Source organism: Dendrobium catenatum, unplaced genomic scaffold (assembly GCF_001605985.2).
Source record: "Dendrobium catenatum unplaced genomic scaffold, ASM160598v2 fragScaff_scaffold_1024, whole genome shotgun sequence".
NCBI classification, from domain to species: Eukaryota; Viridiplantae; Streptophyta; class Magnoliopsida; order Asparagales; family Orchidaceae; genus Dendrobium; species Dendrobium catenatum.
Genome location: NW_021319486.1, coordinates 3371544 through 3443632, shown reverse-complemented (window position 1 = coordinate 3443632; position 72089 = coordinate 3371544). Strand labels below are relative to the sequence as shown.

Here is a 72089-nt window from a genome sequence, read left to right as displayed (position 1 = left end):
GATCAATAGATATTTACATAGCTAATAAAGTTCATCCTCTAGTAATCAACCATCTTGTACCACTCAAATGGCTTATACATTTAATTATGCTAATATAGGAATTTATTAAGGTCACCAACACAATCAAAAGTTGGGGCATTCTATCTTTATTTTTCTACTGGGTCATCAAATTCCTCACAATTTCTTTGATGGTTTACATAACTAAACATATTCCAATTTACTTGAGTTGTTCTTGATTTAAGTGATTTTTATGCAAGTTTACTCTTGTTTGGATCACTAATTTAATAATTTATTATGCTTAAATCCAAAAATTTCCTACACTACTATAATTATTTAAATTTATGTTGGTGAGCATATTTTTTTGTAGATTTCACATATGTGATATGCAAAAAAAAAAGCAATTCAGGTCCATATAAGCATCTCATGGAAAAATCAATATAATTGGAGGTTACTAATTCAAGCACCCATGCACCCAAGTTAGAAATCCAAAAATTTCATTCAAAGAACAATTAACATAGCACTTAGGTGCTTAGGCTCAACACCAAGGCACCTAGATTAGGTGGTTGGGGTATATTTTTTAGCTTAGAAATATAATTTATAATGCCTAGGCACCAAGATCTGGTGCCCAAGTGTCTAACCAATGTTAACATAATGAGCAACATGGCTCATACTTTGAATTTTGAAGATAACAAATATATGATTGGAAGCTACTAAAATTTAATTTTAAATATATCACGTAAAATTTCAGAACTTGCTTGATTAGCGAACTCAAGATCATCAAAATCAGCATGGGTTGGGCTTAGTTGGGTAGTGATATAATTTTACAAAAAAATATATTTATTGCTCAACAAAATAAAAATTAAATGCAACCTAAATATTTTTATTTATCAAAACCATTCAAAATATTATGTAAAATTTTATTTAAATTTTATTTGTATACTAGTTACAATAACTATTTATCAATAAGTTTAATCACTAGAATTAAATGAACATCTATTTTTTTGCATTTTTATTAAGGTTCATGTAATACAAGTCATTTTCGCTAGTTGTTCTCTATCCATATTCATTAACACATCAATCTTTGCACATGATAATTATTATTACTTTTTTAAATAAAGAACTATACTCTCTAATCTTTATTATTATTTTTCTCTCTCCTATATCATTTTATATTTTTCATCATTTGAAAATTTTTATTGGTTGAGTTTTGTATTAAATAAGTTCATATGAATATTTCAATTTGTTTCATGAAATTTTTGATATAATTCTTTTCTCTTTCATTCAAATAAAAAAAAAGTTTAAAATATTCCTTAATTTGCATAATACATTAATTCTTTAGATCCTTGCATGCTAGGCAAAATTCAATTTCGATGGTTGAAGTGGAGGAATGCTTCGGGTTTATTGTGTGATAGAAAAGCCCCCCTCAAACTTAAGGGAAAATTTTATAAGATGGTGGTGAGACCTGCAATGCTTTATGGTGACAAATGTTGGCCATTAATATAGAAACATAATACTAAGTTAAGTGTTGCATAGATGAGGATGCTTAGGTGGATGAGTGAAAAGGTTGGAGTAGCTCCAGTGGAAGATAAGATTAGAGAGGTCCCCTTAGATGGTTTGGTCACATTAAAAGGAGGCCTTCCGATGACCCAATTAGGAAAGTTAAGGTATTAGATTTGACTTATGTTAAGAAAGGTAGAGGTAGACCTAAAAAGACTTAGCTAGAAAATATTAGAAATGATCTTTCTTTATTAGATTTAAATGAAAATTTGACTTTTAACCGGACTCAATGGCGAAAAAGGATTCATGTAGCCGACCCCACCTAGTGGGACAAAGGCTTGTGGTTCTTGTTGTAGTTGTTGTATCCTTGCATGCTAGGCCATATATTTAAAATTTTCACATAATTTTGCTTTTAATTCACTTTATTTCATCATATCTTATTAATATATTTTATTTGAATGAAATTTTAATTTAAACATATTTATTATAAATATATATTTATAAATACATGTATACTCATTTGGAAATTCTAGGATGCCCCCTTATTGGATTTGAATCAATCTTCCTGATTTAAATTATTTAAAAATATTTTCATTATATCTAGTGTATCAATTTGATTGATTGTGTGGTGAAATATTTCCTATAATTCCCTCAATGTTTGCAAAGTATTTAATCTTTTCAATTTTTAAATAACAAATTAAATTCCCTACAAGTCTCTTTTGGCCAAATTTATCTTTTACTTAAACCCTAAGATACTATCTCTTTAAAATTTCTTTCCTTTCTCTAGAAAAATCCTAAAGAATTCTCTTTGCAAAATTCTTTAAGGCACTCTCTTGGGAGATTGTGTTTAGACTTTTATTCATCATCTTTTTATCTTTCCAAGAGGTTGAAATTGATTGAGGTTAGATTTTTCTTTTACATCCTTGAGTAAGCAATTTTAATCATACTTTTTTTTCTTGTTTTGATTGAACGTGAAAGTGATTATATTTTTATTTATAACATTTTTTGTAAATCACTCTTTCCTTTAATAGTTCATTGAAGTAAAAATATCATGTTGCTTATTTATAATGATGAGGGTATTCTCTATTTGATAATTCACCTTGTGTACATTTAGTATTTATTACACTTTAATCATTATTATGATACATAAATTTTAAATTTAAATTTCAAAATATATTTTCCAAAATTCATAAATAAATTTTTTTGAGTAAATTTTAAAGTTTTTATCTTGCTACAAAATTTTGTGTATGAGAGAAAAATTTATTTTGAAAAATAGATTGAGAAATAAATTTGTAAATTTTCTTTTATCCTTTGCCTTTAAAATTTTTGGGTAGTACTTTCCCGTAGTATTTGAGTACAATTTTAATGTTTATAAGGGATGGGGTCATACTCGCCGTGTTTTGTGTGATTACAAAGGTTTGGGGTTTGTAGAACCATGTAAAAATATTGGACCTATTGTCTCTCTGTTTATTCCTTGCACTTATGCTTGGTTGTGATTTTTAATTATTATTTTAACATGTTTTTGTTTTTGCTACACCTAATTTTCCCTAGATTGGAGCTAAATTTTGTCTATTAAGGAGTAGAATTTTTGGGAATTAAAAAAAAAAACATTTTTTAAGGTTCAAGGATCTTTTTCCAATATTCTTTCATAAAATTTTATTAGGCTTAGAAAGGCCATCTTGTAGTTCCTATGATGGCTAGGGCTAGGAAGAATATTGGGATTCAACAACATGGATTGAGGCCCATACAATAAAATTTTACTTTCTTTTCCTTCCTTTGTGTTTCTACTATCTAATATATGTTTCTTGTGAGTTTCAATCCAATTAATACATATTTTTTTCCTTAACTTCATGATTGATAATTGATTTACCACAAATTAAAGTTTTAGGAGATCTATTCGAAAATCAAGAGATATAGAATAGACTCATTATAGGTAAAATACCACCAGTAATTATAAAATTGGGATATCTACATCAAACTTAAGTAATTCATTATATCAACTATGTTTTTTGGCCAAAACCATCTTTGCATTAAATGTACCATGAATAGATAAGAATACTATACAAAGAGATTAGAGATCCTAGGGTATTGGGAGAAAGGTAGATTTCATTGTAGATCTTACTATGATGGACTTTAATATAACTTATTGATTGTATTAGAACTAGGAGAAGTTCAATCATTAGGCCTAACTAATTTATAATGTGAGCATTCTTTTTTCTTCACTATGACAATTTATTTTATTTTTCTACTTGCCATCCATTATCAATTGTTCAAATTAAGTTGAAAATCAACCTTATTTATATACATGATTGTCACGATCTTTGTAGGGGTTATACTTGATACTCACTATTTTATTACCTATATGCCCATATAATCTCATGTGTATAGTGGAGCATAACAAGATTTTTTTTTTATTGGGGATTGTGTTAGCGAATATTAATGCCAAGTTAAAAATTTTCTTTTATCAAATTATTTTTATTTTTTCTTCTTATCTCTTTTAGGTACCCCATTAGTGTATGCTCCATTCTAGTGATGAGCCATAATTCCTAATCTTTTCAAAGATTGAAAGGGCATTCTTGCGAGAACTCGGGAAGAGGAGCTAAGTCACAGTGTTTATCCATACATTATATAAAAGATGAGAATGATACTTTAGGATTGGCCATAGATGCTTAGGCATTGAGAAATTTTATGTTGCAAAATGTACATGGCATTCCCTAGGTAATTGTCAAACTTATAATCTAGGCTAACAATTTTGAGATCAAAATAGTCACAGAACAAATAATGTAGATTTTTTCAGTTTGGAGGTTCAATTGTGGAGTGCAAAACTATGATATCACTAACTTTTTGGGGATATGTGAGATGTTAAAGTTGAATGTGGTCTCTAACAACACTTTTAGATTGAGGCTTCACCCTTTTATTGAGGGGTCTATAATATTCATCATCCAAATTTTAGGTAATTATTGTTAATAATTATTAATTATGATTTGATCTATAATTATGAGTCTTAGAATGATTATTGGGAATGTAAGTAACAAAGGTTTGGGGTTGAAAAGAGGAAAATCACAGGTTTGAAAATTTCCTCTATGAACACTAACGTGCCAGTGTGGGTGGCACGCAAACATTGAGATCTCTAGTTTTTAAAATAAAGGTAAGTTTTGACAAAGCATTATAGCGGTGGATCTTAGGTGATGATATTTTAGGGAAATTTAGAAGATTCTTTGGGAGCATATGGTCTTGAAAAATTGGGCACCACAATCTAAGTTGAGTTAGTGGATTTTAAAATATTAAAATATCTAAAACCAATTTTTCGTTTCATTCTACCCCTACCTTGTTAGAGAAGAAAGTAGAAGAAGTAGAGGATAGGAAAAGAGAGATGAGAGGAGAGAGAAAGATAGAATTTAGAGGCCAAAGCTAGTGAATTATTCGTCAGGCCTATTCAGGGTATTGTAGAGCTCGTGGAAAACTACTAAAATCCCTCTAATTTCAATTCCAAGAAGCTTCTAAGAATATATGAATAATAATATATTTTCTTGAAATTTATGAGGTTTCCACTATATTATTTTTAATATGCTATTGTACTAATTAATACAAACATTTTAACTATATAAAATTGAGTTTTTATCTTTTGGTTTTTCCTGCATAATTTTTTAAAAGAGCTTTTAAACTAAAGTTTTTAGGTAAGTGCAGTAGTTATATAATAGTGAAATGTTTACGTGAATGTTCCTCAAAAGTTAGAGATTGAAAAAGGGAAAGTTCAATGAGTATTCTATTTTACAAATAGTGTAGTTGTCACTAGCATTTCATGCACTTTCTGATTGTATCAAATATTGTTTCATTGCTTTTGCATTATGTATTACATGGCATTAGAATATTCTATTCTAGAAAGTGAAAATGTTCACTTTAGTATGTTATAAGGGCCCTAAATGTACTCATCTTACCCCATCTATCTGATAGAAATGTCATAAGGTTTTTAGCCCCATTTGCTGAAAGTTAGTGTGGGAGATTAAGTAATATTGTAAGTATTCTTCTGGAATATTCTACCTGATGTAGTTGTGGGTGGGATTTTGGCCCCACTTGCTATATGCAAGTGAGGAAGGTAAAGGGTTCCATAAATGGAAGTCGAGATATAAGCAGACATTGGGACAAATACATTATAATCATTGCATTTCCTATGTTAATATTTTTTATTATTTAAATTTATAAAATGTTCTAAAATATGAATTAGCAAACTTTGAATCTATGTTTGAATTCTTTTGGGAAAATGAAAGTGAAAGTGATATGTAAGTGAACATTTCAGAATACGTATTCTTTACAGCATCTAGAGGCTTCTGTGAAAGTGGTTAAGAGGTTATGAAAGTTTGTGCTAGTTTTGAGATTAGGTATACATACAAGAATGCTGGTAAATTACTATTTTTCTTATACAATAAGTATTTTATAAGTCTATACTTTTATTTTAATTAACTTTTTCTAACATCACTTTTAAATAAATAAAATATTGATTTATGTAAAAGGAGAAGGAGAGAGTCTATTGAGCTATTTGAGCTCACTGTGTTACATTTGAATATTTCAAGAAAAGGGAAAGGCTTGGTTGAGTAGAAGATTATAGAAATAAGTTCTTGAGCTATAGTGATGAGATATTGATTCTCTTGAAATCAATTTTAATTATTATGATGTATATAATTATAAGTTGTCTGGAATATATATTTATATTTCGGTCAAATAAAATTATATTTTCTTGCTTTTTCATATGAAAAGTTAGTAGATTTGGTTGTTTATTTTTGGTGGATGAGTAATTTAATTATAGGTTTAAGTAAGTCCAATCCGTTCATTAGAACCTAGGGCATCACAGGTGGTATCCGAGTAACAGTTTGGAAGGACTTTAGAATTGTAATCATAGCTATAAGAAATGAATAATATTAGTATAGAAAAGGCATCAAATTCTCAGTCACTGGCTACTTTCCTAGGATTCACCCTATATGAAGGCCATTAAAAGTTATTGGTACTAATCTTCTCGATAAAATCATAGACTTCATCAAAGCGTTCAGACAATAACGACCCTCCAACGGCTGCATCTATATAATCAACCTTAGGGATCTAACAAAGTCTATAAAAAGTTTGGATGATCAACCAATTGGGTAAGGCATAGTGGGGACACTTCCTAAGCAACTCTTTCAATCATTCTTAGGCTTCATAGATCTACTCTCCATCTAATTGGGTGAAGGAAGTAAGGTCATTCGTATGCCTTGTGGTTTTTGAGAGAGTGAAATACTTAGCTAGGAACTTATGAGCTAGATTATTCCACATGATGATTAAGTCTAGGGGCAAAAAGTTTAACTACATCTTCACCTTATCCATTAAACAAAATGGAAACAATCAAAGTCTAAGAAAATCACTAAAGACTTTATTATACTCAAATATAGCACATATCTCTAGAAAACTGGCTATTTATAGGTTGGGATCCTCAACAGAAGTTCCTTGAAACTATAAATATTGGAAAATTTTAATATATATATATATATATATTGGAAAATTTGGATGATCAGGGGTTTGAGTTTAAAATTGTTGTCATGAATATAAGACCTATGGATGTTATGATGAACACCCTCTTCCATGGGATTAGTGTACTACTGTCTAAGGGGTCTAGATGGGTCATTCTTGTTGACCACCAACCTGCTAACCCATGCTATAACCAAACACAACCTGTCTATTTCATTAGTTCAATCCTAACTCAGCCAAAACCAAAATGCCTTACTCCCACTCTTATTAACTCAACCACATATAGGAACCTAGATACTTGAATCCCTCTCCCATTCACTCAGCCACATGCAGGAACTCAAATGCCTGACTCTCTCTATCTCATTCACTCGATCGCGTATAGAAGACCCAGCTGACCCACTCATCCCTCTCCTATGACTCTGACCTTACATGTACATCCAACCTCCCACACCAACATTCGACTCAGTTTATCATACTCAATCACTCGACTTGATCGATCCTTTACCTGTCACATCGTCATCACTCTTTCTACACTAAAATGTAAAAATTTCCCTATGCTTCCAAAATTTTAAATGATAGAGAACATTCACATAATTAACTTTAAAAAAATTAAATTTTAAATAAAAAAAAATGAACAAAATAATTTATTAATCCTAATATAGGGTCAAAGTACTCATCCTTAACAAAGTCTCGTGATCATGATGACATTAAGCCAAACTATGTATATGCAATGTGGTAAATAAATTTGAAAGTTGTAATTATAGGATGCTCGAACTAATTGAAAAGACATGAGAAAATTATCATATTATCAATAGAAATTAAATGCATTCAAAAGTCATATTTCATTACCATGGGCTCAATTCATGCAAATTACAAAAATATAATTAAGGCTAGTTCATATCATGTGTTCTGCAACAAGCAGGGTCTATTCTCATGTCATAATTCACTCTCAATATGTAGATGAAATAATTAACACAAGCTTACTAGGAGATATATGAATTTGTAATAAGCATACATTTTATAGATATATTTAGTTCCTAGGCATGAGATGATATTTGCAAATTAATATAAAATTAAAAAAAAAAATTAAGCTAATGATTATAACCTTTAGAAGCAAATATTTGTCAGCATAGTGTCATATAAATGAATTATTCGATATCAAAATAACATAGAAACATCAAATAAGTGTTGAAGTGTCATTGAGTTATTTTTCATGGAAAATGAATGATATCTATAATATCTCTAAAATAATTGAAGTCATAGTAAATAACAAATTTGGCCTAAGGCGGATGGATGATCTATGAAAGTTTTTTTAGTGGCTATATGGGTAGTGCACAAAAAGAAAACTTTGCCATGCAATAAAGGTTGTAGTGGTTTTCGTAAATAAAGAGAGTGATGGCTAGGTAAGCATTAAGAATCAATGATATTATAGGAGTGCAAACATACCATATGTATCAATGTAGTACACATGATTAGAGGTTAATCATTGGATAAGTAGAATAAAAGTTATGATAGATAAGATTAAGGATATGATGCAAAGCAAGCTACGAGGACAACATGAGAATGAAATTGATGTGAAGGTGGAGGACCATGAGGAGATTGTGATGGGCCGAGTCTCATGAAGGAGCAAGCATACAAGGGTAGTGAAAATTTTGTTGCAAGAATAATGTTGCGAGTTAAAGCGAGTATGAGAGGTGACCAATATTACAAGTCACAAACAATTAAGGCATTAAAATATAAGATTTGAAGGCAAAGCTAGGAAGAACATAACCCATCAATCACTAAGGTGTTTTCCTTCCAAAGGATTGATCTCTATCCTTGATCTTGAAAATTTGGATTGATAATTTATTTAAAACATAATTGTGAGCTCTATTTTCAAATAAAATTAAATCACTCATTATTGACATGACTTATAAGTAATCTACGATGTTAACATGCCTAGCTTTGCATTTCATACGAGAAAGAAATAACATGATGTCATGTGCATTAACGAATATGCAAAATGCATGGTATAAAGTGTCTTAAAAGAGAAAATACAAAATGCATGGTACTAAATAATGCGTGAAATGCATTATGAAGAATAGTGAATGAAATGCAAGTATGAATGCATTATGTCAGCGTATTGATTAGAAGGTAAACTTATTATGAATAGGAAAATAAAAATAGAATAAACAAATACAAAATACAAAAAAAAAAAAAAACATTATGCATTTGTGTATAAGCATTAATTAATATGTTAAATTCATTATGCAAATATACTAAAAAGTATTCTGCATGTCCTCCAGTCTTTTTGTTAAACTCTTAAATATGATATTTGAGTGTTTCACGGATTCACTAAAATTGTTTAAACACTCCTATGATTGTTGTGTTTATAGAAGATTTTAACTGGAGAGAATAATTTTTAAAATGCACTCAAAATTCTAAGTCATTCATTTAAAACATAAATCAAATCCTACTAGGAGTTTAAATGCTTAAAATGAATTTCATATCCAAAAACTTAAAACTAAAATCCATCCACACTATGAAACTGTTTGGTGAGGATGCTCAATTCAAGAATAACTTTGGCTCACATATCAGATGTCTTATCAAATATATTACAACAAGTCATTCTCAATTGATTTCTTGCCAGTAGGGATGTGGCATGTGCCCTTTAACTGAGAGGTTTTTTTATAACACTACATTACAATCATGGCCAAAGCTCATAAATTCCCTAATGGTTTTCCCTTGAGCAATAAATTATAGGGTGCTCTCTATAAGATATAAATCCCTATATTAGCTAAGGTTTACTTAAGTTCACCCCCTTAGATAAACATCCACCCCAAGTTTACAAGGAATCCTTGAACAAAGTAACCCATGGATGCCAATAAAATTCATTCTATAAGTTGGATCACCTATCTCTTCTGACTACGTATACTATGGACCATGACAACCTAGGATGATAAAATTATGGGATCTTGATCAAGTCAGTCATCATTCCCCCATCACTTGCATTCAGTATATGGTGATAAATTTTAAATCATAAACTCTAAAATCCAAAATCAAATTTAAACCCTAAAACTATTGTTATCATATGTTAGGTAACTATAGTGATCTATTAATGATTAACCTTATTCAAAAGTTCTCTTTTTATCAAGAGGGGAAATTTACCATAGAGGCTTGCATTTAAGGGAAACTAGACCTCATATTCTAAAATCCTCATAAATTGAGGAAGAAATCTCTCGGTATGTCTTATCTAAAACCCAATTTTCTTTATAAAAATTTATCCCTGGCCCTAAATCCTTTAAAATTCTCCTTGTCAATAAAAAAAGTAGCATATAGACATCATGGAGAAAGTTTTTAGGGCCAACAAATTTTTGGCGACTACACTACGGTCTGGTTTCTCTTTTCATCTTTGGCTAGTTATGCATAAATTATAATAGCAACAATTTTTTTTAAATTATTACAAAATAAAAATCTTAATAAAGTCATTGAACTCTTCTAAATAGGGTTCCATAATAATATAAGTATATATAAATTATTATGAATGTTATTTCATTCTGTTGAATCCCTACACTTTGAAAATATAGGGTGATATATTAAATCATAATTAGTAATCCCCATTTTTGTTATGCAAAGAGAGAATGAATATCCAAAATACTCTTTTTACGTTGCTTTTGAGTCAAGGAGGTAACATTTAGCTCATCAATAATGTTATTAATACAAGAAATTATGATGAGACCATCCAGTTTGTGAGTTTATAATTCTCTGCAGCTAATATCAAGTTTGTTAGGGGTGTCAATATTTGGGACGACAAGAAAACTTGACCCGACCTATTTTCAAAATGGGTCGAGTTTGGGTTCGTGGATTCAACCCGTTTGAAAAATGGATCGGGTTCGGGTTGACCTGACGGATTGTCGGTTCAACCCAAAAACTCATTTAAAATGTCTGCCCAGCTTCCCGGGTGCCTGCCCTAGCCTGCCCGCCCCCTGCCCAGCTGCCCGACCCTGCGGCGCCTTGCCCACCCCTTGCCCGTGCACCCGACGAAGCTGGCCCAGTCTGCCAGCATGCTATCGCATGCCCCCACGGTTGCACGTGCACCTGCAAGCGTGCCCATTACTGTTGCTCGCACACATCCATGCTAATACCCGCCCGTTCGGCCTGCATTTGCGTCCGAGTTTGAGCCCGCATCCGCACTTGCATCCGAGTCCACCTTCCTGTGTCAGGTAGGGTCAACCCAACAACCCATCGGGTCGGGTCTGGGTTCAAATTTTCAACTCATTTTCCTACCCAGGTCAGGTTAGGGTTGACCTGGTTGAACCCGTGTCAATTTTGGGTTTGACTTGAACTCGACCCGTGAGCCGAAATGGACAGCCCTAAAATTTTCCATCATTCATGTTCATGATATGACTAACAAAGGTCATATTAGAAAGACTAATTTACTTAAAGTTTTTACATAATGTGCTTATTCCATGTAATGATTGCAAGTTGCAAGAGATATTACTGATATAGTAGTTCCCTAAAATAGAATCTTAGCCTTTGAGAGGTTTTCACATCTTGAAGCTTTAGCTATTGAAGAGATTTGATATCAAGCAAAAGGTCTCACTGATATTATAAAGCATCAACACACTAGCAACTAAGCCCTTCGTAATAGGGAGGCGAGATCAAGAATATTATCCAGAAGATAAGAGGAAAATGAATATTGAGTTATGAGCTTAATAACCATTACATGTGCATCCATCTACACTACCATCGTTAAAGCTAGAAGTAAGCATTCTTAACCAAAATAAGTTTACAAATCTAAATTGTAGCTCTACTAGAAAATTAAAATAGTCATTCTAGGTTTAACAAAGCTAAGTTGTATCCCCTCTAAAAAGAAAGACTAAAATTATATCCTCTAAAGTATATGGAGTTCTAAAAGTTGCCAAGGAAAATGGGCTAATGAAAGTACCAAAGGCCACTTGTAATTGAGCCTAAGAGGGTATATACCAAGAAACGTACAATCTATAGTTATAACCCAAAGATAATTAAATTAAATCTATATGATAAACATCAAAGCGTGACACTTAGACAACATGTTTATGGATCTATTGTTTAAAGGTCTTGATAGAAAGGCAAGCAAATTAGGAGGCTGAAGCCTCAGAAAGAAATATTATTAGAGAAAGGGAAAAGGATAGGCATGACATCTAGTTCCATTTTCTAAAGACCAACCTCTTATTAGAATCATCAATAATGGATATCTAAGAACAAGATTCCTACTATTGACACTTTTGATGGTCGACATCTTCAAGAATAATCTAAGGAATCCCACTATTAACCAATTTCATCCCCACAGAAAAAGGTCAATTTCATACCCTATGTATTACATCAGAGGTCCATTAGAAGTGTGGCTAAAAAATATGAGTACAAGAAGAAGAGGATAACAAAGCCATAAAAGATAAAATAATCTATGTAATAGGGCATATAAATGAGTAGCCTAGTCTTCATGTCTATCATGGATAACATGTAGCAACATATAGTAATACCTCAAGGGGACAACAATTTCATGAAGTAGGAGCCACTATTGAAACTTCAGCTCCTTCTAAAGAGCAAGTGACCAATGTTCCTATAGAAGAGTAAGGATCCCCCTCAGAAGATTAATTAGGAGTGGAATTGGATGAAAACCCCTTATTGGTTTATACTACCACATAGTAGAATCATAAAAGTAAACTCAATGCCAGCTAAAAGTAAAATAAAAAAATATCTCATTTAAATGCTTAAATGACTAAGATGATGATATAAATGGGCATAATGATGCATTTAGTATAGAAAAATATCATTACAAACTCTTTTGTTACCCCACCAATTAATGAACTATCCACAAGCGGTATTCCTATTAATCCTCCGATAACTTCTACACCTCAGGCTTTTAGGATGCAAAGTACTCATGAAGGGAGAAATGAAAGAAATATAGTAGTACTCTAAATAGTTCCGCAAGTTATTCCAAGTACATCAAATGCTGTGATGGTTGCTCTACTCAAAACTCTCATTAATGATAAAGTTAATGCTATCATTACTTCATAATATGTAGAGAAGCTTGTGGGAAAGGTCATACATATCAATCTGAATATGACTAGTTGATATATCTGAAAGGTTACTCCATACCAAACTTTAATAATTTTAATGGAAATGGTAATGCTTAACAACACTTTGCGCAATTGAAAGCAACTTCTAAGAATATTGGAGGTGTTGAAGTTCTACTCTTCAACCAATTCATTAGTAGTTTGACTTTAACATATTTTGAATGGTACACTGAACTCCCCAATGATTCTAAAAAGATATTTATATAATTGAAAATTATGTTCATAAAAAGGTTTACTGGTGCTACTGAAAAGACTACTATTATTTCCTTGAATTAGAAAAATGAAGAAGGGATGAGCCAGTGATGAAGTATATAACTCACTGGCATAATATTAGTATGAAAGGTGAGCAATAGTTGTAAGAGGAGCATGCCATTTAATTGGTAATGGGAAACATCAATGAAAAGATGCTACCATTTTTATGCATGTCCTCCATCACCATATTCCATTACCTATTAGATAGAGTGGTTAAATTTGAAAACTTATGTTTAAATAAGTATGAAAATCATTCAAATAAATTTAAAAGAAATAAATCTCTACATACAAAAAGGGTTGAAGTATATTCTACATCATCTTTAAAATTTGACAAAGAAAAATAACTCATTTATAAATATAATAAAGCAAAGTTGTCGATAAACCTCAATCCTTAGCCAAAATTGGTGTTGTGAGGAAACGACAAGTCTTTAACTTTTTGTAATGAAGGAGAGTACTGTTCAAAGCAAGGAGCTCATGATAAAATTAAGGAGAAAATGAATAAAAAATATGCTTTTAAAAGAAAAAGTGTAGCTAAATTATTCCGGAAAGCAATTAATGTTAGTCTTAGATTACAAGAGTGTGAAATACCTTAAGAGAATAATCAGATCAATAACCCAAATTATTGTTGTATAATAAAGTAATTAGCTACTTTTTTGAAGATTGCTATGTCTTAAAAGATTGGCTTCAAAAGAAATATTAAAATGGATAATTCACATTATTAAAGAGTATTTTAGTTTACCCAAAAAGAGAATCTATAAAGATAATTATATATATCTTCTCCCATGCCATTAATAAAAAAAAGCAATAAAATGAAAGATAATCAAACAACTATGAGGCTTTGGTATCAAATGGAAATCCCTAATATAATCAGTGCTTGAATTGAAGGAAAAGTCAAATTTAATTACATCCACTTCCAAGTCATTAGCTTGGGAACATTCAAACCTTACCAGTGCATCCTGATAAGGAACATTTCTCTATGACCTCATAAAAACTCTAATAACCTAAATAATCCTAATAGGCTAAAAAAAAAGAGGACTGTACTCCAAAATATCATTAGGATTTGGAGGATTATTTTCAACCATTGAGGCACCCTATAATACTCACAGATTTTATGTTTGAGCTTTAAAGTGGCCAATCATAAGTGGAAAATGGTGAATAAGATGATGAAAAATCACTCCATGAATAAATATGTTGAGCCATCTCAATGGCATCAAGTGTGCATCAAAGAAGTTTTAAAGTTCATAATTGGAGTTCAATATTAATGCATCCAACAAAAAAGAATAAAAGAGGCAAATCTTAAAATATTATATCAATAAAAGATGGGCATTCTGATGAAATAATATTAGGGTCATATCTAATTGTGTAGTAGATAGATAATAACTCAGAAGAAGATTTATGCTTTCCAAGTGATGATGAGTCAAATCAAAAAATAGCTTCACAAATGGAGTGTATAAGGTTAAATAGTGACTCTTAACATTCAATAGAATAAACTAAGGCATTGAAGGATGAAAACACTTCATCATATGAAACTGAGTCTAATGAATTGATTCAAGCATAATTAAGAAGCAATAAAGTGAGACCACCTCCATAAAATGGGTTATCAAGTAAAGATAAGGGAAACTGTATAGTCATTAGTGAAGAAATCATCCCTAAGGATCCTAAGAAGAAATGTAATAGAAATGAAGGGATAGATTATAATATCTTTTCTTATTTAAGAAGGATTATATTACAACTCAGTATATATAAAACTCTTTTAATGTTAGAAGGCATCAGGGATGCTTTAATTTAGGGTCTAAAAAATGTTGAGAGATATGAAACATATTTTGTAAAAAGGTGTTTGATTAAGGTTTTGTATGCTAGTAATGAACCACTTGTTATATTTTCTTAAGAATATCTCATGTTGGGAACTACATAACATAATCGCCCTTTATAAGTCATGATAGAAAGTAAAGTTACATAATATATTGAAGCCTAATTAATCATAGTTCTTCAATAAATATCATAAGCTTGCACATATTAAGAATATTTTCCCTATATATTAATCATATTAGGCTAGATAAACGCATGATGCATGGCTTTAATGAAAAGGGATAAAAAAAATTATGGGATCTTTCATTCTTCCCCTTAAATTCTAAAAATAGAAGCCAAATTTCATGTTGTTGTTGTAGACTATTCATTCAAGGAACTTTTGGGTAGCCTAGGGTTCTATGAATCAGGCCTTGTTCCATCAACTATGCACCAACAGATAAAATATGTAAAGGATGGTGAAGAGCTCGGAGTTTCAGGTGATATACAACCCATTGTAATTAATGAAGTAAAAAATCTATAAGGATGTGAAATACTTTATCCCAAAAAAAGTGAAAATAATAAAATCTCCTAAAGCTAAAACATAAACCTTAATGATTACAAATAATCTAAAGAAGAAGTCGAGAAAAGGAAAACTGGAAGAAAAAAATATGACATCAAATCTTCCTAAGAAGATAATACCTTGCCTATGCCACGTAAAGTTGTAACGTATTTGAGAAGGGACACAAAAGATGATGATTATATCTCTACTAAACTCAAAGAGGCTTACAAGCCTTTGGTTAAAGAGAGGATGAAAGCTGAACACTCTAATGTCTATTATGATTATCAATTTGATAGCACAAAAATAGGGTATGGTATATCCTTTCAAGGAGAATGAACAATATACCAATTTTATAAAATAATTTTAAAGCTACGCCTCTTCCTCCATAGCATTTTAGAGAAATTACACCTCATGAGGTTCATAATTTTGAAAAGCTTAAAATATTTTATGCATCAAGTCTACGTGCAAGTAGTGGAATGGGAAGCTTATTTTTTAAATCTAGATAGCATCAAGAAGAGAATTTTGATTGGCTTATCAAATTCCCTAAATATGGAGAGATAATTATGTTGGTATTAAGTTATCAAATTCATTGAATAGGGAGCTTCTTTCATTTTAATTCCCTTGTTTTAATAAAAATTTTAAAAGCAAACTCAAGAACTCCAAGAGATGTTACATGATTTAGTGAGTTGAAGCTTTCCAACCAAGAATTTGATCTCGCAAATGAAAAGGGCTCTTGGAATAAAAATAAAAGTTTCTCCTATCAAGATTTAGCATGAAAGGAAAAAAAGAGGAATGAAAAGATTGCTGAAGTTTTCTCTTTTTAGCATACCTCACAAGAAGAAAAAGAGAGGTATTTAAAAGGAAAGGGTAAGTAAAGCCAAATTTTAAATAAAACTAATAATCTAATATTAATTTATCAACTAAAAATATTATATTTGATTAATAATTTATTTATATTAAATAAATATAAGTTTTAAATGGCCATAAAATGGCTAGTCACATGTAAAAGTAAAAAATCTTTATATAAATCCAAAATAAGGCAAAAACGACAACCCATCATATAATATTAAGATCTGATAATATTTAGAAATTCATCATAAATTAAATATAGCTCCAAAATGAGTCATAAATTCTTATCTACAGTATCCAATGAACTATTGAAAAAAATGAAGCCACATTTCTAGCAAAATAACATGATGTATAAAAAAAAAATTATGCATATTTTCATGTATTTAATACACTAATATGATGTAATTTAGATAAAATAAATTATACATCAGTAAATATATATAAAATAAGGTCAATTCAAAATAAATACTTAATAAATTTTTATCATATAAGCTTATTATATTTAATTTCTTTAATTAATTATCTTTCCATATTTGATAATATTTATATAATCTATGAAGCATATAAAGTTTATTTAATAAAGAAATCATAGATTTTTAAATCAAGCTTATTATCCTTAATTAATAATATATATCATTTTAATAAATATTTAAATTTTACCCAAATCAAACCAAGCAAGTACTATATTAATGGACCATTAACATACTCCTATCATAATATAAAATGTTCAAGCTATCCATCTTGGTCTATCTGGAGTTCTTTTAGCTCAAAATTTGATTGAACTTGAGTTGTGCAATGTAAATACCATATAAGAAATTACGAAGCACATACATCAAATAATTACACCTAAAATACATAGCACACAAATTAGAACATTCTAGCATATGTTTGTTATCTACAAAATCTCTAGAACATATCATGAGATAGATATTATAAACAAATTCATATAGTGATGCCTAAATATTATCTTGAAAGAATTCAAAAGATGATGCAAAAATAAGGAATTCACACCTGGATTGTTAAGCAACGAATTCATTCTTTTAGAGAATATGGTATTAGATATCTCCAAGGATTGAAGGCCATGCTACAAGAGGCCTTGTATTTATCATAACTGAATATACTCAAAAAGATATATGTTATGCAATTACTAACAAATATATCGCGATTGAAATTGAAGATAAAAGTGAACATGTTGATAGTCTTTATGAAATTAATTTCTTAATAGAACAAGCTGTGGAAGCTAAACTTGTATCAGAAGAACTTGAAAATGGTACACATGATGCTACCATGGATGAACTGAAAGAAATAAACTTGGTAATTGATGAGGACCCTAGCCCAACCTTTAGTAGTGCTCCTCTTTTCGAGAGTATGGTGAAGGAGATGAAAGCATTACTTAGTGAATTCAAGGACCGCATTGATTGGACATAAAATTAAATACTCTGCTTATCCCCTGGCATAGCCTTTCATATATTAGTTATCTAGCTAGATGCAATATATATTAAATATGTTCCAAGATGGATGAGATTAGAAATTTAAGAATATGTGAAAATAAAAACCAAGATGCTTATCAAAGCAAAATTTCATTTGAAAATAAAAAATGCTGATTGGATCACTGTTGTTGTTCTAATGAAGAATAAAAAGGTCAAATTTACATGTATATTGATTTTAAGGATCTCAATAAGGCGTGTCCAAAAGATGAATTTCTGCTTCTAATATTAGAACTGCTAGTTGATAATACTTTCAACTATGACATGTTCTTATTTATGGATGGATTATTAAGATGTAATCAAATCAAAATTGCACATGAACATGAAAGGCATACCTCATTCAGGACTCCTATTGGTATATTTTGTTGCACAATTATGCCATTTTGTTTAAAGAATGTTAAGGCTAGCTAATAGAGGGCTATGGTGCATATCTTCGATTAGCTGATACATAAGAAGTTTGAATATTATATGGAAGATCTTGTTATTAAAAGCATGGATCAAAAAGATTATCTAAAAGTTTTGAGAGTTATATGAAAAAGTATTAAAAACTTTTTCTCAAAATGAACCCACTCAAGTGTACTTTTAAAGTTTTTTTAAGAATGGGTATGTTGTACGTCATAGAGGAATTGAGATTAATTCTGACAAACTTTGAGTTATTATGGAAATATTACCTCTAAAGAGTCTCCATTAGCTTCATTCCTTATAAGGATAACTTACTTTTGTATGATGATTTATCTTAAATTTGTCAGGAAGATGTCAATCATTTACAAGGCTAAAAAAGAAAGATGCTCATTTTAAATGAGAAGATGAATTATAAGAAGCTTTTGATAGTATCAAGAGATACTTATTAAGCCAGCCTATTCTTATAACACTAATTTTGGGGAAGCCTCTTATCCAATACACAAATGCATAAGAAGAGTCCCTCAGAGCATTCTTGTCATGACATAATAAAGAAGGTAATACAAATGCTTTCTATTGTATCAGTTGTAGGATAATCATAGTAGAACTATGGTAGTTTCCAATTGAGAAGCATTATTTAGCTTTAATTTTTATTATCCAAAAACTTCACCATTTTCTCATTAAGTCACTTTAATATCAAACGTTTATCTACTGAAGTTCTTGAGACCAAGACCAATGTTAACAAACCATCTTGCTAGATGGGCAGTTATTTTACTATAGTTTGATATCACATATGTGCCTTAAAAAGTGGTGAAAGAATAAAATTTAGTAGATTTTCTCACTGTATATCCTATCCTTACAATTTCACCACTTAATATTGATCTACTCGATGGACAAATGCTATTTTTCTTAAAAAAAAGAGATTAAAAATTTTGGAAATATAATTTTGTATAGCATTATCAATCAAACGTACCCAACCTCCAAATTTTCCAAAAGCCCGAGCAGGTATTAATCTCATCTTTGTAGTAACTAATGGAGGGATAATGAGATATTCATTTGATTTAATGGAGCCCAAAACTAATAATGAAGTGGAATATGAAGCCTTATTAATGGGTCTCAAAATCACTATTTCAATGGAAGTTCAAAATTCTCAGAATTTATTGTCATTCTCAACTCGTTATTAATAAAGTATTAGGTGTTTATAAAATCAACAACATGGACTGCTTACTATCATAGATGAGTTATTGAGCTCATGAAGTAAATTAAAAATTTACACTAATTTAAATCTCTTAAGCTCAAAATAATAAATAAGACACCTTAGCCAAATTGGCCAAAAAAATGACAAGCATGAATAATGAGCCTTTGTTGATCGGTGTCCACACTCGTCGAGTACTTAAGCCAATAATTTTGCACTCTCAATAGGTAGAAGGGATGTTAATCTTAAGCCAATTGGATGTAACTACAGTTGATCCTCATTCTCTACAACTAATTAATATAGAAGGTCAAAAGAACAAGCCTTAATATTATAAAGAACATCTAACACAGCCTTAGAATCCTGTTAGAACCCTGAGAAATTGAATAGCATGATGATTGGATGAAACTTTTCATCAATTACATCAAAGTGGGAATACTATTAACAGGCAAATTATTAGTCGCACAAAAAAGGATGTTATGATATACATTTATCAATAGCATTTTATACTAAGATCCTTTGATCAAATGTGGCTACGATGTTTAGAGATAGATAAACTGATGAAGTTGTATCTGAAGTTCATAAAGAACTTTGTTATGCACATCAATCAGATCTTAAAATTGCCATCAAAATTTAAAAAAGTGGTTATTATTAGCCATTATTTTCAAGAGATTACATCAATCATGCTAATAAATATAACGAATATCAAATTCATGATAATATTATAGATTGACAATCAAATTCTTTACATCTCTCAATAGTATGCTAGCCATTTAAATGTTAAGGCACTAATATCACTAGGCTTCGGGGTGTCAAAATAGGAATAAAGGTCGAGTTTGGGTCAAACTCAAACATGAACCATCTAGTTATCAGGTTAAACAGACCCAACCCACTAACCCTGAATGCCCCCAAGGAATGGGATCAAGTCGAGTGTGGTATGTATGAGTGAGGGTATGCGGCACACCACATGAGTACACGCTTGGGCAATTGGCCTTCTTGAGTGCAAATGCGGTGGTACAAGATGCCAATAATGGGTCTAGGACTCTGGGTGCAAACTACATACTATGGACATAAGCGATGGGAGTGGGCGTAAATGCATGGTGTACGGAATCATACTTCAGTATGGGACCCAAGTCTGAACATGAGTGTGCTAGTGAGGCAGAGCATGGCCACACCATATGGACCATGTAGTTAAGGGTTTGATTATGGATATGAGCATGGGGTCATAGGATAAGGAGTGCACATTGTGTGGATCAGATTGATTTCAGGTTTTTAGGTCAACTAGAACCTGACCCAATTTTAAAAATGGGTTAGAAAATGCAATCCAAAACTAACCTGTCTAGCAAATGGGTTGAAGTTAACCCAAATATTTTTGGGTTAGCTTTTTGGGTTGGATCAAACATTGATACCACTAATTGGGATAATTGATATGCTATTATCAGTCATACACCATTTTATATTAGCAGCAACATATTATTTTTCTAAGTGGGCTGAAGTGGCTTTATTTAAAGAAGTCATCGCTAATCATACGATCAACTTCTTTAGCCATAACATCATTTATAAATTCCATGTACCACACAACATACTTTTTTATAATGGTCTAGCTTTTAAAAGTGCCAAAATCAATAGAATCATTAATCGACATAAAATTCATTGGCAGCATTCATCGATCTATAATCCAAAGGAAAATGGATTGGGAAAAGCTTTTAATAAGATGCTTGTAAAGTTACTCAAGAAGATTCTCACTATAAATAAAAGAGAATGACATACCAAGATGGCAGAGGCATTATGGTATATCAAAAAGCTTACAAAATGCCAACCATAGCCACTCATTTATTGGAGACCTAAAACAGTATTACCACTTAAAATTGAGTTTTCATCACTCTAAATAGTTATTTAGCATGACATCATAAAAGAAGAAAATGGTCACTTAGGAATTGAAGATCTCAAACAATTGGATGAAGTTAGACTCCAAGCTCAATATAATTTAAAATTTTATCGAGCAAGAATGAAAAAAATCCCTTGACCGTATGACATGTCTTAGATAATTTTAAAAAGGGTAATTAATTTGATAATGAAAAGGAAATTAATCACACACCACATAATTGGTGGTTAATTTGAACCTAATTGAAAGGGCCCTATTTTCATTGAAAGGTTTACTAAGGAGGAGCCTCTCAATAGGGGTGTCAATATTTGACCCGACCCGATACTTTACCAAAATTGACCTAAAAATTTTTAGGTTGGGGTCAACCCATTTTCCATAAGGGTCAGGTTCAAGTTTGATGTTTTGTTCCATTTTTAAAATTGGGACTGGTTTGGGTTGACACAAAAAACCCAAAAATGACCTAAATTGACTTATGCTAACCTGCCCTCACATTTGCTTCTTCCCCGCCCTCACGTCCGTTGTTGACTCGCCCTCGCGTTCACTTCCAAATAGACCCTCACATCTGCTACTAACCCATGCTTGTAACACACTAGCACAGTGGGCGTAGCATCCAATGCTTAAGTCTAGACCTACCCTTATGCCTGTGTTGTAGACTACAGCGCAAGCTGTAGTGAGTTCAAACCTCCTTGTAGGCATGCCCGCACTGTCCATTTAATGCTAGTGTCTGTCCCTTGTCATTCCACCCATATCATCTTGTGTCCTTGATTTCAAGCCCAATCTATGTATTCCAAGTTTTTAGGTAATGTCAGGCTGACCCAAAATCGAATCGAGCTGAGTTTGGGTTAAGGATGTTGACCCAAAACTACAATCGGGTCTGGTTAAGATTGGGTAAAATAGTGACAGGTCAATTTTGGGTTAAACATGAACCCGACCTGAAAACCTATTTTCTCATACCTTACTATCAACTTATCAATATGAAAGATCAAAGACCTATGCCACCAATTAATGGTCATTATTTAAAGAAATATTATACATAAAGATTTACTTAAGAAAATATTGTACTTAATATTATAGGAAAATTACTTTATACATATAAGTCATCATGTATATTCAGCCATTTTGAAATTATCTTGTGATATAAGTAGGAATTTCAAGTATACTATAAGAATTCCCTATAATATAGGGTGCATTTTTTATTATTATAAGGACAAAATTTGCATGAATGTCCCCTACAAGATATGAGGTATTTTAAATATTTATTTGGATTAACGTCATGTTTCATGTCAAGATCCTTAAATAAATATTTAAAAATTCAAAAATTCAATTTTCACCCTAACCAAAAGAAATAGTGGTAATTTTTTAATATGCATATTATTAGTCATTACAATATGAGAGATTCATCTCTTAATTCTCTAGGGTTTGAAAAGTTAATGGAATAAACTTTCAAATATTGCTACTTCAATAAATGAGGCAAAAAAGTGTAAACTTTCATAGCCTAAGTCTATTACTTGATCAGATGTATAAAGTTGAACACAACGAACCTAAATATGACCAAGTTAATGGTTAATCTGCTTACTCAATAAGTCATAATAATGGCTGCATTAAGGGAACCCTCACCTCAATAGTCGAATGATGAGAACTATAAAATTCTAGTTCACCCAACTTGATAAGTTTAAATAACTTAAATCAAAGAAGTCTTCACATCTCATTGTCAAAGTATTTCCTAAATGTAGTACCATTAGCCAAATCAACATGTGCAATTCCTGCAGCAAATATGCGAGGGTACAGAAAGGATCAAAAGAGTCTTTCTTCAATGAATTTAGAAAGCACATAGCACATGATTGAAGAATTTTCCCCAAAGTTCATAGAAGCCTAAAATGGAACTCAGAGAATTTTTTCATCAACAAGTCTGCAATACATAAGGCTATGGTATTGATTTGTACCCTTCACCAAGCCCACTAAAGTAGGAAGGAATAGTTAAAAAGTATATTTAAATCCTAACATAAGCCTCAAAGGCTAGGTCATTGATGTGTACCTTTTATGAAGCCCAATAAAATAGAAAGTATTAGGCGAATGGTAGTTTTAAAACATGAAAATTCATCAAAAGATAATTCAGGACAGTTCTTTCGTCAAGTCTTTCGCACAAAGCACACATCTTTCTACATAATATATATACATGCATTGAACCATTCTTTCTGATGTTCCACTCATGCTCAAATAATTCATGTAAATGTTGCACATATACTCCTTTTACTCCTTGATATGTTAATATTGCTAACATTATTTATGATATTATTTCTAGTTTCATTGTAGATATCTTTTTAGGAATTAAATCTTATATATCCACTGCATTGCTTTTATTAAAATTTCATCACATTTTTGTTCATGTATTAATTATATTTTAAGTAATTAGTTATATATGTTGAATATTGAATTCTTTGGTAGTACATGCTCAATCTACATTTCTTACATGATTTGAGAAAAGGGAAAGATCCTGCAGAGTAAATAAAGAAAGTTGATAAGGTCATATTTAGATTTTAGGTATCTCTTTTTCCCTAAATTCATTATTTTTGACATTCCAATTGAATATGTGAACAAGATATCATGGAAAGCAATTATATTTGATTGCTATTATATGGCTATTTTGATGAATGAAGTATTATTTATGTTATGTTTATTGTATCCAGAAGATTTTAATATGCTATGGATGTTATATACTAATAATATCCTTTAAAAATAAAATCAATTTTTCCAATTAGATGTTGGGGGCATTACAATAAGATTATTTTGTTGTGATAATTTATTTCTAGGAAGGATGGGTTGGGTAGGGGCTAAAGGTGTAGCTTGTAATCTAAGATTAATTTAATTAAATTGCCCCATCATAATAAGCTAAATAGTTTGCATTTTGACATTGCTTTCTTCTAAGAAATTTCACACTTGTTCCAACCTTACATCATGCTCATTTTCTTTAGCAATCAGGTCTACTACCATGATGGATAAATCCTCAAATTATTCTAAAGTTGCTATATTTTTTTTTGTATGTTATTTTATGTGTTTATAGTGTACAAGTAATGAAATTTGTGCATGAAATTAACTTAAAGAAACTTTTAGTGAGGAGGGGTGTTCATAATGATTTCAAATGACATGTTAACACATGGAAGTTATAACTTTTATTGGTTGTTGAACAAAAAATTAGCAATATTGACCTCATTTTTGTATGAGGTTATCAACCCAATTCCTAATATTCAATCCATGGTTGACAATTGCCTAATTATCAATCATCTACTCTTCAATCAATACCTTAATCAATCATTGATCATGACCTATACTCCACATTCAATTATTCAATCAATCATTTAATCAACTTCAAGCAATCAATCAATAATCATCTTTAAGCATTTATTCAATCACACAATATTCATTCAATTACACTTCAATCATTCATGATCAATAACCAATCAACCTACAATCACTCATATTATAATCAGTTAATTCATAATTATTTGATTTGTAATCAATTAGACTATATCCTGTTGATTCATAATCACCCTTGATATCCAATTACATTTCAATTAAACTTCAATCATCTAGATAATGAACAACCATATACTACATTCAATTGACCCAAAACACTGCCTTACATAGTGCTGATTCTTTAACCTTGGTTATTTCTTAAGTCACTTCACTAGGTCCTCCATGTATCAAATCATGAATCATTGGGCCCATGGGCTAGTGATTGACCAATTTGACCCAATTGGGCTAGCTTAATTTATTATAAATCTCAATCACCTACAATAAAACTAGCTCATCTCTAGTCTTCACCAAACTATTCTGAACACCACTCCTAGTGAAATGGACATGATTGGTCACCTTGGCTCAATCAATAGTTTACTTGGTCAACTTTTCCCATGTTTAGTCAAATCAAACCCAATTGGGTTAAATCATTGCCCACAATCAATTCAAACTCCTCAAATCACTTCAAATGCTCAAAACTCCCCTAATGCATGAACTAAATAGTCTCAAACCCATCTTAAATCAAGTAATGGTTAGTTTAACTTGGTCAACTAACCATGGATGATCAAACTTTGACCCTTCACCCAAACCTCAAGATTTTTTCTCCAAAGTTATGAAATCTATTCCAATATCATTTCAAATACTCCCTAGGGTATACCCTAGTTGGTATTAACTTGTTCACTAGTCAAACAGTCAATATTGAACATAAAAAAGGCCTCCCATGGCCAAAATTTCAATTTAATTTCAATACCCTTACTTGAAACCTCTCAATTATAACTTAACTAGCACTAATAAATTCCCTAGAGTCCACCTAAGTAGCTTGGACAAGTTAATTAGTCCAACAGTCAACCAAAGCTCAAATAAGCCTAATGTGTTCAAATCACCTAGCTTACTCATCTCCCTCCTTGGAAACCCATATAATTCATTCAAAACTCTTCCAGAAACTTCCTAAGCATCAACCCGACCCACCCCAGCCACTAGCTTAGCCCAAACTGCCCAAACGGTCCCCTCCCATATCGAGATAAACAATTATTTATCCAACTCATACAATCACTCCCCCGGTTCATTTAATAGTTTGGGATAGTTGTAGGGTATCCAAGCAATGCCTCTGATCAATCACAACTGTCCAACCTCTCTCCAGCACTTGAATTGGCGAAAACTTCTTTAAAAAACACTCATTTAGACTTCATTCCTAACAGTACTATCTTTAGAAGCTCCAGGCATTTTTGTTTTCCCTTCCCAAGAGTTCTCCTACACTTCCCTAGTGATTTTCAGGCATTTGAAGCTCATCACCAATAAAAATCAGAGGTAGTTATCAACCCATCCATCTAAGTGATTTGAATTCCTCCTTTAGTTGATTTCAAAGCTTGACTTCTTCTCCAAAATTATTTCAAAGCTTTCAACGAAGAATATAAACCTAGATATAGCCTCTGAGATCAATCACAGCTCGGCACTTCTTGTACCCTAGTATTTCATCTGGAATTTTAAATAAGTTCTTACATAGCATGTTTAAAATCATAAAATCCATTCCTCATTTCATCTTTGGTCTTATCCAAAGTATTAAATAATTTAATACTATAGATGGTTTGAAAGTTTTTAAAAAAATTGGGTTTTGATTAGCTGGAGGAAGAAGACAAGTTTGCGACCATCTGATTTGTCTATTCGAATTAAACGGTCATGACTTTATCATCCTAAACATTGAATTTAATCACCTTGAATTACATGATAGATTGAATCATTTTACTAAATTAGAGTCATCCATTCCAAACATCAATGATTAGATAGCCCTTAGTGAATGTCAATGTGGTTATGTGGCTAATCATGTGATGACACATATTGAGCCACTATGGTATTGCGCGTAAAGGGAGATTGCTACCACTTATGCTGTCCAAATCGGTGATTGTCGCATGGAAAGCTGTCGACGGTGCTTGATTTAATTAATAAAGATTTAAAATAATCACATAAAATAGCTCAAACTTTAAAAAAAAGTTATAAATGATTAAATACTTAATTAATTTTAATAAATACATTATCTATTTTCTCAAAATAAAAATCTCTTTGATTTAAAAATAAAATTATATTGAACATAAATTAATTTTAGTTATGCATATTTTCATATTTCATTAATTATTATCAAAATAAGTTTTTGATTGAATTAAAATTTAAAAGGGGATGAATTTGATGGAATTATGCATACTATGTAAATTTTTTTTCAAGCATTTGAATTTAATTAAACTTGAACTTGAATTTCAAAATAGCAATCCCACAATTTGAGTCAGATGTTTGAAAATACAATTTAATCTATGTATTGGTCCAATTTTGCTACTCTAGAGCTCTACAAATTTATAATGGTATACCCTTTCAGCGAAAAATAAAAGGGGAATAGGATGTTGTGTAATTTGGATGTAATTAGCCATTATTTGTTCAATAATTTTGGTTAATTACTTCCAAAATAAATCAAAATTTGTGTCCAAGCTTGGACCAGATCAATCGGGGATATGTTCTACATTACCCAACTTGCCTTGTTCAATTTGATTACATCTATCCTTCACATTTGAATAATCAAGTTTATAGGTTATTAAGTGATTCTGAATTTGATGATTTATAATAATTATTCAATTGAGCATTAAGACACAAAATTTATGCACTTTGGTTTGTTTATACATATGTGTAAGGGTTAGCGACAATGATTATTCAATCTATATAAATATTAGTGACATTTAAGGATAATAACTAAGGACAAATCTTGCAAATTAAAAAAAAAAAATAGGAATTCAAACATATATCCAAAAGGAATGAAACTTCAAACCCTTGAACTTAGTGACAATATGTACCATAGGATTTAATTTGACTTTGATTTCAAATTAATTGATCTTAAAACCAAATTAATTAAAATCAACTGTTCATTAAGGTTTAAATCTTCAATAATTCATAATAAAAAAAATAAAATAATAAAAATTTTAAATAACCTTCAACAATTAAATCAAATAAAAAAATAAAAAATAAATTTTAAATCATTTAAACCAAATTAATTTGATAATTTATTTGATTCTAATTTATTTTATTCAATAAATTTGATATTTATTTTTTATTAAATGAATAAAGATCTTTATGTTTCATGCTTGAGTTTACTTGGAGGGCATCTTAATATTTGATTTCAAGGCTTTTAATACATTTTAAATAACCAAAAAGACCCCTATATGTTGTGCACAACTCCTTTCCAGAAGGCTTTAACACATTGGATTCGTGATCTTTGAATCTTAATAAATCATTGACCCTATACATGATGCTTGACTTCACTTGGAGAGTATGTGTATTGGATTAAGAGGTCCCTTCTCTATCCTTTAATAAGCCATTAACAAATCTTCAAAGGCTTTTTATAGTCATTTATGTTATTTGGGGGATGATTGCATTTCACCTACAAGACTTAGGATCTGTAGGTTAGTGACCCTTGCACTTTGGGGTTATTAGGTTACAAATTCTTTATAATTAAATAAACAACTCCAACCATAAAAATTCAAGTTCATTCGAGTTAAAATTTAACTAAAATCTCCTTTTGGTCTTAATGAACAAACTTTCTAAATACATGTAACTTAAATGTTAAAATCCTATAGGATATACTAAAGTTAAATAACTTCCATCACACACTTAGATGATTTGCTAGGATAATCAACTCTAGCTGAGGTTAGTTCAGTGATGGGATTTGCTTGTGGGTGATTTTCTTAGAGAGAACCCTATTTTTATCTCTTTATTTTTAACACTCTATATGTAATGCATTTTATGTTTATATTGGTGCACTTAGACTCTTTAAGGACTGCATTAGAAGCATTAGGATATTACACAACTTGTTGACACATTTTATATTCATAAATTCTTATTTTTTTCTTAAACAGTTTTTATATTCCTACAAGAGTCAAAGTAAAATGTATCTTGGAGCTTTTGTATATAATTATATATAAGCATCTGTAAATCAAGGATTGCATATATAAATCGATTTGTATAGTGTCATGAGTTATAAAAGAACCAAATACATTTGCTTATACATACAAGTGAGGCTCTAAAAGATGATGTCTTCTCCTTTGGAGGATAATCTCTTTTGAAATTTCATAGAAGAACTAGAGCTCAAATACCTTAAGTAGATGTATTTGATTCTATACATATCATAGGTTTAAAACTAAGGTTTGTTGTAGTGGAGACTGGCCACATTACTTTCCTGTATAGTCTAAGTCTGTTGTATACATTCAAATCAATAAATGAATAAAACTTATTTGTATTTATGTAGTCTTCTCTTTTATTTACAATATTCCATACATCACATTCATATAGGTCATAGCTTACTTTAGGGGTAGCAAGTTTTTTAAGATTTTCCTCGATGTGCATATTTCAGATTTCTTAGGAACATGTATACTAGTTCTAGGATGATATAACTTTGAGTACTACATACCTATTCATACATACATGCATGCTTCTTTTACTTTGACCGTTGGCAAGGTAGCAGAATTCCCATTGTGCATGGGGGATGCTACACTTTTCTTGTTGGTGTAGGGTCATTATGCTGCCAAAATTTCTAAGAAATGCTCCCTCCATATGCAGTAGTAGTTCACATAAACATTTTTCTAGAGAACGTCAATTTGAGGGGCTACTATAGTGCTATAGTGTGTAATAAACTTTATGTAGAATGTGGCCTAACCATGTAATAAACTTTTTGAAGCACCTAGCATGATGTTATCATCAAAATAAACTAGTATGAAATTTCTAATAAAAGGTTTTAATATAACATTCATCATCCTCATGAATGTGCCTGGTGTATCAGGCAATCCAATCGTATTGTTCATTTGTGAGTTTAAAAGTTATCCCTAGGTCTAATCCTAATCTTGAGGTAGAATTTTTTTGGATAATCTTTGTAATATAAGTGGTTCTGATCTAGTATATCATAAAATATAAGTTTAAGTAAACCTTCATTTGTTGGTGATTTTGTTGATATCCCTTCTGTCTATGTACATTCTTCATGACTCATCTTTAGTAGGTGTCAACAAGGCTAAGATATCATGTGGAATGAGGCTTTCTCAAAGGAACCCTTAAGTAGCTCATCGACATGCTTCTTCATTTCAGCATGTTCAAATGGTTCATCCTGTAGTGTGTAAGATTTGATAATATGAATTAGGGAATAAATTTATAGCATCTCGTATCACCCTCATTAGAGGAAGGTCATCATACAATTCATATGGGAAAATACTAAAATAAATCATTTTTTCCAATTTGATAATGCAGTGTTAGTTTATTCTTTACGATAATTAAAACCAATTATTCTGATTTGTCTAAATAAATATTAAATATCAAATCAGTGGTATAATCACATTTAATTTGTCAACAAGTAAGTAATAACTTGAAGTAGAATTCTTAAATGTACAAAATCAAGTAAATTTTACTTGTTTTGCAAATGATATGTTAAGTAAATTATTTTTAAATGAAAATTCTAGAAGCAAAATTTTATAATTTGTTTGGCGGAACTGTCTAACCAAATTAAATTTGATATGCTAAGCAATATTGGTAAAGATATGTTACATGTAATTGGCTAGGTTTTATATCTTGAAATAATTTTTGAACTTAGAATTTTAATAAAATTACCAGCATACACAATAAACTTTATACCCATGCATTAATACATAATTCATTAAAATGGAACTATTATAGCTAGAAAGTGAATATTTATACATTGCAAAATTAAAAGCTTCCTTATGCAATTAATCCTTCAATTGAATTATCTCATTCTCCTTCAGTGGCCTAGCTCTAATACCAAATTGATGGAATCTTGGATGTAAGTGTTTTGACGATGCTTATTTTATTAAGAATCTCTTAGTTTTTATGAACCCTAGGAATGAAAAAATAGTAGTGTACAAGAGCTGCTGAGGGTGTAGGGGTCAACCAAATAAGGATAACCTAATAAACATGACATGAACAAACTTAGTTAGTATTTAAGAATTTGGGGTTTCATGATATGGTGTTATTCTAACATTGGCATTACTTTGAAAGTAAAAAAGGAATGTTTTATCTAAGTTATGAAATTTATGAAAATTTTCAAAGAGATTTAGTTAGAATTAAGAAGATAAAGGAAAATAAAAACTACATCATGGTTGACATAATTTGTTTGATTAAGTATTTTGTATTTTTGTCTTTGATTTTTCGTGTAGAGAATGACATTAATGCTTCATGAATGACAAGACTATATATTAGGTGATAAGTAATAAATATTTAGACAAAATTTTAATAAGTTATATACGAAAATCTCTCACTAAGGAACCATGATCCCTTAGCCACCAAGTAAGAATAGAAGAGAGTAGTTGATGAATACTTTAAAAAAAAATATCAAAAGCCCATTGATCATTTAATTTAGCATCTCTTACACATTTATATATCCTTTCTATAAGTTGCAAAAAAAAGTTGAATTCACAAGTGGTTGGAGTGGTGGTCTCATGAATAAAATGGAGTAGTGTTGGTTACACAGAGGAATGAGGGTGTTTAGATCCTATTTTGAAGAAAGTGTGTAGTGTGACACTTCTAATGGTTCGCAATGATTGGAATCCTTTCTTGGATATTCCTTTATGCTAGATTTTTTGTTCTATAAAGAAAATCGTTTTCTCTAAGTAAGATTGTTCTTCTTGGGTAAGAGTGAGATTTATTTGTGAAATAATGGAATTATTTTCTTTATGTTAGCTCATCCTCAAAGGGAAGGATGAGTTATTTTCTCAATTTTAACTTATCCTCGTAGGTAGAGAAATAGAGTTGTCATTATAAGGAGAAAATTATTTTCTCTATATTATCTCATCCTCTTAGGGAAGGTATAGGCATTAGTTTTCGAAAGCCAAACTTAGTCCCCAGTTAGGATGCACAAAGTTTCGCCTTAACTCTTCTTAAGCATTTTTTGTATTGACTTATGCAACTACAAAAAAAGTACACTTGAAATGACCAAAAAAAAGGTAAGTGTCATAAGTTTTTTTTATGTTTATTAAATGTCTATCTGTTTTTAAGTCATTTTATATTTAATTAAGTCCAAAAGAGTAAGTATTTGAATTAGAAAAGTGGAAAGTGTCCTGTGTAAAAGGTTCCTTGTGACAACAACATTGTTGTGGTGACCTTGCCATCTCTATTTATGGTAAAATGGTTGATGGAGGACTACAACATTGAAGGAGTAAGCACTAGGATGCTAAACCCTCTATCTTATGAAGAAGTTCTAGATTATTTGAGAACGGTGTAGTACTGCACATGGGTGTTTAGAAATCTCTTTGGAAGTGAAGCATTACTGAGAAGTATGGACATGCTGTGTTGTGTAAATATCCAATTCCATTTATTTTTCTCAAAATATAGCTTTTTTGAATTTGTGTACAACACGAAGGGAAAAGCAGAGAGAAAGGAAGGAAAGTGAGAAGCTAGAATTTAGAGGCCGCAGAGCTAGTTTCGTTTGTTGAGCTAGTTGGGAGAATTATCTAGCTCAAGGAAGGCTTCTGATATTCTATTTCAGATTTCAATTTTAATGTTTATTTGGATAGATTACTAGACACTCAAAATGATTCTACAAATGATCCCCATTAATAGTTTTTTAAACGACAACTATTGAGTATGTTTGTAAATTTTACATGCATCCTTTATTAAAATATTATACAAGTGACAATTCATGCATCTTCATTTTTATATTTAATATTTCTTATACATGTCGAACATGCTGCTATTTACATGTGAAGGGGGATCAAACTATTATAATATAGTGGAGGTATAAGTGAAAATGGAGATATAAGAAGGTGTTGGGATGTGTTCATGTCATATTTCACATGATATATACTGGTTTTCATGTTCTCAAGTAGTAATTATATTAAAATTTTCAATACTCATGTTCAAGTTTAAGAAATGTCTATGTTATCACTTGTGATGAAGTTCTAATGTGCAAGTTCTAATAAAGTTCATATAATTACTTTTTCAAGATTAAAATATTGGTAATTAAAAACTATTAATGCCAATTATATTATTATAAATATGTAAATGATAAAGCCTCACACCAATGAAATGTTACTTTGAATTAAGCTGAAATACTTTATGTTATTACATTTAATTTTACTTTATATAATTTTTTTTAAATATAGATCTTAATTTTTGTAATAAGAAATATGTTTTCTACTAAGTACTTGTTTTGCTCAATCTATATGTTTTTTCAGAGTGGATTCAAGGTGATAAGGTTAAAATTTTCATGGGATACATTCAATATAGATATTTTCTTTTGATAATTTTGTTAATTATGTTTGTATGTTTATGTATTAGTATTATTGGATTATAGTATATGATTTTTGGAAGAAATGAAACGTGAATGTCTATATTTTATCTTTTGAATTCTTGATGTTAGCAGCTATTGTACATGAAATTTGATGATGAGATAATTAGGATTATGCACAATTTTTCCAATTATATTTTATGGCATGACATCTTTACTCTCCTTAGACTTATAGGTTACCCTAAGGGCTGTGTTTCAATTAAGTCCAAGAAAGAGACTTGGGTCTCTTCTTTATTAGTAGAAGACAAATGGGCTTACAATTGGTCAATATTAGATTCATTAGCTAGCTTCAAGGCCTACTCCTTATATTGTAACACTATTGGGACTTAGAGTTAACTTAGTATAGTCCAACAGGCCTTAACTAAATTCAACTTAATCTATAGATAACCTATAACTATCTTATATTACTTAGGGGCCTAATTAGCTCACGTATATAAGCTTAAGTTTGGCATAACTTAATAGTTGATACAATCTCCATTGTGTCAATCCAAAATTTTGAATTTCTTAATTTACTTCAGATATACTCTTACTCATAGAATAAGACCCTTTTAGAACCTAAACCCCAAAAAAAAAAGGTTTATGTCACCATGTGGATTACTTGGGTTAGGCTAAGCTTTAGGGTTTAACCCTAAAACTGGCCTTGATCTAGTAAGTCTATCTAGATCATATTTCACTTGAGCTTATGCATTACATTTTCTAAGGGAACAACCCTAAGATTGAAAAGCCCTAGGCTTGCCCTAATCACCACAGGACCCAAGGGACACATGTGGGCCATTAAGATCAAGCCAAATACAACTTAAGGATTATTAAGTAACCCTAATAAAATTTAAGGAATCCATGTTATTTTTCTATAAACTTAGCTTTCTTAAGTAATCTAATAGGATCCTTAGGGACCTCTGATGGATCTACTTAAGTTAGCCATGGGTTAATAATTAAATTCACCTTCTTAGCTCAAACTAATTTTGTAAAACTAGCCCCTTGCATCATATTGTGCCGTACCTTATCTCACCCAAGCTACCCTTGGTTGAGACAATGGCGAGGGATTGCCCAAATTAGAGCCCTCATAAGTGGTTACTAATGGCCCAAAGCCCTCATCTTTCTAACTCAAGGATGGGAACCTTTGAGCTACCCTTTTCCATATTTCAGAGGTCTTCCCTATTTAGTAATGACCATGGATTATGCAAATGTTCTTTGGCATTGGTGGGATGTGTTATCAAAAATGGGACAATAATATAGAGTGTGTAACTTTAAAATAAAATCAATTAATTAATATGTAAATTAAACTGGAATGCATTTAACCTTCCATTTGTTATTGCTAACTCATATATATGTAAATGGCAGTGTTTCAAACCAAATTTTAACATGCATAATAATATAATTTAAAAAAAAAAATTATAGTTAGGAATTATACAAATATCCTTATGGTTACTTGAAACCCCCTGATTCATTATAACGGTTTAATGGATCCCTACAAATCATTAATATCCCTTTATGGGCCTTTTTAATAATTTTATCTACTATCTAGCTCATTAGTTATATTACTTGGTCACTTTTGATCAATAAGAGCACCCACACTGATGATCACATCATAAAGGTGATAATAACTAAGATAAAAGCTCAATTATAAGTGCTATAGATAAAGCCCAAGAAAAAAAATCAAAGAAAATATCCAATTATAAAAGCCCAATAAAGTGCCAAATAAATAACCCATAATTTAAAATATTTTAAAAGTAATTTATATTTTATTTTCATATAAAAAGTTATATGATCATTTATGACAAGATTTTTTTATGGTCTAAGTATTAAAAAAGAGGGTGTTTGAGCTTTTTCTCATCAATGTCAACCTATATATCCTTTCTTTCCACTATTTCCCTCCTAAAGTGATTGCCCAAGTGTTCTTCATTTACTTGGTGCTTGGTGGCTTTAAGTAGGTGGCTATCTTTAATGAGTTAGGTAATTATCTTCATAGGTTACTCATCACTCTTCTTAAACACTTTGTTTAAACTCATAAAACATCTTCCTCTACTTTATGAGCATCCTTCATGACTAATAAACTAGCAACCAACATTTAAAACCGTCCTAAACTCTTTGCATATCCCTCAACCAAACAATGGAATCAACTTTTAACAATAAGTTCACATCCTAAGGCAATCTCCTACCATCATTTTCAATCATTTATCCCTCATTTAACCAACTCTCTAAAGTTATATTCAAAATTAGCCTAAATTGGGCTAATCTTCACCTTCCTACTACTAGACTCCTTTAGGCCCCTCACTACTCCACCATAAATTATATATACATTTTTTTGAATATTTAACTAAAGATCCATAGACTTTTCTAGCCATTAATTTTACCAAAAGGCTACATTTATTTTTACATAAACTTATTATTTTTTTAAATTAGAATTCATTTTTTATTTTACCTCTATATTTTAAATTTTATTCTCTCACATTTATAGCACCTTCCCTCTCAACTCTCTCTGCATATTTAAAAAAAATCACCACTTGTAAATAGTTGATTCATTAGACATTAGAATTCATAAAATAAAACTAAGTGATGGAGACATTGACAGACGTTATCGATGAGTATATCAGCGTAGAAATCATATATTGATGACTACAATTCTCAGTCTTTATTTTTTGATGCTTTTATGTATTATTTGCTATTTATGATTGCACCCTTTCTTTTGAGTTTGCGTATGACAGTCATCAAAAGTGACTTGAGTTATAGCCCAAGGGGAATTTGAGTCATTGTTGTTTTTATTCCTCTAGGCCTATATATTATAGCCTCTTCTATTGTAAAAGGATGATGATTATGAATGAAAATTTTCAGATTTTCTTGCTTGATCTATTTGTGAATTCTTGAGAAAAAAACCCTAGGAGAAGGCCTTGCAACACCTGTCAGCAGCCGGTGGATTCCGGGACTCGCGATTAGTACTCATAGTATTTTCTTATCGTCTCTTCCTTTCCCCTACATCCGACCACCACTTCTTCCCCAAACACCCGCCGACCACTTCAAGTCCCCAAGCTGCCGGTCAACCTCAACAAGATCCCTTCCACTTAACCCACACCCCTTCCTCCTTAGCCAAACGACACCCAAACCCCAAACCCTAACCGCCGGCCTACCACTCCCATGGATCCAAAATTGATTGTCTTGCCACTTTCCAAAAGTAGAACACGAAGATTAGGAGGAAGCTCCAACTCAAAATCTGATTTCAAATTCAGATTTTGAATTTTTCCTATATTGACATAATCCATATTAAGAAAGTGCTCAATTCGTGGATCTAAGTTACCTAGCCTAAGCCCATGGCCATCGGCTTGAAGCCTCTACCCACCACTCCCTCTCTCCACTTGCCTACCCGTCGGCCCCATCCCTACTCCACCTAATTTGAAATTTAAAATTTAAAATTGTCCTTAATTACTTTCCTAAAATATCACCCAGCTAATTAGGAAAGAATCCATCTTTGAATTCAATCAATTTTGAATTTCAAATTTCTTCCTATTAGTTAAACCCCATTAGGAAACTGTGATAATTTAAATCAAATATGATAATTAAAAAATTCTGATTTGATTTCAATCCATTAATTCCATTGGGACCACATACATTGAATCTAGATAATTTCTCCCCTCTTCCTATGGTCGGCCTCCTTCCCCTTACTTTTCTCTCTCCAATTCAATTTAAAACCTCAATTAATGCTCCCCTAATCCTCTCCTAAAACTGTCGGCCCCCATAGCCATAATTTGGGATATTTTGAATTCAAATTAATTTTACCTCCCTCTTTATTTAAAAAATCTTAAATTAAAGATAAGAATTTTCTAAATTGTTCCTCCACCACTCAACCAACCCAGATTACCTCCACCTCACCTAGCCCAAGCTGCCCCTCCCACTTGTCTATTTCAACTGGAGACAAAACACTTCTTATGTCTTTGGAAGCTAAAAAAAGAAGATGAGAACCTCCCTCCTCCTCAATAGTGCATGGCCGATCCTAAGATCGACCACGGCTTTGCCTACAATGCGTAAGGAGAAATCGACATCCTCCAATCTCCTTTTTATGAGCTGGATTGGGAGTACGACGACTCGGTGGAAAGTTACGTCAATAGCATCATTTATTGCCTCACTAAGATGATCGAGATCCAACAACCAAGAGCACCTTGGATCCTCCTCGGATGATCCACTCCTCCTCCATCACTGGCTACCTTTCCAACAATAAAGTTCCTAGGTTCCTTCTTCCTAGTGGTGATCTCTTCCCTAGTGTGGAGTATCTTCTTCTGCTAACCCCACGAGTGATTGAGTGAGGAGATCCTCAAGGTGAAATCTCATATTATTAAATTACAGATTTTGTTAATGCACTCATAACTTTACTCTTGTCTTTGAGATTTGATTAAATTGTCTTGTTAATCTACCTGTACTTCTTTGCCTAAGCAAGTTTAAGATTATGAACTCCTAAAATCTTTGTTTGTTGTTATGATAACTTATAATTGGAAAGCTTTTAATAATTGATCTTATTAATTTCTCGTGAACTCCTGGTAGTTTCACATCACTAAGATTTAAGAATTATTCAAGGAAAATAGAACCTAGATGCAATAACTTAAAAATCAAATGCAAGCAATCTTGAGTTATTTATAAAATAATATAAATCATGTCACAAATCCTATGTAAAATCATAATGCACCCTCAGAATGTTATTCTTCTTTTATAGACCAAGGAGAAAACCTATTTAGCATAAGATAACCCAACCCTAAGAATGAATAGAGAGTATATTTATATTTTTAATAGGGGTGTCAATTTCGGGTCACGGGTTTGGTTAGAGTTCAACCCAAAATTGACCCTGTACGATTCGAGTAAATCTGAACTTGACCCGTTTTTGAAAATGGGTCGGTTTTTCGAACCCGGACACGACCCACTTCGGGTTCGAGTCAACCCGAGACGACCCGACGCCAACAAAAAATTCTAGTTTTTGGGCTAAAAAATGGGTTAATCTCCGCTTTTTGGGTCAAAATGGATCAATCATGGGTTGCTAGGTCAAAAATGGGTTTTCGGGTCAAAACGAGTCATTTTCCTGTCATTTTTGGGTCAAAGGGTCAACCCGAACCAGACCCGATTTTTGAAACAGGTCAAATTGTTGAACCCGAATCTGACTCATTTCGGGTTCGGGTTGACCCTAACCCGAAATATTTGGGTAGGATTCGGGTCGGGTTTTCAGGTAGTGTCAAATATTGACACCCCTAATTTTTAAGCATATTAACAAAACCATTAAACTCCTACTAGTCAATCCTATGGAGAAGATACCTATTATAGTATCTCATAAGATAAACTATGGCACGCAATGCATACCTACACCAAAGAAAGGTGCTAAGCTTCAATTGATTATCAGAAAAAAAAAACCTACCAATAATTGCATAACTAATTATGATTCTAATTTAAGCACTTTTATTCTACCTACATTTATGACCCACCAACATAAACTATAAGGTATAGAAATTTGTAAAAGATACTTTTAATATGAGTATATATATATATTATACTCAATTTGACTTATGCCAATTAACCCAAACTAGTCCAATTGAACCCTATAGGTTCTACTAGAACTTTTTGACCAAATTAACCCAATTTGATCAAATTGATTGAACCAATCACTCTAAATAAGTTCATCATACTCCAATTGAGCTAAATTGACCCTCAATATGGCCAAATTAACCAAATTGGACCACTCCACCCCAATACGCAATCCATTTGAATCATTTAGGCTAATTTGACCGAATTGACTTAATTAGTTATTAACCTTCCTTATGAAGTTCCTAAGTGGTTAGCACATAAGTTGACCTTTTAAGCCTAATTTGGGTTAATCCTTTTACTAAGTTTAGTTAAACCTAGTCCATTTAGTACCCGTTCAAACTAAAAAGACTTAAAATCCTCAATTAACCTAACTAATAGACCTTAAGACTTTTAGAGGATGTTAATGGATTAACTGCATCCCTATGGTCTCAATTGGTCCCAAGATTTTGTCTAATATACCACCTTTGAAATTGATTTGACTTATAAGCCAAAGTAATTCAACTTTTGTGCTAGCTTTATTTGAGGGAAACCATGCACAATTCCCTCTATATATAGAAATTTAAAGGAACTTTCTTCACTACGGTGAGTTAGATGGTAAACTAGAATATTTATGGTTAGGCTCAACTTGTAAATAACCATGTTTATCACATAGGTTAAAGACCAAGAGGGTAAACTCTGGTTTAAGATTCTAGCCTCCATGGATAATCAAAGTGCATTATTGGATCCCATTTTATCTAGTAGATGATGTTAGCGATACTAAGCACCATGAGCAGATGAGATGGTATAAGGGAAGAATGTGACAAAATATAGACCATAAGAGAGAGAGAGAGAGAGAGAGAGAGAGAGAGAGAGAGAGAGAGAGAGAGGGAGGAAGAGTGAGAGAGATAGATTCTATGAATATAGACTAAATATTTATTATCTAGGCTAGAGATACAATTAAGATGGTAGAAAAGCTTAGAGCTTTTGGTAACAAAGAAGTATATAACATCCAATCTAAGGATTTTCCATGAATGAAGTTGAATTGAATCTCTCCTCCTTCTTCTATGTGTATGTGGTTGTATTTCTCTCCTTGGATTGAAAATGAAAACTTTTTTCTTAGGTATAGTAATTGTAAAATGGAGCTAGTTGTCATCCCTGTGAGTTTGGAGCCTTCTTTAAAATGATAGACGTGGTGTGGGTATATATATAATCTATATATAGTAGCACTTCTAGTATGAATCGAGAAAAATGTTTTCTTTGTTATGCACCTTGTGAGCTTGGTAAAACTTTTTTGCTTAACTCCGAAGGCTTCTCCCTTCTTCTTTCTTCATTTTTGGTACTTTGCTTCCTCCTTTCCCTCAATCCTCTTTTCTGTTGTCCATCTTCATCCTTTGTAAAGTTTGAAAGGTTGAGTAATGTACACCTTTTATATGATGGCTATATTGTTAGTGTTTATCATTAGTCGAGCGTCAGTGCCAAATGAAATGTTGATTGAAAGGGGCCTTTGGAAGCTTGTCATTGTGGGCAACAAGTGGTTATGGGACCCCTTATTGAGTTGTGAGGATGTCGGATGTCTCCAGAGAGTAGTTGGAGGGATGGACTAATGTGGCATGTATGACCATTTTATGGTCACCCTATTTGAGGTGAGAAAGATATTTAATGTCTTGACGAGGCCTTTAGTTTGACTCGATAGGAAGAGATATTTTGTTACAATAGTGTGTGTCACTCGTTGTTTGATATAACCTTGTATAGAAAGCTTGGTTATGCTTAGATGAATAAAGATATATCTATATGAGAAAGGAACCTCTGACATCACATTTGTCTACGGACAACTATTTGGAAGAGACAATCGATGCTAGTCCAACATTCTCCAGTGTTAAGATCCTTTTGAGCTTCTAGCAAGTTCCTAGAACGAACTACTCTGAGGGAGGAGGGGGTCTTCCTTTTGCTTAACCTGAATGTAACCTGCAAGATACCTGTGAACGAGTACCTGCACGGGTATTCATGATTGTACACATATGACTTTAATCCCTAACATTTTTCATTATGAGGAGCACAAACCCTTTCTAAGATTTTTTGATATGATATGGAAGTTGCTAAAAACCATACCTTAAATTGATTTTTGGCCTCTTTGGTTAGTCTAACTTGGTGGGAAGTAAAGAGAGCTAATGAATGTTATGGAGAATCCTCAAGAACACAAAGAATACAGAGTAATGGGATGCTTTCCTTGGGATTACTTATTTTTGCTTAACTTTCCCCAATTAAGCTTAACAGTAGATTATTGCTACATGTTGTAGCTTACTTCACTCCTTACAATCCTACTCTCCGTGGCATTTAGTTTGCAATACCTCTTGTAAAAAAATTGAAGCCTTATGTATTTACCCTTTTAATGTTTACTCATTCTTTGAGTCTTTCTTATCTTAAGTCCTTTTCAAATTCTCCGATCTATAATATTTTTATTTATAGATATTATGATCAAGTATTCCATAGATGTAAGTATTTCCTTACCTTACGTCGCTTTGCACGCCAGAGCATAAACTATTTGCTTCGGTGATTTTTTTTCACTATATTATGAGTATTCTTGGTGATCTTTTACCTTAGAGGATCCCTAGAGGACCGAGAGTAGAGCATACATTGGCACTCTTTTTGTTCCATTTATATCTTTAGTTGAGCAAGTGCTAATGACCTCTCCTAGAGATATTGGCTAGTACCATACACTCTTTAGAGTATCATACTCTCATTCCTCCTAAGATTAAAAAAGTGGCTCAAAAATGAAATATTTAAGTCAAAATGCAAATTTTGATATTTTTTAGGGATCCACATCCTTATCATCTCCACATTACCATGTCAAGAACATGCACCTACATTAATCTGCATCTCTCACATGGCCTATAAAAATTTAAGGTGATTTAACACTCATAAAGGAGAAAGTTAAAGTCTTAAATAGGGTGAAAAATCAATACTCTTTAAATCCAAATTCATTAAATGAGGACAACCAACCTTTTTTTAAAACAATATTAACTTAGATCCAATTCGATCCAAATGCGAACAATCAACCTTTTTTTAGAAGAAGATAAGAGCCACATTGAAGCAATTGTGAATCTCAATCACCACTCATAATTTTTCTCTTTAGAGGATAATATCATATCTCTTTAGAGATGATAATCAGAGCCTAATCAAGGAAAAAATTGATTTCCTCTTGCCCATAAAGAGGTATCTAGTGTTGGAAGTGAAGAGTAACAATATTTTTGGGTGTAATTTCAAAATTTTAAATAAAATTTTCAAGGGTTTTTGTTTGTTTTATTCTTTTTAGCAATCAATAATATTTATAATAAAAATTGTAAAAATAATTTTAAAATTATATAAAAATATAAGAAATAATTTTATAGGAAGGGAAATTCATGTGACCTGCTCCCACACCTTGCAAGTTGCATACAATTCGCTTGTGCCCACCATCGACAAGCAAGCTATCTACTCGAGCCTTGAGATGATTGTCTTTCTCTAACATTTTTGGGGCCCTCTAGAAATTTTTTTTTTATACTTTGAATTTATTTTTGACACTTTCAACATAAAATGAGATCACTATGAGCAATTGCAAAGACTTAAGAGCAATTTTTTTGCTCCAATCAATGCATGCAACATAAGAAATGTTAAAATTATTATTGAGGAGAATTTATTTAGTTTACAATCCAAAAAAGAACATCAAGAGAGTGATCATGCCTCATAATTTTTTTGTGAAGTTGAAATTTTATTTGTTAATTCTAAAAAAAAGGGGAAATGTTGCGTTATTAGAAAATCTATCTGATTATGCATGAATCTTGATGCAATGTTTCAATTAAAAATTTTTAAAATAAAAATTGGGATCATCATAACTCTATTTTAAGGAAACTTATGATTAAAATGATTGTTTTGATGAAATAACTTGACGACACCAACAGTGTGTTGACAATCATCCAAATGGACCTAAAATGAGCACCAAGTTTACAACCCTTCAAGCAATCAAACAATTTTTTAATTCTTGTATGCTAATAGTCAAATGAGTATTTTGATGAAAGGATTCAAACACACTGAATATCACTTAATTTCAAGATCATTAAGGCTTTATTTTATACGTCTTTCTTATTGTTTCTTAAAGCAGCTTTCTAGTTTAAAAATTAAATATTTTGTACTGAAAAAGTGCTTTAAGAAGCAGCAAGAAAGCTGTCCCAAACGAAGCTTAAGTCATTCACATGACTAAAAAATCTTATATAATCAACATGATCATCACATGTATTTTGATAGTTTTTTGGAAATTTGATTAAAATAACTAAAATGTTAATCTATAAAAACTTTAAATAAACACCAATTCTATAAATGTAAAGGTAGTTAGAATTTGAGAGTTATGAAGATTTGAAAAATCCTAGCACTCTACTTGATAATTGATGCCACAATTCATTGCCAATGATAGTAATTGCTCAACTATCGTCACTAGATTGAATTGCTTGACCACCATTGCTATAGCTCGATCACTTGACTATTGTCGTATGATCACTATCACTAGCCTATTATTGCACGAGTACCTTCTCTTAACTATTATCACATGACTATTGTCGTCCGATTACATTTGTCTGACCAACATTGCATGACTTTTATCTTTAAACTATCATGACCGTTTACTAACATAGATTGCCATCACCTTCTATCAATATTTATTATGCCTCCTAAATTTAGTAAACTATTATTTGAAAATGAAAAAGTAGGTTGGAATATTATGCCCAATTTTGATTAGAATGAGCTTAAAAAAAGTGACACATGATATTTCTATTAAATTTAAGGGGAATATATATATATTACTTTGGAGGAGTTAACACAATAATATTTTTGTTGTGATTTAGAGATTATAATGAAATATAAATAAATATAAAAATTTAAATATGAAATTTATAAATATATAAGAACTTTAGGGTATAAATGTAAATTCAAATTTAATTGGCATGAAATTATATGATTTTAATTTACAATAAAATTCAAAAAGAACGAAATAATTTAATATATGATAAAATAATAAATATTAAAATATTTATATGTCATTAAAAAATAATTATAAACAGATTAATAGATATACAAATTTAAGTCCATTTTAATAAAAATTGAATAGAATTTTTTTTTAATCTAAAAAGAATTTATTGCAAGGTCCGAATGCTCAGCAGGATCAAGTAAAAATAATAATAATAATAATAATAAAAAATCCTTACCAAAATATTTTCCTTCCAGAAGTTCAGCAGCCATGGAAGAGCCTTCCCAATCTCAATCGCTGTTCTCTTCCCGAAGGCTTGATAGAGAAAACATGCAGCAGCCCCTCTCTCGAAAAACATCCAAACGTCCAAAAGCCTAAACGGAGCTTTTAACGAAAAGTCCAAAACTCTTTGATTGAGCCAAACCCTTCGTCTCATTTATTCTCACCCTTTCAATTCCACTTCTGATCGCTTTGCCCCTCGAGTTTGGAGCGCATTCCGGTCTCTTGGCAAAATTTATGGACGGTCTCCCGCCCGATGACGCCGGAACTATCGATCAGACGCTATCATCCGATGACGACAGGGTTTATATGGTGCCCTACAGGTGCGCCTTCGAATCCGGCGATTCTCTTTCCATTTTCTGGGTCGGGTAGCTGCTGCGGCGGGAGATTGAAACCCTAAGGATTCTTCTCCGAGACTTTGCCGATCTTTCTTCGTCTCACGTTGTTTCCGCCTCGTGATTTGCTGATCAGGTGGTGGACGGAGGCGCAGGAGCTGGAATCCGAGCAGGGTACAGGCAATGTGGCTCGAGGGATCCCGTACATCGCGTCGCCCTCGCCATCCACTTATGGTGGACCGATGCGGATCATCAACAACATCTTCAACTCGGATCTGGTGTTTAGCCTCAGGCGAGATGATTGTCTTATGAATGACGATGCGGAGGAAGGGGTGTCAGAACGGAGCTATGCTTTGATTCCCAGTGATATGTGGTCGCAGGCGCTCAGGTGGTGAGTACAGCAAGAGTTTGTCATGATGTGTTTGATCCTTTGTTTTTCTTTATACCGTGGTATACGTTTCTGGAACTGTTGGTTACTTAACATTGATTGACTGCGTAATCTATGCTGCATTTTATCTGGCTGTCGGTGAACTGTGTGAGAGTTAGCCGGGCCAGGGGATTCTTATTATCCAACCTAGTAACAACGTGAACTTCAGCAGATTAGCAGGGTGCAGAGCTTTACAATTCCTTGTTTGATATGCTTTACCCTTTCTTTTAACAAACATTTACCTATGATTGCATGCTGGTGCTTGTTACAAATTTGAATTTAATTTCAGTGTGGAAAATTTTAGATAGGTAGACTGTCACTTGAATCTTTCTTTATTTCTTCTTCAGTTAAATTTATGTTGTTCAGTTTATCAGATTTAGAAGTTCTTTGGATTCAAATTTCTTCTTCAATTAAATTTGAATTTAATTTCAGTGTGGAAAATTTTAGATAGGTAGACTGTCACTTGAATCTTTCTTTATTTCTTCTTCAGTTAAATTTATGTTGTTCAGTTTATCAGATTTAGAAGTTCTTTGGATTAGCTAAATATTTTAATAATCCCTCTACTTAACTTTTGGATTAAGTGCTCCTTTTTCTGCAGGCATAGAGATGCCAACAGTGGAAACCTGATCTTCCCTGGGGACGAGTATGTTGATGTTTATCCCCTGAAGCTTAGAATTTCTGTCATAAGAGAAACAAGTGTAATGACAGTAAGGATCTGCAAAAGGGTAAGTCTTATTATCTTGAATGTTTTAACCACATGTAAAGTTTAGATCATGATAATATTGCTGAATTCAATGGGTATTGTTTTATCCCTTTTGGGCTATATAACATCTGCATAGTATTCTGCAGTTTGCAACTAGATGAATGCTTATTGAGCTTGTTGGGGCTTGTGATTTTGAACCTTTTTTTTATTTTTTTTTCTCTGTCAAGAACTGCTGTATGACATCATTGCCATTTTTACTTCTTTTAAATTGGCTATGGAGTCAAACTGATGACAATATCAGAAATCTTTTTAAATAGATTCTACCACCAAATCTCAATTTTTATAAAGATTTTTCACGAAATTTGGCAATAGTGATATCTGTATGATAACATTTTTCTTTGACTTAATCCACCTTATTTAACAACTTATTTTGGCATGCCGTGAGTTTGAGCTTCCCTAGTTTAATCTATTTTCTATTTGTACCACACAAAAGATGCTTATGATTTAAAAATTTATGATTAATACTTAGAATATTTATGTTATTAATATCTAAATTGCTGCAAACACTATGCAGATTAACTTATAATAATGCATTAACTATTGATAGAAATAAAATTTCTGTATGTTATTATGTGTAAAGTCTCTTGCATTTTGTAGGCATGCTTTCCTATGCATGAAGGTTTCTTCTGATCCAGGCTAGCTTTATCAGGCTCAGTTTCTTTTGAGCCATGTTAGCCTTTTCATGCCTAAGGTCTTACTTTTCATGTGACTTCTGTTATTATTTCTTAATCTTTAATGTTATCATCTGAAGTTTGCTTGTGATAATTTGTGCAAGCCTAATAGTAAGACATCTTCAAACTTAAAGCTGTTGAGATATTGTAATATATCATATGTATATTGTACATGCACTTCACTGGCTTATGATATGTTTTCTACCTCAATTTGTAACTACTCTAGTCAATTGCAGGACAATGCAGTTGAAAGTTATAAACGTGCATGCAAGATCTTCTCTGTTGAGTCTGATATGGTATTTTTCTATCTTAAAGACTGCTTATTTGCTTTTAACAAAAAAAATGTAAGTTTGAGGAAAAAATTCACTTGAGTTTGGTATCTTTTGATTAGGTGCGCATTTGTGACTTCTCTGGACAAACAAATCTTATATTGATGAATGAATGGAATAGATTGCCTCAAGATGGTCAAAGACTAATAAACCATGAGGTAGTAAGCCATCTATATGGCTTATCATCACTTATTTACTCCCCATGAAGAAATGCTTTTTTGATGTAAACATTATCATTCACCAATTTCACCAGTACGGTTTCATTGCTGCTTTTCATTTGGATATAAACTTACTACAGCATGATCTCCATGCACCTATTATTTATTTACTTGTCTAGATGTTATTTTGATATACTAGAACTTTTGCCTTTTTTAGTGGAGGAACATGATGCATTAAGAAACATATGCTGGGTTGGGAAAGGTTGTGATCCTCGATAATTTTCTTGAATGGGATAACAAGCAAAGCTATTCATATGGCATAAAGATGAAAAGTGAAGCTTTTTGTGGATCAGTATGGATCAGTGCATCTTGATCTCTTGTCATGTATATGCATATTTCTTATTATGGCTTGTTATGGGACTAGAAGCTTTCCTGTATTCAAATAAATAAATAGATCTTTTCACCATTAGATTTATTCAGTAATAATGTAAATAACAGTGATTCTAGGCATAATTAAGTGAGAATCAATGAATACCATTTAACAACATAGCATCATGATTTAGATTCTTCAGTTATGCACTTGGGAGCAAAGTTTGAAGGACCTTAGTTGGTTCGTAAGGAACTTATTTGTCTCAAACAATAACGATAAATTTTTTGTACTTTACTTTTTACTATTTACTACCTATTTTTGCACTTCAGCATTTGAGGTAAAGTTGGTTCTTTATGATGTTTGGTTTGAATTCATGCACATGTGTGCATTTGTGTACTTGTTAACTCTTCTTTTGGTGAGGGACAGTAGAGAGGATGAGCCTAGTGATAAAGATGCTCAAGTAGGTAAGCGCCAACATGTTGTTTTGAAGAAGCATCATCTAATATTAGAGACATTTTGAAGGGAACACATCATATGTATATATTTCAAATATTCTCTTTTGAGTTGCTCAACCATGTTATTCCCTAAATTTAATTTACTTCATAGTTCTTGCTTTGTGGGAGTTTCTTTAGAATGAATACTCTATGAGGAAAGGCCCTTTGGGTAACAGGAATTTGGATGCCCATCTATTCTCTTATGAGTTACCTCCTGGATCTTATTTGCTTCTCCTATGATTCTGTGATAACCTAAGTCATATTAAGTTATATGCTTCTAGTATAAAATGAGGTGAATCCTTCTTTTTGATGAAGATATGGACAAAAAAAATTTTCTTGGATTGATGGATGCTTTTGTCTTAATTCCTCACTAAACTTGTACAATCATGAATCATTTTGTGGGAATTCTCTTTCCATTGCAGATAGTGCCTATCTCTTCATGTATTATGCTCATACGCTTGAGTGTTGGAGAAGTCTTTGTAACATTTTGAAGATGTGCTTTTCTAACTTTTGTATTGTCTAGATTTCAATCATTTTGCTTTTAACATTTGTTTGAGTTGGATTGTGCATTCTAACTTGAGAAAGGAGCAGGGATAGCATGGGCCAATCTATGCAAAAGCATTTCTTGAGCATCAATTTTGTGTACATTCGTTCAGAAGTTTTTCGGTTATTTGGTTATTAGTATTTCTCACGTTTATTTGGAAGAGTTCATTGGGAGTTATTTCATAAGTTTTTTCTAGGATGTTCCTTGGATTCCATTAAAAAATGTTCCTCGAGTTTTCATTTTAATTGTGTTCGGTTGAGTTGTGGGATAATTGAGTTGTTTGGTTATTTTAAGTTGTGGAATTGTCTAGTTATTCAAGTACTTTGAGTTAAGTGGATCTTTTTTTGCTCCCTCTCACTTGATTGGATCCTATTTTACTCTATTCCATAATGCTCATCTTGACTTTGCCTTCTCAGTCACTTTAATAATTTTCCATGTGTTTGGCTCAGATCATTCCTTAAGAAGAGATGAATTTTTTAATCCTTATCAATCTAGATCATTTCAAACCCTATTTATTGACAAAAAGGAGTTTTAAATGAAGAAGCCCTTAAAAAAATGAAGAAGCCCTTAGTTAAGCTTTTTTGATAAGATCAGCATTGCTGATTGATATAATTGGGCTATTCTAGTTTGTTTGCTTGTTGTCTTGATAAGAGAAATTTTGGGGGAAAAGTTCATTCTTTATCCTCCCTTTTGTGTTGGACAAAACATCAAATAGAGATCAAATTCAATGTAGTTTGTTCATGCGTTGTGGGAGCTCTTCAAAATGAATCCTCTAGAAGAGCATCCCCATGGTTAGTTTGAATCCACTAACCCATCTATCCCTACATGTTACTATCCATTTTTAATCTTTTTTTAGGTTGACCAACCATGTATATGATCCTCTCATGTGGAACCCAAAGTCATATTAAGTTACATTTTCCCAATATATAATTAGGTGAATCCTTCTTTTTAGTATATATACGGGCTATTGGATTTTTGGATGTTCGATTGCCTTGCTTCATCACTTATGAAACTTTAGTGGCCAATGCTGAGGATATTCCTACTCTTTCCTATGTTGTATAGATCTCTTGACTATTGAAGATGCCTTTAGATCATCTTATGGGCATCTTCATTCCCTTTCCAAACCCCTAACTTGCTAGCTTTTAGTGCTTCAACTTATGATATTCTTTTGAGCTAGCCTGTGGGTTTTAGTAGGGTTCCTGGGCATTTATTCAGAAGGTTTCCTCGATCAGTGCAAAGCATTTCTTGAGCATTAATTTGGAATCATTCCCTAGACATTTATTCAGAAGGGTTCTGATATGCCAAGGGGAATCTTGGCCAAATTTTAGTTAGGGTTAGCAATCAGAATCACTAGTGAAGTTTTGGATTGCATCTCCATGAGATTCCTCATCATCTCCTCCAACCCCCCAAATCGGCTCTCCATCCGATTCTCCATGTTAGAAAATTTTCTTTCGATTCTTGAGAACTTCTTTTCCATCTCAAATTTGATTTGCTCCACTGTGCCTTCCAAAACATCCACCTTCTTTGCTTCCATCTCTCCAAAACTTCATTCTGATACCAATTTGTCGGGCCTTGGAAGTAAAAACAACAAAATAGATAGAATAAAAATGCAGGAATACAAATATTGGGGTTGATTTTTTATTACTTCTTCAACAATAATGAAAGATACAGTTGATCTATTATTCTAGAGGTAGATCGACTATATCGTAAAACCTAGCCGCCGCTAGAAAACTCATACTAAACCCTAGAAAATAAACTCAGCACATATCTCTCCCTTACTGGCTTATCCTAGACAAAACTCCCCCTTAAATATCCCTCACATACATTAAACACAATCAGAACCTTCATAAACAACATAAACACAATTGTGAAATTTTCTAAACAATTAAAACATTATAAACATCAAAAACATAATTAGGAAACCTTTATAAACAACATAAACACAATTAGTAAACTTTCTAAACAATTAAAATTCTTATAAACAACATAAACACAATTATGAAACCTTCCTAAACAACTCCCCCATGATTCCTCCTCCTTATATTATGAATAATAGATTCCCCCCGGGGGGAGGGGGGTGCTAAATCTTCCCCTCTGCTGCCCTTGGTCAGGCCCAACCAAAGGGCTGGTACAACCAGGGCTGGACCGGTCAGGTGGCCACCCCTTGGAGAATCAGGTTCCTCAGTTATTCACTCGGAAATGTCCCTCTATTGTTTGTTTGGAAGCATTCATTGGGCTTTTGTTAGATGGTGTTCCTTAAATATTCGCTTAGAAGTCTTCTTCGGGTATCCATGTGAATTATGCTCGTTGGAGCTGTGCGATGGCCAAGCCTCAAGGTCAAGTGGAGCCTTTTTGGTTCTTCATTGGATCCCGTATCACTTGTCATGACTCGGCCTGGAGGCTCAAAATAATGAGACGAGAACAGATGGTCTGACGAATTTTACAAATTCTTTCTATAACACTAAACACTCAAAAAAAAAAAAAAAAAACCCATCCAATTTTAACTTAAGAGCAACTAAAACAATTTTCTGTTGAACATATAAATCAGACAATATCCATTTTTAGTTGAACATCTTCTATACACATAACCTTCTTATTTAGCCATTTATTCAATAGAGGATTTATCTGAAATATTTCATTTAAAGGGCTTAGTTTTCAATATTAAACTCAGTAGTCAATTACAATTTTATAGTATAGTAGTAATAAAGTAACATGCATATAATTAATCATACTATGTCATCATAGTTTCATTTAATATGCATACGAGTATTTAATATAAATATGAATACTGTCAATCTTTTATCCATATAACATTCTTTAGGATTTTTTTAAATTTTTTTTTAAGTTAATCTCGTAACAAATCATTTATTTCAGTAGCACTGTTTAAATTTTATACTAATAGAGATACAATCTTTTATTTTTTCATTTTCAACCTTTTTCATTTATTGTGCATTTGTACATTGGGTCCCCAACTAGTACTATAAGGGGGTGAACTCTTGTAATTACATGCATTTACCATATACATTTCACTAACTTTCATTTCTGAAGAAGGGAGAGGGTATTTTTGCCATAGTACCTGGTGGAAATGATCTTTGCCTCTGAATTATTCCTGGTATATAATCTTGAAATTGGTTGCTTTATGTAACTAGTAACTACGGGCGCTTTGTTGTCATTCCACCTAGAGTTTAATCAGCATTACTATCTGATTCCTGATGAAACTAGGAAAACTTACTGTTATTATAATACACCAAACTCTCGACGAGGCTGGCAATGATGGGAAATTGGCCTTGATATGGTTTTGCATGTCATTCTTTTTCAGTTTTTCTTTAGCAACTTGACATCAGTTTTGCTGTTGATTCTTGAAATGTTTCCATATGAAGGGCACATCATATTATCAGATTTGAAATTATAATGGTTACGTGAGTTAGAAGGTTAGAAAAAAATTTTATGTACTCATGGCCTCACGAAATTTAATTATACCTTGATTTTATTCTAACACTCATCTTGGGACGGTACTCTTTTCTTTTTTAGCAGATTAGAACACCTTAAGCGAGATTTATGCTAGTTACTGTCATTGTCTTCTTATATGTCAGCTTTTGGGTCTAAAAGGTGAAATTTCTTTTGGAATATGGAGTAGAACTCTCTTCTTTCTAGATGATATTTGTAATTTATACTTGATTATGTAGTAAAGTTGCTACTCAGTGAACATGAGATTTTTAAATCATGCTTGATTTTTAAGAGTTTCATTTAGTATAACCTCTTTTATTTCAACCATTTCCAACTTTATTATTTTTCTAGTTTTGTCTTTGCAGATTCTTCTAGAGTTACAATTGCATGCTTTGTCAGAATCTTTAACTTGTAGAACTGAAGGGAAAAAGGATGATTTTCTGGTGCAACAATCTAAAATCTATTGCGGTAGCTCCATTTTGAGCAATGGTAGCACAACACGGGCTGAATATGATCTTTGTTTTGGAACCTCAAAGGGGTCTGTTTCTTTTGGATTGATTGGTCTAGAAAATCTTGGAAACACATGCTTTATGAACAGCGCAGTTCAGTGCTTGGCTCACACACAAAGGCTTGTTGAATACTTTCTTGGAGATTACAGCAGAGAAATAAATTATCAAAATTCGTTGGGCATGGGTGTAAGTTCACAAAACATGGAAATTTCCTTATGTTTTGGTTTTTTTTTTTGGTTAATTTATAAAATAGCCTATCTGTCTAGCTTATGATATGAAGATGTGGGTGGAGAAGTTCTATATTTTTGTTTTGAAGCATATTTTCTTCATTTGGTTTCTCAATTACTCTGATATTTCTGTAGGGTGAGCTTGCATTAGCATTTGGTGAATTGTTGAGGAAGTTATGGGCTCCTAATAAAACTCCAATAGCGCCAAGGGATTTTAAGGCAAAGCTTGTTCGTTTTGCCCCTCAGTTTAGTGGTTTTAACCAACATGATTCTCAAGTGAGTTATTTCTCTTGATCTTTAGTATCTCTTGATTTTTATCGCATTTATTCTTAAGAAATCATATTATGGTATCTTTATTGGGTAAGAAGTTACATATATGATATTTTTAGTTTGTCTTTCCCATCATATCATTATTGGGGTAGAATGTGCTTTGTTTCATATATTTTTCTTGTTTAACTTTTTTGTCCTATTTTCCCAAATCACCATGTTGCAAGCAGGTACTATTAGGTTTTATAGTTTTCCATTAGCCATTGTACGTTACAACTGATTGTACATGAGACTTCAAAGAGCTCTAAAAAACTCGAGAAGAGAATTTTCGCTCAATCTTTTAGGAACTTTTATTTAGTCCGGTGAACTTACGCTCTTCTACGTTCGGCCACCAATGTATTCACGCCACGTAGCATGAAGAAAAGTCGCCGACCCGACCCGCTGTATTTTGAGTTATCGCACGTGTTAATTTTTAAATGGAAGACATCGCAAACACTTTGAACAGCAACCTTCACCTTTTTACGGTGATTCGAATCCCTGTTACTGTTTACTTCGTTTTTAGTTTTCCAGCAATTCCTTCGGAGTTCTCCAGCATTTCCTTCGTAGTTCTCCAGCATTTCCTTCGTAGTTCTCCAGCATTTCCTTCGTAGTTCTCCAGCATTTCCTTCGTAGTTCTTCGTATTCTCCTTTCGAAAACCATCGCAGATATAATGCCTGAGGTTCGAAACGATTTACCGAAAAATTATCATTGTTATGATATTGTTTATCTCGTTATCAATCTAAAAGTACCGAGTTTTAGGAATATGGTAAACATTTCTGGTTGTTTTAAAAACTCGGTACGCATTCTAAAACTCGGTACTAATCGGTATTCGGTATTAGGTTTTGTTCGATTTTCTCGGTATTTGATGATGAAAACTCGGTAAACGTAGTAACTGGTTGATAAAACTCGGTACACATTTCGTAGACATGTTAGGTTTTCCTTAGTAAATCGAACAGAATCCTAAACGACGTGTATTTAGGGTTTAGGGTTCTGTTCTACCGTGTAACTAGGTACTCGGTACTCGGTACAACTTGGTACTCGGTACTCGGTATTTCTTGAAAAGAAACGTCAAATATCTAAAATATAACGGTTTGGGTCGGGTCGTCGGGCTGCTACGTGGCGTAAAATTAATGGTGGCCGAACCTATAGAAACATTCGGTCAGAGGACGTAATAATTGTTCATCTTTTAGAGGACTCAATATCTTGATGTAGGACATTTTAGGATCTTGGTTTTTTTCAACGGCTCTTTGGCTGTAATTATTTAGGATACTTGTGTATTTTAAGTTCTTTAGGTAATTTGGTTTGTTATAAAATAAACTCACGAAATCCTTTTTTTTGTGTTTGGTTGGTTGGAAAATCTCCTCATGATTTTAGTTGAAGGCACGGTCAGGATAGTGGCTGTGCATGATGTAGATGATGGGCATTGTGGGGACTATAGGGACAATATGAGTAGTAGTTGTGGATGCCTAATTGGTGTTGCTGTTGCGGGATCGGGCTTGCGGATGGCATCAGGTTGGGCATAGGGACAACATACTAGGAATGGAGTTCATTCATTGTTAAAATGTATATATTCCAATTTGCATTTTTGAAATGCATGCCATCAAACCAAAAACCCATTGAAAATGGTCTCGTTTGTGTATATTCTAAAATCCTCAAATATATTTCACTGTTTTTTTCACTCAACCAAACAACAAAAAATATAAAGTTTCTGTATTCCTAATGCAATATGCTCTTTGAACACTCATCCAAACAACTCTTGAATGCAAATTTTGGATGCGATGCACAAGAACATACTCGAGATAAAAACTTGCACTTCACCAACTCTTAGGCAGGCAAAATTGTCATCACTTTTGATGTAAATCAGATTAAACATATAACTTGCTGCAAATATAATTTAAAAATTGTGTAAAATTGAAATTATTTAAGAAATCTGAGGTCAAAATAAAATCATATAGTGATTATGATTCACAATGCAAGAAGAATAGCTAGATTGTAGAATATTTGTCTAAATTTCAGTACATGTAAAACTTATCATACCGTAGATGAAAAAAGCGAGGACAAAAGTTTTCAACTAGAAGATCTAGGTCATACTAGGATAAGCTTCCTGAAAAAGTTGCTTTCAAGGCTTGCATTGCGCTTGAAAAATTGAAATCCAACTAACACAAATATACGTGAAAAGTAGTAATTTTATTAAGCCAATGCTTAGGCTGATTCTTTTGAATTCATCTTGGGTCCTATTTATAATAAAAAATTCAATTTATAGTTTATACAAAATTCCATGTCATCTTTCTGATTCACATATAATGCAAAACAACTTCCTGGTTTAGGTAATACGTTTCTGTGGAAGAAACAAAGCAGCCACAAGTCCTGATTTCGCAACCTTCCAAATCTTCCCGCAGCTCCAGCAGTCTATGATTCTGTCGAATCCTTGAAGTTAAGGTTTCAACAGGTGGAAGCTATATATTAAGTAATTAGAGAACCACGGCGTGCCAGTTCCAGTGCTTAAAACTGCACCAACTCAATATGAACAGCAAACGAAAAACAGTTGTATGCTTTTTGGGCACCAATTAACTAACTATAAGCTTCCGAAGCTATAGCAAACAGCAAACAGCCACTTATAAACCAGCAAACAGCTACTTATAAACCAGCAAACATCAAACTTTTAAAAGGACAGCTGCAGCTTACCCATTTACAAGGAAAATTTTAAATACATTATAGAAAGTGAAACTTGCTTGCATGTAATGAATTATTTCATAGGCATGCTTACGACAAAATAAATTAGAAAATAAAAAGATTTGAAGCATAGACACCTAAATCAATGTTAAAATATACATCTCACTGCATATGATTTGTGTTTTTGATGTATATTGAATTTTATATTTACATTATTTTTCTTAATTTGCAGAAATTCAAATTATGAATTAAACATTTGATATGCACTATGTAAATATGGACATAACTAATGTGTTTTTTTGCAAAGTAATCCATGAATAATTACAAATAGGTATACCATGCCAATATAATATATATCTATAATATCCATTACCACTTGAGGACCCAATTTCATCATTTATAACTAGCCGCTGAGTTAAGACATAATTATCTAGTAACCTGCATGTGATTTCACAATGAGATAGAAAATGAGAAGCATCATTGATAGTATTAGTTAGTTCTTGTTAAAGAAATCAAACTGGATAGAAGATTAGATGAATTCCATAACTCTTTGAATTTTCAATCTATAGGAATTTATCCTAATTATTATTTTATGTGATTCGTTCTTTCTTGCTAGTAATTTCTTAAAGCTCAAATCGGTAACTTTCCAAAATTTAGATGTAACCATTATTTTATTTTGTTTGAGTTTTATATTCCCTGATCAGATCAGCCATAAACTTTTAATTGCTAAATCAAGTATTTAATTTCTTGTGATTAACTTCATACAAATGACTAATATCATATAAAGCAAGTAATGCAAATAAATAAAGGGGTATTAATAAAACCCATAATTACTTTCTGATAAATTAAATTAAAAGTTGACAATTTGCGCAATTATTTTATTCTTATATATACAAACAAATTTTTAAGAAAGCTAATTTGAATGGCTTAATTATTAGTTGTGATGATTTATTCATACTTAGAATTGATGAAATAGAGAAAAATTAATTTTCATGTTTTTTTAATGCATAAATTGAAATTGACGAGCTAGGTAAAAAAATCAAGGTACCAACTTAGTAGGCCCAAAGGTTGGAGAGCGCATAGGCGTTAACTAAAAAATTCGTAGTAGTAGATGCACTTGTGCATCCATGCATTGACACACATGATTGTGAGAGGGGAAAAGTAGCTAGGGCAAATATAGCAAGACGGGCATAGAAGCAGGGTGAACTTGCTCGGCCTTGAATATTGTGTATGAGAATGTCAAGCATAAAGTGAGTGCAGGTTGAGTTTAGGGAGAGTGACAAAAGTTGCAAGTGATTAAGATTAAATATATTTAGATTCTAATTGTAGTCTATGTTCATATATGTTCTTAGATTCAATTTTATTTTCACATTCAACTTCTAATTTAAAGTTATATTCATGAGTGATATCACTCTTAAATTCTATTTTAGAGTTGAATTCTAGCTCTGTTATAAGTTTAAGTTAATGAGCAAGTTTTAATGTATATGCATATTCAAATTCAGGAAAATTGGATGTAAAATTGTCTTGTAACAGTATATAAATTTTTTAATTAATATATCGTCTTTTGAATATTTGTGAACTACAATCTTTTCGATAAGATCATATTTTTGTGTCAATATATGTCTTGTAGGATTTAGAAGAGAAGCCAGTGATTTCTCCTTATGGAATTTAATTATAGGTTACATTAATCCTAACATAATGGTTGTAATATGCCTAAATATTCCAAGATCTGGATATAGCCTCAGGTAGTTCTTTTGGTGAATTATATAAGACCTCTAATGAACAAATATGGGAACAAATAGTCCATAGACAAAAAAATGTTTAGCTATAAGATATGTAAACCATGCATAACATTCAAGCACACAATATCCATTATATTTGTAATTCTTAAATTGGTTTTGTAGTTGGCCACTATTCATTGAATGACAAATTTTGGTCTTTAAGTTTAGTTTTCATTATCAACCCATTTAGCTTAGAAGCAACACCTTACCAATACTTGTAATATTTAGTATTGGTGTTGAATTTTGCCTCATATGAAGAGTTTTGGATCATTTTGTTTTTTTATTGTACTCCCCTTTAGGGAGGATATTTTTGATGGTACAGCTTGCTGTTATTTGTCTTATTAAAGATGTTAAGATTGAAATGATTAGAAGAAATGCATTAATAGACTAAATTTCACAAAAGAATTTGGGAAAGCTTACTTACCTATTGGTAGTCTAAGTTACCTGGATTGAAACTATTATTTAACTGCCATAATGATATTATCAGATTGTCTGCTTTTTTGAGACATAACAAATATTGTGTAAAACATCGAGTTTCCTAAAGGGCCCTAGACCAACATTTGAATCAATAATAGAATAATTACTATTTAATTCAGCTTGGTAAAAAAATTGTTGTTAAATTGAATTAGTTGATTATTACTAGCTTGACATTATATTTGCAATTAGTTAATTTTTGAAACATCCAAGTGTTAGCTATTGTGTTTCAATAAAATGAATTTTTTAGTGACTCAGAAGCATTGGTTGATGATTAAGTTCAAAGGATCATATGCATATTTTCATAGGATGCTCTCATGGATTTCAAGTGGGGTTCTCTATTGATTAGAACTCAATACTATGCTTGTTAGATCTAGTCTAATACAATGAAAAAGCAAGAAGCATACGCTTATTGTTTGATCTAGTCCAAATTTGCAGGGTGATGACATAATACCATGGGAGTTGGTTTGGTTAAAACTAGTTGAACTCTCATTTGGTTTAAAAAAGTTAATGAACATGACATGTGATAACTAGGTTGCAATACATACGGCTTCCCATCAAGATTATTATGAATTCACAAAACCATTGATGTAAATTTCATCTTTTCTGGAATAAATGCAAAAGGTGATTCACACAATTTTTGTGATGATTAAGAGTTTAATCTTCTTGTGTCTATTTGCGAAATAAATTATTAGTATCGTAGTTGGAAATTAATGTAACAAGCTTCAAGTTTTCGTTTTACACTCCTGCTTGAATGAATGCTCTATGCTCAAAGTGTTGGGGACTTGCTGAATGAAGTGGGTTATTAAAAGAGAAATAATTGACTCTTATATATTTATTTTGTTATGAGAAATGCTTTAGATGGGGATAAATGATATTCAACAACTAAATTATGTTGAGCAAAATAAAAAAAAATTGAAATTACATTGCATTTCAATTTTGTAAATCTTACTAAATATATTATTTTAAACTATTGCAATTAATCTACTTAAGTTCATAGCATGTATAGTCAAGGGATATAATCTTTAATGCTATTTTATTTCATTATCATTATTAAATCATCTCTGCTCTTTTTTGGCACTGGATTTATAATCCTTTCGGCCTTAGTTTTTTTTTGGAATCTTCTTCTTGACTATGTACAACTCTAAAGCTTAAAGTTCTTGTATCAACATTTGATGAATTTGTTTCCAATTGCACATGCTTGACTCTTTAACTCTTGATGCTTTTTATATCACCTTATATCAAATTATCATTAATAAAGCCAAACCTTTTAACATTTAAGATATTAAAATGATCTTAAATCAAGATAAGACGGTCAAGAAGAAGATTCCAAAAAAAAAAAAAAAAAAAAAAAAAAAAAAAAATCAAGATAAGACGGTCGCCTCTGTCTACATCCTTAAGACAACATGGTTACCTTGGCTTGATTTAGCAATAGTGTTTTTATTTGATGCTATGTCTTCACGTTGCTGTTGACATAAAAAATCACAAGTTTTCTAATATTGTTTATGATATCTATAAGCCTAGAATCAATTATTTATGTTTTTTTAATAGAAATGAAAAATATAGCAATAACAGGATTAGGATGTGTATGACTTAATCCCCCATTATTATTCATCTTTGCTCTCACACAAGAAGGCGAAACTCGATCTGCTCCCATAGTTCCCTATGTTGTCTTCACCAAGACCACACATTAGCACTCGTCCTAGGCCACATTGCTGCACCATGCACATTTAGAAATATCTAGCAATGATCAAGCCCTATTGTTGCCTAAACAACTCTTGTGGTTATAAATACCCTTTAACATAAGAGAAGGATTACATTGAGTTGCATCTTCAGGTTGGCTCTAAGCCTCAGTGTCTCTGATGAATATTCTTGATCATTGTTGCTGCAATCGATAAACCTTCGATGAGCTCCAGCAAAGCCTTATCTTTTTTATTTTTATTTTTATTTATTATTATTTTTTAAATTTTCTCTTCCTTTGACCATTGATGCACACGCTAATTGACCCTACAAGGATATCTTTGATCTTTACTAAATATTGAGAAGTTTCTTTTAATTTATTTGCTGACCTCTAAGAAGTTGAAAAACATCCCCATTGCCAGACCTTCAGTAGGCCCTTATAGCTCTATGAGACCATTAATAATACTTGACTAGAGGAAGGAGATGAATCATGTGGTTCAGTCCTCTCCCCGATCCCCTAATCCTCTTTTGCAATCTTAGTGTCGGGCCTAATGAAAAATTAAATAATGGTTTGTTTAAAGTCAGTTAGGTTAGCCAAGCCTACTGGATTAGTAGGTGATGAGGACATCGTCAGCATTTTCGACGCCGGAGATCGACGGCCACGAGCATGACTTGTATTTTGTCATTTTATGTAGTAGCGTATTTTATTTTGATGTTTTTTCCGTTTTTGCCCTTATGGGCATTTAGTCGCTTATGTAGCCCGGAAGGGCATTTGTGTCATTTTTTTTATTTGCTCATTTTGGCCTATTTATATGAGGCCTCATGCATTGTAGTTTCAGTTTTTGATGAATAAAAATTTGCCTCTTATGTTCTCTTTGTGAGTTCAACGATCTCTTAGTGAGTTCGCCGGAGAAAACTAGATCTCTTAGTGAGTTCTAGTTTTCGAATTATCCCACCTTGTGGAAATTCAAGGTGAATATATTCAAGGTTAGCAATTCTGTGGTGGTCCAAATCCCTAGATCTTGTTTTCTCTCCTCCTTTCCCTGCATTTGTTTTCGTTTAGCCTTGGCCTGATCAAACCTCCGGCCACTTTGGCTGCCATCCCGCCGGCCAAGCCTTTCTCCAGGCTTTGGCCCTCGATCCAGACAACCCCGTGCAAGCCATTCCCCCTCCTCCTTACCGATTCCCAACTCCACAAGCCAGCAGTCCAAGCCGTGAGCTTTTCTTCCCCAAATCACCGAAATTCCACCTGCAGCCTTCACCGCTGTTTTCCCTCTGATTTTCCCAATCCGTGGGATGTCAACAATTAATGCTAGATTAATTGCTTAATCCATCAGCCCCTTTTTTTCAGCCAACAGTTACCAGCAATTAATTCCATTTGAAATTCAGACTCCAATTTTCCCTCTCATGTCAATTTCAATTTGGGAAGTTACTTAAGGCCCAATTAAATCTGAAAATAAAATTCAGATTTAATTGAATTTCGTACTTAAACTTGGGCCCCACTCTCATAACTCCTAAATCTTTCTCTCCCATATGGCCGGCCACCTCATCCCTTTGCTCCTCTATGGAATTGCCACATCACCACCTCTTAAATGCCCCCTCTCACATAATTAATTCCAGATTTCTTCAGTTTTAATTTCAGATTTTCAAAAAAAATCTGAAACTGAAACAGCTTCCCTCTATTCCGTTGTTATTGAGTTTTCTCTTCCAAGAGATGCAAACGTGAGTTCCCTAAACTCTTTGCACGTGGCCCTCAACCTTCCCCTCATCTTCTACCGGCTGCCCACTCCTCTTTCCAGCATGGGAACTTGCTAGCCGACATCCAGGAAAGCTGCAGGCTACGGTCCAAAGTGTCCAGTAGCTCCAAGAGTGGACCGAATCCTGGCATACCCATAGTGGGTGCTGCCCAGGAAGCTACCTATCCTCGAGCGACGATCTAAAGGTCTTTCTTCCTCGAAGTGGCCTCGGTTCTAATGTGGAGACGCTTCTTCCGCTAAAGCCTAGATTAGTGAGCGTATGGGCTCTAAAGGTGAAAGTTCTCTTTATTAATTCGTGGATTTTTGTTTATTGTCGTAGCATACAATTATTCCTTGCATGTTTTTGAATTGATTGGTTGATCGAATGTCGCTCTTCGTTGCCTAAGCGAGTTAAGACTAAGAATTCTTAGGTTCACTCTTTTGTTACAAATGATAATTTTAATTTGGCCTACTTTGTTCAAATTGCTCTCTATAATTTCCTAAAGTAACTCCCTCGCATGTACGTTTCACATCAGTAGGCTTGTTCTTTATCAATAAAGTAGGCCTTATGTACTGAATATGCCCATTGGCTTGACTGCTTGTTATTGACTTAAAATTACTATTACCATGGCAACTTAAAATGACCTATTAGTGGCTTCAATTTGGCTTTGGGGTTAGAAGGGTTGGGTTCTTTGGGGGTATGGTTGTCCACATGCTTGCCATGCCAGTGCTATGTGATAAAATAAATGCGTTCACCATATTAACAATTAAGCTCATCATGCCTACGTGGCATGCCGCATGCCACATGGCACCTGTTGGGTTACTATTTTAGTCAATTACCATATGTCATGCCCTTAATCACACCATGTGCCATTTGATTGCTCGACCACATCACTCTTCTAGGAAATTCAAATTTTATAGCATTAATTTTGTTGGGCATTTTTGCGTTGAAAAAATGTTAAAAGAATATTTAAATCTACATATTTATCTTAACTTATAGAAAATAAAAAAACTAAAAATCCATAAAAGTTTTAAAAATCCTCAGAAAATCTAAAAAATGACATGACATTTTGATAGTGCATTTCATATTTTTATTTCAATGAACTTTGCAATGCTTATGATAATTTATAGAAACTTAGGAAAATAATATATAATATTCATATAGATAGGTTAAAGTTTGAAAAAAATTTAGCAAAGTTCTAGAAGGTTTAAATCAATTCCGTTGAACTTTGGACAAAGTTAGTCGGCCGTGATGACTCCTCAGGTTGATATTTTAAGCATTTTCCTTAAATAATTCCATTTCATTTGTGCATTGAATTTCTTTAAAAAATGTGGTACTTTATTGGTAGTCTTATATGGCTATATGACAGCATTAGGAAATTTTAACACAAGGTTCCATCCTGGAGGTTCTTAATGTTTCAAAATCTATGATATACCAAAACATACATGATATGATATGGACGTTGGGGGTTGGACACATGTATTATTAAAAGTATAAGACAATATCACATATTGAACATGACATATATATATATATATATATATATATATATATATATGCAATTTGGCATGCATGCATGCATATAATGTATATATGTATGTATGTGATAAATTTGTATGTATGATAAATTTTATTCTTCTACAAAACAAACACTATAGAATGGAGACAATCTAAACAAATTAATTTTTAAAGGAAAGTTTAAGTTGTATTTTCTTTAAATGGCCTATTAGTTTTCAGCTTCATAATTTTTCCATTCATATCATCACTATTTCCTTAACCCATTCAGTACATTTAAAAAGATATGAAGGCATTAATGATGTTTTGATCCCAAGGGATAAGACTAAATCAATATTATCTTTACCTCATGGGGTGATATGTTTTCTTCTTTGGCTCCCATGCAAATGTGTAAACTTAATTCACATCAAATTCCACTTTAAGGGATAGCACAACTGCGTCAACTTCCTAAGGCGTGATATGCATGCTATTTTAGCTTTCCCCCTAAAGGGTGATAGAGATTCATACTAGTTTCCATTGAAAGAGTGATATTAAACTTACATTGATGACTACCTTAAAGGATGATATGAGATTAGGTTGGGGCCGGGGCAAACCAACTTTAATTTTCAAGGAGGGCAAATTTATAAGTAAATGTGTAGATATTTCATAGATATGTCAGGGGTCCAAGGGGGCAGCGCCCCCTGGTGGGGTTCGTTATGTTTCTATTTTTGGATTCTCTTTAATATTTTTCTTTGTATTTGGTTCATCGTTCCCTAACAATAACACCTCTACACAATGTGTTTAATTATGCTGGGGGCAATTGCCTAAAGATCATATCATTTTATAACTTTTAGGGGGGGGGGGGATTACCTAAAAATCCTTGTAATAAAGACTACAAAATAGATAACGGGGGACAAATTACCTAAAAAATCATAGAATAAATTTTTTTAGGCCCCCCGCCCCCCCTGGGGTTTAGGTAGATCGCCCTTGGGTTGGGGGTGTAAGTGAGCCGAGTCGGCTCGAGCTCGACTCGTTAACGAGCTCGCGAGCCGAGCTATGAGCTCGAGTTCGAGCTTGATGAGGCTCGGCTCGGGAGCTCGTTAGTCTGCTCGAATAACTATAATTATTTTTTAAATAATTGTCATTTTTATTAAATATGAATATTAAAAAAAATATTGGAAAAGACAAACTAACTTGCATCTTTTAAAATATTAGAGTTGAATGTTTAAAAGTATATAAACTATTAATTTTATATTTCTAATCAACCACTTGCAGCTTTTAAGTGGAAAAGACAAGTAGGAAGCAAATCTACTGCAATTTTTTAATAAATGTGGTGCTGTTTTTTTTTTTTTAAATCAATTTTAAAAATAATAGAAAGCAAACCTCTTGCAAAACTTCTGTTGTGCATGCGGAAGAGATTGTGATTCGGGCTGAACAAGCCAACCTGTACTCGTAAAATCTTTGCGGATTGCGAACTGTGGAACGGACGGCTCGCGAGCGGCTTGCGAGCTCTTTTATAGTGGGACGAGCCGAGTTCGAGCTTTTCATTTGAGCTCGACTCGAGTTTGAGCCTAGTTCGAGCTTAGAATTTGGCTCGCAAGTTGAGCTCGAGTTAGGTCTGACTCTAGCTCGACTCCACTCGTTTACACCCCTAGATTAGGTACAATGAAGCACATCAGTGTGGCAAAAAACTCCCTTGTCAGTCATTTCACTCTACCTCAGTTTTGTACGAGACTATGACTTGGATGGATAACCCATTGTTGTTAAAGTTGTGTTAACAGTCACAATAAAGGCTTATTAACTCACAAGCTCTGAAGTCTCAACAAGTTTGATGCCTCAGTGCTAACACTCATAACAAGTTTTTAGACTTGATTCCTGTAGTTAAAACTCCCTAACTTAAATCTCTTGGATGATGGAATTATGAGATCTTAATATTGCTTGTCATTTCTCTCCTTCCCGCAACTATTTCCTGCACACAACATGACAGTGAAACATGAATAATAAATAATATCAGCATGAATTGAGTGGTCGCCATAGAGTTTTCCTTAAAGAGTGAGTATTTTGAAAACTAAAGCTATAATTTTCTTAATTGAGATTTCTCTCGTGTAGGAAGGGATAAGTCATTATGCTTGCTTGAGATTATAGTAAGTCTCAATATCCAAATCTAAATGAATCCGCTTGTCTTCATTGAGGGAAGTTTGGTTATATCAATTTAGATTTTTGAAAAACTCCTTTGGTTTCCTTCTTCAAGATTTCAATTGTGAGTTTTTTTTCTATAGAAGCCTACAGTTACCTTGCAATAGTGTCCAGGCAAGTGCCAAGCCCTCTTTTAGTAAATCTTAGGCAAGAGTAATTATTCTTTTTGTAAATTGAAGTTTTCCTATTCTATAAACACCTTATTTAATTTTATGTTTAGCTATCTTTGTGTCTCTCCTCTTTATTCGCAATGACACAACATCTAAATAGGCAAAATTGATGCGCCAAAGTGCTTTTTATTCTGTATTATTATTATTATTATTGTCAAGCTTATCATAATTTATCATAATTATTGTTGTTTTTGTCCATTTTTTCTCCCTTAAGGAGACTAGGAATTCAGATAGGACCATTAGATAAGTACTGAAATAAGCTGAGGTTGTGCTGTTGTTTTATAGGAACTACTTGCTTTTTTGTTAGATGGTCTCCATGAGGATCTAAATCGTGTAAAGTGCAAGCCATATGTTGAAGTTAAGGATTCAGATGGCCGTCCTGATGAAGAGGTAGCCAATGAATACTGGCAAAATCATTTGGCTCGAAATGACTCTGTCATAGTTGATGTTTGTCAGGTGAGCGTTAGTGCATTTGGTTATCCTATTTTTTGCACCACCATGCTTAGATTGTTTGTACTTCGTACAAACCTGTTGTGCAATGTCTTTGAATTCCATGTACTGGCCATTTTTGTTGAGTGAACCAGGCAACCCTGTTTGTCCAATTTCATGTTTTTTTTTTGCTGCAAGAGTACTTTATTATTGTATCTTCTCATTTTCTGTCTTAACATTTTAAGCATTTAGTCTTCTACTCAAAGTAAAATTTATGGCCTACAGTTTTAGTCAATGGTTTGCACTAATGTCAAATGTTGTATGTTGGGACATATCTTTTCATTTCAGGGACAATACAGGTCTACATTAGTTTGCCCTGTCTGCAACAAGGTGTCTGTCACATTTGATCCATTCATGTACTTGTCCTTGCCCCTTCCTTCATCTACAACACGACCAATGACCGTGACGGTCTTCAGTGGTGATGGTAGTGCTCAACCTTCTTCATATACAGTAAATGTGCCCAAAGATGGAAGATGCAAGGACCTTATTCATGCGTTAAGCAATGCTTGTTCTTTGAAAAATGATGAAGTCCTTCTGGTAGCTGAGGTATTCAGTCCGTTTTTTTTTTAATTTAATATATTTTATATTAAAAAAGGGCCTACATAATGCATGAGGCTTCCACCAATGTGTGATCGAGGCAGTAGCTCATGTATTTAGGCTTATCCCGTGTTGTTAAATGATTGTTTTATAATTCTACCCTTGACCTCATGTATGTAGGTTAACCTCCCTAATCATTTTATAGAATCAACTTTGAGATGCTATAACATTTAGTTATGTATTGTCTGTTTTCAGTATTTGCTTACTAGAGTTTTCTGTAGGTTTTTGCTAGTCGTATCATTCGTTACCTGGAGGATCCATCTGATGTACTTACCTTAATTAGAGATGAAGATCAGCTCTCAGCATACCGGCTTCCTAGAGTCAAGGAAGAACTCCCACTGGTTGTATTTACTCACCAGCGTGAGCAGGAGTACGTTTATTTATCGGTGAACTTGTTCAAAAGCTGAAAAACTTATTATTAGTTCTTCATAATTAATTTTTTCAAAGACTCTTGTTGCCCAGCTTTGTAGTGCTTACAAGTGAATTTTTTTCTGAACTATTTGGAAGAGTTCTAGTTACATCAAATTAGGTGTGGGTTATTGAAGTTAGCTACATTAAGGCAGATAACTAGACGTTATGAGGCTGAAAGGACAATTGTGAGTAACTGAGGGCTAAAGATGATTGAAGCCCAATGGCATGATGCATTTTCTTTATGATAATCTTTTGAATTTTATATTTTTTTATCGAGCATTTTAATTTATTGCAGTGAGAGAGGTTAAGATGTAACTCTTTGACTGTACTCCCGAGCTAGTATCATCTTACATTTGGGCAGTTGCATTAAGCGTGAGGTGCAGTGAAGCCCAACCTAAAATTCTCATATTTCTTGGGCAATAAAGTTGCTCCGCATTCATTCTAATTAGTGAAAACGTCATGCTTGTTAGAAAGATTTAGATACAGAATATGGACATGACATGATGTGTCAGAGACACTTAGACTGGAAGAAGTAGGACATGAATATGAATATTATTTTGTACTTTTATTATCTATTGTGAAATGTATGCGCTATGTTGCACCGATACGGAAACGGCGACACGGATACGACACGATACAGATACGGGAGACGTCAATTCTTAAAAATACATGATACGGGTACGGCGCGGACACGGCATCATAATTTATAAATCATACATAAAAATTAAGAAAGCAATCAAAGCATAATATTTGAAATTATAAAAAAAAAAAATGACAACAACATCATTTGTAGCCTTGTATCTTATAATATCAAAATATAAGTAAGCATTAAATGTCTAGTACAACAACAAAAGCATAAACATAAATTGTCTAGCACATAAAGTTTCAACTATTCAATAGGATGAATGATATGATTAGCTTCTTCGGTGGTTTGTCTTTGAACTTCTATATCATCTTCAATAAATATCATAGCTTTTAATTCAGGCTCATGAAGTGAAAGATTAGTAATTTCTAATATTCTTATATCATCAAGAGACTCAAATCCATCTCGGAAATGAGAGAACTTTGCCTGCAACCGCGGAAGTAAATACGACACATTTTTTTTTTTCGAATTTCTTTTTGTTTTTCAACGGACACGTGTATCGGATACGTGTGTCCTTTTGAAATTAAATAGTATTTTAATTGTATACGTCTTTGGCATATCCGACACGTATCGGTGGAGTATCGGAGGCGTATCCGTGTATCGGATACAACACGCCTTCATAAATAGGTGTATCGATGCAACATAGTGTATGCGTTAGAATACTTCTTAAAATCCATTTTAAAATTTAGCGGGTGGCTTTGAGGAAATGGTTTTGTTGTTTCTATTGTGAATTGCTGGTCTCTGGTTAAAATCATGAAAGCAATCTTTGTGCAATGAAGAGTAAGCTTGTGTTGATCAACTACGTTACTACACCCATGCCTTGTATTGTGGGCAGCCTCTTGCTCTGCATAGCTATTATGCCTAAACTTTTATTCAAACAATAGCATGTGATGAGACCTAACATGTACTGCGTAGAAGGTTAGCTTAAATTTTTAACAATCATAGATATCAGCACCTACAATTTTTTTGCGTACATGTCAAAATTTGAAAATTCTGAAACAAATGATTATTGGAACTTTCATTTACTGCTTGGATGTTAGAGTTTAAAGTTTAGACCATTAAAGAAATCACTTTAGAGATTACATCTATCAAGAAAATATCTTTCCAGTATAGATCTCTTATCAAATGTCTAGAAAGCTGTAAATAGTTTCACTAATGTTTGTAAAGAGAACATAAAACAAGACATGATGTGCAATGTTACTGTTCTCTGATAAAAGGGCTCAAAATTTGTCCGAAAGTGTCTGATTGATGGCAGTATTTAGCTTGTTCTTTCCTATAGGGACATCCCTTGTACGTGCTTTTATATTTGGCCGAAAAGGGCACTGAATGCTAGTTTCAAATCAACTTGCATATTGCTATGGATTTACTTTTTTCAGAAGATGCTTGTTTCTTCCCAACATTTTTTGTTGTGGAGACCTGACTAAAAAACACGGAATGCTTGTTTCAAATCAGCTTGCATATTGTTATGGATTTACTTTTTCAGAAAGCATTTGATCTTGTTTCTTCCCTACATTTTTTTTTGTGGAGGCCTTCTGACTATTTTTTTGATCATGATGTCGTGTAAAGTGTTTTACTAGTTTATGATACAACTGAATGCTCTTATGTTATTCATATGATAAATCTGTTTTAAGAAATTTAGCTTTTTTTATAAGGGAGAATTATCCATATACTACTCAAATATTTTTTATCCATATATCTAACACCTATAGAAGAAATACTATCAAAATCATATGTTGTAATTGTCGCAGTCAAATCATTGATAATTTATTAAAAGTTAAAATTACATGTTTTAGTTTTATTGAAGTCTTGTGAGTTTGGGGTGGTATTGTTGTAAATAGAATTATGTGCAATAGTTATATAATTACCCAAAATTTAGGCATTACACAGGATATTGTCCTCTTTTTGGTTCTCTTCATGAAACTCCTTATACTTTTACTATTCTTATATGGTATTCATCGAGGCATGCTAAATTTGAGGCATGCTAAATTTGGGTGATGATATTTGCTGTTGCAGAAATATAATTTTTGTATATGGCTTTACCGTTATTGTGTTTTTTTTTTGTATTTCCAGACGTTATATCCACAGTGTTCTCGCCCCAGTTTGGAAGGCACTTGGTGTTCCTCTAGTAGGAAGGTTAACGGATCCTCCATCTGGATTTGCAATTCGCAGCCTATGCTTGAAGTTGCTGATTCCATTTCTCCGATTCTCAGCTATTGCCTGTAATGCTGATGAAGCAAATGAAAGCATTTCTTTTGATGAAGTTGTTGAGATGGATGCTGATCTGTCTGATAGTAAAGGTACTATTGATGCCGAAGAAGACGGGCAAAATACTGAAATTCTCCCGGATAATTTTCTGTTCTTCTTAACGGATGAAAAGAGCCAAAAGATGATATCCACGATTGAAATGAATGAGCTAGAGTTGGTGGCAGAGCCACATAAGAAACTACATGTGCTTGTCTGTTGGAAAAACAAAACAATAGAAGATTATGACATATCTCTTCTCAGTTCCTTGCCTGAGATTTACAAGTGCAGCATCTTCACAAGGAGACCCCAAGAACCTGTTTCATTATATGCATGCTTGGAAACCTTTCTGAAGGAAGAACCTTTGGGACCAGAGGACATGTGGTATGCAGTTAGTTCCTGTTTTGTTTAATTTTCAAATTTAAGTTTTCTTATAAGAATAGCAAAGATACTTTCTTGAAAGAAACTAATTTTTCTATCAGAAACCCAAAACTTTTCTAGCTTGCAAGTGCTTATGATCACCCATGTTAGGCTAGCCTCCATGAAGGAATTTGTATAATTTCTTGCTTTTTTAGTGGTAATATTAGGAAATTGCTGCCCTTTGCATGCTTTGATGATCACTAGTTGTCATGCTGATGTGGTATTTGTTTAATTTAATTGACATGCCATCGAGTGATGGGGAAGTTCTGAGTTAAATATGTGATTTGTACGTGGGTGTCATTTTGTTTTTGTTTTTGTGTATCAATGTTGTTTTACGCATTTCTTTTATTGGGGTTATAAAAATTCCTATTTGATTACAACAACAACAACATCAACTAGCCTTTTTACCACCATGTTGGTTGGCTATATGAATCTTTTTTTCTTCATTGTGGCCTGTTAAGAGTTAAATTCTCATTTAAATCTAATAAAGAAAGGTCATTTCTAATATTTTCTAACCAAGTCTTTTTAGGTCTACCTCTATCTATCTTAATATAATTCATATCTAATACATATACTTTCCTAACCATGTCTTTGGAAGACTGATGTTTTATGAGACCAAACTATCTAAGGTGCTCTCTCTAATCTTATCTCCCACTGGAGCTACTCTAACCTTTTGACATATATGCATCAACCGTCCTTAAAAAAAGAATACACTAGGGTACAACCTCTTGAAATGTCTAGCGAGAACATACATGACTAAAACAAAAAGATATGGGCTTAAGGCTGATCCTTGATGTAATCCAATTGAAATAGGAAAATACTTGGTCAAACCACCATATGTTTGAACACAAGTAACAACACATCCATGCATATCTTTAATGACTTGAATATAAACATTATTAACTTCTTTCATTTCTAGAACTCTCCATAGCACTTCTCTTGAAAATTTATCATGTTCTTTCTCTAAATTAATAAATGTCATATGTAGATCCTTCATATTTTCTCTATGCTTCTCCATCAAACCTCTCAATAAATGTATAGCTTCCATAGTAGAACTACCCATCATGAATTCAATTTGATTTTGAGAAACATTACTATCATGTCGCAACCTATGCTCCATGACTGTATCCCATAGTTTTAAAGTATGACACATTAACTTAATTTCTCTATAATTCATACAATCTTGTACATCACCTTTATTCTTAAAAACATGAATTAATTCTCATTCTCCACTCATCTGGTATCTTTTTAATCTTCAAAATAACATTAAAAAGTTTAGTAAGACAAAACATTGCTATTTGATTAAGTAACAAATTTTGATATTGGGTGTTGGTCTTGAGGCTGCTCTGAGGATCAAGTTGGAGTTCACTTTGACTTTAATTGATTATACTTGTGCCTAGATTTGATCATAATGGTTAAATATAGGGTTGAACCATAGTTTAATGTGGCGCGCCTTGAGGCATGCTTCAATGCATTTTGAAGGAAAAATAAAATGAGGTGCACACCACATTGGTTCTATATAAGGCATACGCTTCATTTGATGTATCACACGCCTTGCCTCAGTTTCTATGATGTGTGTACTATTTATCACTAGAATTTTTTAATACAAGTATAAGTAAATTAAACTTAATAAAACACTTTACTTACCCAAATAATTCTTATGCCTCATGCATAGATGCACGTGGTCTTACAATCATAGGATATAATCGAGCACCTCTTCTTTCAAACAATTCCTTCTCCTCTCCATCTCATGCACAATGTCAACCATCTTCTTCCTATAAACCACCGTTGCCTCCCTATCCTTGCTAAATTCTCTTCCTCCGTACTGGACTCCTTTTCCTCCACATCTTTTATTTATCCAATGATTATCCAAAACATAAAATTTTTTCTTTCCTAAATATAATTTCCTTACTTTGTTTACATGGGTTTCTTATTTCTTTCAAAATTTGTATGTTCATTTATTTATGTTTTTTGAATTGAAATTTTTATTCAAAATTTTTCTAAGACATAGTTAGAAGGAGAAATTTGCAACATGTCATAGAAAAGACCCAACCTAGTGGCATAACATGCAAGTTGACATTGAAGGGGATGACTAGACTTAACGTTTATCTAGAGTGAAAACATTTCAAGAATGTGTTACGCGTGAACCGGCCCAGGAGGGGCCGGCTGGACCCGGTTCAGCCCGGGTCTACACCAGGCGGAGGCGGAAAAGGCCAGAGGAGGGGGCGGACAAGGTGGACCCCACTTGGGGCTGATTTAATGAGGTGGGAGGGAAATTTTTGAATGCAAAGGGGTGTTTAGGTAATTTGTAGGAATCCTTTATTGTCAATTAGGAGGATTAGGAGGGAGAGAGGGGC

General features: G+C 32.6%; 1 protein-coding gene across 2 annotated transcripts; it reads left to right on the top strand.

The window, feature by feature from the left end:
* Positions 1-44126: 44126 nt before the first annotated feature.
* On the top strand, positions 44127-69739 carry LOC110097158 (ubiquitin carboxyl-terminal hydrolase 8-like). Of its 2 annotated transcripts, XM_020823407.2 has the most exons (11): positions 44127-44468; positions 44617-44871; positions 45506-45632; positions 46578-46637; positions 46733-46828; positions 52049-52378; positions 52555-52695; positions 65217-65387; positions 65709-65966; positions 66239-66387; positions 69142-69739. In XM_020823407.2, the coding sequence occupies exons 1-11, from the start codon at positions 44383-44385 to the stop codon at positions 69722-69724; spliced, it is 2256 nt and encodes a 751-aa protein (XP_020679066.1). In that variant the 5' UTR covers positions 44127-44382; the 3' UTR covers positions 69725-69739. The 2 variants fall into 2 exon arrangements, with proteins under 2 accessions (XP_020679066.1, XP_020679067.1); XM_020823408.2 differs by lacking the exon at positions 65217-65387.
* Positions 69740-72089: the final 2350 nt, after the last annotated feature.

What these genes read in the sequence shown, in the direction of transcription:
- LOC110097158 (XM_020823407.2), top strand. Translation starts at nt 44,383, where the DNA reads ATGGACGGTCTCCCGCCCGATGACGCCGGAACTATCGATCAGACGCTA. An exon ending in TGGTCGCAGGCGCTCAGGTG is followed by an intron (nt 44,872 to 45,505) that starts GTGAGTACAGCA and finishes CTTTTTCTGCAG; the next exon opens with GCATAGAGATGCCAACAGTG. An exon ending in ACTCACCAGCGTGAGCAGGA is followed by an intron (nt 66,388 to 69,141) that starts GTACGTTTATTT and finishes TTGTATTTCCAG; the next exon opens with ACGTTATATCCACAGTGTTC.